We start from the raw sequence: 72,089 nt of genomic DNA, 5'->3' as shown, positions 1-72,089 counted from the left end.
ACACTGCCCGATTTTTCTTTTTCTTTTTCTTTCCACAAGTCTAAGGATCTGGACAACAAATACAGCAAATTTTATATATTTTTACATAATCATGTATTTGTATGTTTGGGTATATCTTCTGTGGCAAAGAAGGCAAAGTGGTATAGGGAAGTGGTATAGTGGTACAAGGGAAGAGTTCAAATAGTACAAGTTAGAAACAACATGCCCCACAACAAGTGAATGCAACATAAACTATGGTATATGATATCATAATCACAAAAATTAGCAAGGATATGGTCTATATGGATGTGTGACATATGAACTGTCTAGGGAGTAAAACTTTTTGATCTACCCTCTTAGATATAGTTCCTGAGGACCTGCAATTTAAACTGAGAAACGACAGATTGACAGGAGAAAAAAGGTTTATCCATATGTATGTTAGAGATTTATCTACCTAACTTAGTAGGGGAATGAGGAGAGTGGAGGAAAGGCTTCTATGGGAAGAAAAAATAAGTTTCTTTAGGAAAGCCAAATGGGTTTTTAGAAGAACAAACTGGAGATTTAAAAAAAGTTTGTGATAATATCTGTTTTTGAATGTGTGAGTGGTCTTTTCCATCTTCTTCATGGCCATGAACAATTTGATTTATGGTAGGATTACTCTTGTTCTCTCTTCTGGGAGTAAACCCATCCTGAAGAGGGATTTACAACAGCCTCATTTTTCAGAAATTTCTGCTTTTAATGAGATAACAGAGGCACCAAAAAGGCTTCTTTCTGCATCTGTTGATTCTCAGTTTCCTTCAACTCAAAATAATCCTTATGTCAAAGTGGCATATGCTAATCCCCTTCAATATGAAGTTATATCAGGTGAAGAAAACCAGAACTAAAATAACATAAAAGTACTCACTGACTTTAAAATGTAAAAGAAAAAAAAAAGGATGCATGATCATGGCAAAGATCGGAAATTAGTTTGGAAAAAAGAAAACAGAGTTTTAACAGTTATTATTAAGTTGTTTCTTCTGAAGTTTTACTAAAGTTCATAGCCATCAGTCATTTTTTTTTTAAGATTTTATTTATTTATTTTGACAGAGATCAGATCAAGTAGGCAGAGAGACAGGCAGAGAGAAAGGAGGAAGCAGGCTCCCTGCCGAGCAGAAAGCCCGGTGCAGGCTTGATCCCAGGACCCTGAGATCATGACCTGAGCTGAAGGCAGAGGCTTTAACCCACTGAGTCACCCAGGCACCCCGCCATCAGTCATTTTTTTAAGTGAGGGAGCAGTATTCGAATATTAAGAAGAAATCCAGTCAGGCAGAGCAAGAAATAATGGAAAAAAGAGAAAAAGTAGAAAGGTAGTGAGAGGAAAAGAAAGGCCCATAAAGGGAGGGGGAAGGATAAACCCAAATACAAAGAGAAACATTTACCTAAAGCAAAACTGACTAGGGAGACAGGACTTGGTGGCAGAAAATGAGATATATGACTGTGTCGGTTGTATATTAACTAGTTATGTCTCACAACAACCCTGTATGCTGTTATTAGCTCCATTTTGCAAATACAAAATGGACTCACAGCATGGGTTGAATAACTTCCTCAGTCATTCAGGTGAGTAGGAAAGGACTCAGGCAACCAGACTTCACACTCAAGCGTTTTGCCCTGATATTTCTGATGCAGACATGTCAACATTTCAGAAGATAATTTTCAATCATCCCTTGAAATTAGTGACAAACGATTTAGCAACATAGCATAGATTTTTTTTTTAATATTTTATTTATTTATTTCACAGAGAGAGAGATCACAAGTGGGCAGAGAGGTAGGCAGAGAGAGAGGAGGAAGCAGGCTCCCCGCTGAGCAGAGAGCCTGATGTGGGGCTCGATCCCAGGACCCTGGGATCATGACCTGAGCCGAAGGCAGAGGCTTAACCCACTGAGCCACCCAGGCGCCCCTAGATTTTTTTTTTCTAATAGTCTCCACGCCCAGTGCATCACCCAACATGGGTCTTGAACTCATGACCTGAGATCAAGAATGGAGCTGAGATCAAGAGTTTAATGCTTGGGGCACCTGAGTGACTCAGTGGGTTAAGCCTGTGCCTTTGGCTTAGGTCCTGCTCCCTGCTCAGTGGGGAATCTGCTTTTTCCTCCTCTGCCTCTGCCCCTCCCTCTGCTTGTGCTCTCTCTCTCTCTCATTCTCTTACCCTCAAATAAATAAAATATTTTTAAAAAAAGAAAAAAAGAGTTGAATGCTTAACCAATTGAGGCACGCAGGTGCCCCTAACATAGATCTTTCTGACATCCAAAACATTTTTTTCTGCCTTTGTTTTGATAAAGTTTAGTTTTGAAATAAATATTTATCCCCCCCCCCAAATTCTAAAGCTTTCCATCTTTAGAGAAATGACAGTGCTCTTCCCTTTCATCTGCACCCCTAGGGTAGAGCACATTCATTCATTCCCTCCTTCATTCAGCACATGAATGAAGCTGAGTAAAATTACGTAGCCTCTGTCCTCAGAGAACTGCACAATGACCTCTGGGGTACAGCCTGGAAGCCAGTCCTCTGGTTTGACATCTAACAAACCATGCAATCTTGAACACAAGAGATTAAGATTAAAAACTCCAATTCTTGCTTTCTCTCGGTTTCTAAATAGGAACTTTAAGTCAGGAATTCTCTCATGACTTTGGCTTTAAGCTTTGGCATTAGGAATCCCTCTCACATTTCTTTGATCCTTAAAAGCAGATTTAGCATCAGAGAAGTATCACAGTGGAAAGATGTTCCAGGCAACACCTAAGAAACCTCCTAAATTTTTATCTTCTTACATTATCATTGTGTCTGATTTTAAGCACCATGGTCACACTTTCTCGGCTGTGCCAGCACAACTTCCTAACATGGACTGAACAACATCTTAAAAACAGTGCTGGCCCACCTAGCCAATTTGGTTACTGAAGAAACCTGAGGACTTCATTCCTCTTAGCAACACTGTGATCTTTCTTCTTTTCATGATTCATCTTTTGGGAAGGGTGTACTCTCAAGTTTTAAAATAAGGCTCAGAAATGAAATAACTCTTCCCTATTTCGTCATTCATGCATTCCAAACTTTTTTGAATGCCTGCGATATGCCAGACTATTGTTAGGATTATAGAGAAAGACCAAGTTCCTGCCCTGGAGGAATTCACAATCTAAAGGTGAAGAAAGGAAGGAAACGTGTTATAATATTGGGTTAAAGCCTCAGTGGGTTAAAGCCTCTGCCTTCAGCTCAGGTCATGATCTCAGCGTCCTGGGATCAAGCCCTGCATCAGGCTCTCTGCTCGGCAGGGAACCTCAAATGTAGTCAGTGTAAGGGCCTGCGCCTTCCAGAGGAACTGGCTTGTGGTCCCAACGCTGGCGGTCCTGACGCCGCCGGTCCCGAGACGCCTGTGGTCCCGCTGCCTGCGGCCCCGAGCCACCGGTGGTCCAGATGCCGGAGGTCCCGACGCCGGCGGCCCCGAGCTGCCAGCGCCCCGAGCTGCCAGCGCCCCAAGCTGCCAGCGGTTGAGAAGCCCGCGGTCGAGACGCCAGCGGTCGAGACGCCAGCGGTCCCGCCACGCCAGAGGTCCCGCGCCACCAGTGGCCCCGATGCCTGCGGCCCCGAGAGGCCTGCAGCACCGAGACACCAGCGCCCCGATCCCAGCGGCCCCGCCCACACACCGGGACCCTCAGCAGCAGTGCCGTGGGGAACGGCCTAGACGGCAGCAACCTCGCCTCGAACCCTGAGCCGCTGCCTCGCCGGAGCTGTGTCATTCCGGGGAGCGGCTTTGTCTGGGAAGAGGCCTCCTCAGTGAGCAGCCCTGCGGGAGCAGCATCATCAGAAAAGAGGCTTACTCCAGAGCGGGCTCACCGGAGCAGCCTTGTCTGGGGAGCGGCCTCGCCAGAGCAGCCTTGTCAGAGTGGTGTCATGGGGAGCAGAGTCTGTGTCATCGGTGTTGTCCTCCTCGTCCTCGTCGTTGTCGTCATCGCCTCTTCGTCATTGGGAGCGGCTTCCTCCAGAGTGGCCTCTTCTTGGGAGTGGCCCTGTCCGGGGAGCGGCCTCACCAGCAGCGGCCTTCTTGGGAGTGGCCTCTTCTTGGGAGCGGCTCCAACCAGGGAGCAGCCTCATCTGCGGAGCAGCCTCGTCCGGAGCGGCCTTCTTGGGAGTGACCTTGTCGGGATCACCGTCGTCGTCTTTTCGTAAGAGACAGCCCTGACCGGTCAGTTTGATTTTTGATGCTTGGTGTGAAATAAAGCTTTGTTTGATTTTCGCTTTATATCAGTCTCGTTCCTTTGATCACGGACCCTAACAGTCAGGAATGCAGTGTAGAAGCTTGGTTAACTTTTGTCCTGGTCTCAGGGTGCTTTTACTATGTCCTTTCTTCGCCTGACACGTTTTCCCATTATTCAAGTCTTCCTGGTTTTCTGCAAGCAGCTGTAGCGTTCTCAGGTTCCTTATGAGTTTTTTCCCCCATCTAATTACTAATATATACATACTTATTATTTCTGGAAAATAATTGACTTTGGGATGAGATAGGGCTGGATTTGAATCCCAAGCCAGCACACTCACGTGACCTAGGAAACGTCCTCCTCAGCTCGGCATGATCTCGCGATCCTAGCTCCTCTCATTACACAGTTCGGGAACCAGTCCATCCCTCAGTACTGCGTAGGTTGTGTAGAGAGAATCTGGTTGTTGACTAGCTAAGGATCGGCTCTCCCAAGATGTCCAAACCGGGGAAAGTCTGTTGGTGCAAACACAGCCACCCAGGCCAAAAGTTTTAACAAATTATGAATCAGGCACGATTCCTGGGAATTAGGGTTTGAACTGGACGGAAACCCCCCTGGGACCTGGACAAATCCCTCGTTCTTCGCAGCCTTATCTGCAAAGTGTGGTTACTAGGTCGTGGATGCTGCACTCTGCGACCACAACCTACCTTCAGGACTAAAGAAACGATTTCCCTACCAGGGGGAGCGCGACCGGACCACAGCCCTGGTCAGCCATCCTCTTCCCCCGGAAAGGGAGAGCCACCCCGCCGACAGCCACGCCCTCTGTCTGGAGACAGTCTGCACCGCCTGATGCAGGAGCGGAAGTCAAGCGGATGTGGGCGAAGCCGCGGAGCACCGGGGGCTGGTGGTCCCTCCGCTTCAGAGTGGGCTCCGACCCTGGGTTCTGTTTCATTTGGGTGCGGGCGCGGGCGGGCTGCGGCCGGGGAGAGGAAGGAAGGAAGGAGCTAGAAAAACAAATAGAAGAGAAGGGAGGAGGAGAGAGGCAACTATCCGGCAAATGCCAAGGGAGTGAAGGAAACGAGTCCCAGGGGGAGGGAGGGGCGCATCTCGGCGCTCTGAGAGCGCGCCCCCGCCCGCGGACCTCGCGGTCCTGGGCCCTGGGTCCCCGCAGCCTGCCCCTCACCCCCGGCACCCGGAGTGGGTGGGGGACAGAAACCGCGAACCCCCGCCGCAGTCCCGCCTAGGCAGCCCCTCAGAGCCAGGCACCAGAGTGCGCGCCGGACAAAGCGTTGTGGAAAACCGACCTCTAGGGGCCTGGGTCGAATTAGAACACGGACCCGCTGGGGATTTTAAAAGGCTGAGGGATTTTACAGGAAAATACAGGATCTGGGCCCTTTCTATAGGAATCTGGTGCGTGCTGCCAGCCTTGCTCATTAGGTCTGCAGGGTGGTCTCACGACCCGCGCTGGGAAGGACACCTCAACGTCATTTCTCACTATATGTACTTCAAGCCCGCCAGACGGCAACACTGATATCAAGTTTGTGGAACAAAGGATTCTGCAGAAAAACTGGTGAAGGGGAGGGGGAGGCTTCAAGAATGAGGAAGAGAAAAGGTGTTCAAAGTCAAGTCTTACTGAAGCATTAGTCTATATCTTAATTTCCATCCATTTTTACGTTTCTATGGCGGTTTCAAAAGGTCTTGGAGGAGTGCAGTGAATGTGGGAAAGACTTCCCTGAAAGGTTTAACTTCTTTTGGGGTCAGAAAGTCCACACTGCGCGGGCGGGTGGACTAAGGGTCTGCCTTGGCTCAGGCAATCTGCTATGATCTCGAATTGAGCCCACCTCAGGCTCCCTGCTGCGCGGCAAGTCTGCATCTCTCCCTCCCTTCCCCTTTTCTTCTGCTCTTACCCCCAGCTTTCTCCCTTTCTCAAATAAGCAACAAAATCTTTTAAAAAGTAAAATAAATGGGCACCTGGGCGGCCTAGTTGTTAAGCAGCTGCCTTTGGCTCCGGTCGTGATCCCAGGGTCCTGGGATTGAGCCCTCCATCATGCTGCCTGCTGGGCGGGAAGCCTGCTTCTCCCCCTCCCATTCCCCCTACTTGTGTTCCCTCTCTTGCTGTGTCTCTCTCTGTCAAATAAATAAGTAAAAATCTTTAAAAAAAAATTTTTTTTGAAAAATAAGTAAATAAAAAGTAAAATAAAGCCCACACTGGGAAAAAGCTTTATAAATGCAACCGGTGTGGAAAATTCTTCACTCATATCTCCATTTTCCTTCAATACCAGATTCACATTGAGGCAAAGCCTTGTTAAGTGTAGCAAATGTGGGAAAATCTTTGGCCAAAGCTCCAGCTTTATTGTACAGAAGAGTTCACATTAGAGCAAGGCATTGTGAGTGCAGAGTACATGGGAAACCCTGCACTAGTGATTGTGACTTCATTCAACACAGAAGAGGTCACATGGGAGAAAGGCCCCATGAGTGCAGAGAATGTGTGAAATTCTTTAGAGCCCGATTAGCTTAGTACCAAAAAATTCATACCAGAGAAAGATCTCACCAGTGCAACAAATATGAGGAAGCTTTCAGCTAAAGGTTTAACCTCATTCGGCACCCGAATTCACCACCACACAGGAAGGCATCCTGTGTGGGGCAAACCTAGGGAAGTCTTCAGCCAATGGTCTGCTCTGATTCAGCACTAGAAACTTCACAAAGCAGGGGCAGACATCTGGGGGCGGAGGTGGCTCAGTTGGTTGTGCTTCCGGCTCCTGGTTTCAGCAAGGATCATGATCTCCGGGTCCTAGCACTGAGCCCCTGGAGGGGCTCTGCACTCAGCAGAGGAGTCTGCTTGAGCATTTTCTCTCTCCCTCTGCCCCTCCCCCCATTCAGGCAGCACACACTCTCTCAAATAAATAAATCTTAAAAACAAACTTCACAAAGCAGATAATCTTTAAGAGTGCAGTAAATTTGAGAAAGCCTTCAGCTGATTCATTTCCTGGGCACAGGAAAGTTCACATGAAGTAAAGCCATAGACATGCAGGGAACATGTTCTCTCCTTATTCAATATAATAACACTGAAGGAGAACCTTTATGAGGGAGATCCGTTCCTGAAGTTGAAACTCATACATCGGAATACACACAGTGGGGAAATTTCCCTCATAAGTTCCAGATATGTGGGAAGAAGCTTCCAACAGTTGTTTTATACTTCCTAACCTGCTTGGAGCGCTTCCCAAAATTGTCACTGCCAGTTATTGTGGCGCAAGTCATCTCAGCTCTACCACCTGCCAGGTCTCCATGGTGTGCATTAGTCACTCCCAACCTGTTCAGGAGAGTAGATATCTATGTTCTCTCTAGAGAAAATAATAAGTAGCATGAGCCTTTATGGGGACCCGTTCCTTTTTCTCTAATTAGGGCACATCCCTGACCCAGTTGTACCCTAAAGGACCGTATCTCAGTTCTGCAGGCCACCTGCAGAGGAGATTCACCTTCATGGATATTGTTGTTCTTCAGTGATGCTCACGATGGATTTTTCCAGCCTCCATGTCACCAACCTGTGACTCATGATCTGGCTGCCTCACCTTGCTTTGGTTTGTGAAACAATAAAGGCCTCATTTTATTTAAGACAAAAATCAAACAACTCTGAAGGGACGTCCCAATTTCCTGGGTTCCCTGAGTTCCCTGTGGAGGGACACGGGTCTTTGCATCACAACTCAACTTCTTCCTCTTCCCATTCCTGCCCATTTCCCACCCCTGTTGCATGTGCTGTTGCCAAGAGCATTGCCTAATAAATCTGTCTCAGAGCCTGCTTCCCAGGGAACCCAATCTGTAGCGATAGCTTGCCCACACCCTGCAATATTTTAGAGAGCAATAAATTAGACATTGTAAATAAAGATGCCTAGACAACTCTAGGGGCAACTTTATTGAAGGTTAGTCCTTTTGGCTCTTATGAAAAGTTTTCTATCACCTCTATCAAGGCTTTGTGCCCTCCTAGCTTGTATACATTTTGTGTTGTAGGGGAAATATTCTTGCCTTCCTAACATTGTGCTCTTTTCTTCTGTGTTCTGCATTAACTTGCAAGATTTGCTCCTCTAAGTATTTTCACTCAGGTCAAGGCCAGCTTCACAGGTGCACAACCTGCGTAGCTGCAGGAGACCAAGTTCCTAAAAGGGCCCCAAACTTGGTTTAGTGTTCAGCAGTTGCGGTCTTCGAAATTCTTCATCAGTTTTGAACAAGGGCCTGGTGTTTTCATTTTGCACAAAATATGTAACTGGATCTGCCCTTGGTCACTTGCCTCCTAAGACATGATATAGGTCTCCTGGTTCTTGAAAGAACCTACCCTTGACATGTGGCAAAGGCTTAAGGACTTCACTGGTTAGATCTCTTTAGGCTCCAAGCATCTTTGCTTTATCTGTGCAGGTGAACACTATCTGGTATAACTCCCTTTCCTCACTTCCCTGCCTTCTGACAAAGTTCTTCAAGGGAGGTAATCAACCACTACCTTCCCCAAGCCCTGCTAGGCCCAGGCTGGTGCCATTTGCAGACCTAGGCAGCAGCTTCTCAGTAAACGCTTATCATTGGTAGACTGACTTATTAGATTCCATAAGAATTCATATAATCCTGTACTGTTTAAAGCAGTAATTCTGCTCATTCATTCACAGTCACTCCCATTATACTTAATTGGCTTGGACTAATTTATTTTTTGTGACAGAGGCTCAGTTACTCTAATACGCTCATCCATCCACTGAAGAGTTTCTGGATTTCTTGTAATTCTACTTCATGTGCACCAGAGGGCCTTCTGCAAATAGATGTTCACAGGTGTTTGACAGTAGTAACTGGGTTTTGCTTTTGCCAATGTACAAAAGGAGGTTATGGTAGATGAGAAGGACTTTGAAGTCAAGGGGGCCTGAATTGTATCTTGCCATTATGAGCTGCACGAGGGCTCCATTTCCTCATCTATAAGAAGTACAATTAGAAAGGTTTCCTGTGTGATCATTGTGAATAAGTGAGATGGTATATGCAAAAGAGACTCTTAATATTCATTTCCCCTTCTCAGTCTTCTAAAAAAGCAAGGTTAGAGCCATTCATGAGGCACTGCTCTTTAAGGTTTTTGTTCAGAACAAGATTCTGAACCATACATATATGAAGGCATAACTGATCATGGTCTAAGGAAACTCTGAAAGAGGTGAGAGATCATTCCTTCACCATTAAATACTATGTTTGGCTTATTATTTAAGGTATGTAATGTCCATTTCCCTACTAAAAATCAATAGAAGTATAATTGAATGCATTAACTTATTCAACAAACATTAATCAGCAATGATTCAACATCTCCTCATTGCTAAACCTCTGAAGAGTGCTAGGTATGGAGTTTGAACAAAACAAGACAGATCTCTACTGCCATGGAGTTTACCAAGTTACCTTTGGGAAAACAATACAGGAGATATCCTTGTGCCAATGGTACATAACTATTCAATTAATGATAGGACAATAAAAAATGCTTGTTAAATGTGTAATGCTGAGGTCTGCAGGATCACTGCCAAACCCCTACTTCTATTTTTTTAAATATGTAGAAATGATAGTGAAATACACCACATGCAAAATATTAGAAAATCATCATGATCATTTTCCTCTGATGCACCAACAAATATTTTGGAAGAGGGAAATTTAAAAAAGACAAATTTTGCTTGAGATCAAATTTAAAAAAAAAAATTGAATAGGTAAGTGTATACACTTTTTCCAAAGATTCTTCAAACTAATTCTGTAAACATCCTGATTTTCGCTATTAAATTCCCAGCTACTCATTGGCTCTTGAATATCAGTGTTCACAGGATCACATAATAAATATTGGGAGTCTGGATTCCAAATAAACACACTTGAATTTCAAAAAGTGTTTAATGGATGTACTTTATTCAAGTGGTATTTTGAACACTGAGATATATCATTTTAGTCTGTTCACAATTATTCTATTACATACATTTAAAACAAACCGTCAAAGCAGCAATGACATCAATTCACCAGGAAAAAGTACAGAATACACCCAAGTAGCACTTTGGTAAAATTGCAAAATAATGCACACAGGAATATTTAATTAATTTTCAGCAGAAATTAAATTAATTTGGGACATATTAAGCTGCTAAATTTTATACTAGAATCCAATGGCAGATGTCATTTTTGGAAGGGGAGGAACTCCATGGTTTCATAGCCCAGAACACTCAATTGACCATCAATGGACCATTTCAACCATCCAGCAACCAGTGGGAGCTGCCAGAGTCCCTGGGTCTCTTTCCAGATACCGAAAGCAACGGGCACGTCATCAGAATTAGGCTTGCAAAGACACATTTTATTTCTGCTGAAGTTGTCCAGATAAGTGAATCTAGTAAGTACAATAAAATATAATCCAACCAAAATTTTTTGTCACTTTCCACAGATAAGAGTATGTGAACAACTGAAGGGCTAAATACAAATCCATGCTTGTATTCAACTGTTTGATGCTAAACTTTAACCAAGCCTTCCCCCGGCTTGAAGCATTTTCTTACTATCATCTTACCATGAAATTAAATCCTTATCCATTCTTAGAAAGGAAACGAAATGACCTGTCTGATATTGAGGAGTTAGCACAGACCTAAATCATTCTCTGCCAAGATTCTTTAAAAAAATAATAATAATAAATCAAGTTCCACTTTGAAAAAATAATTTCTATTCAGATTATGTGCTAATAATTGTTCAAAGCAAGTAATTTCTAATTTTGGAACTTGAGAAAAATTTGCATTATAGAGTACAGAGATTCAAAACTCTTCCCTTCAAAACAAACAAATTATTCATTTATTTATTTTTTTCCCAGAAAAAAATGTGTTTAGGCCTCGAAACATTTCAACACAAAAATCTACAACAAATGAACAGTTGATGGAGAGCAGGACAGCATTTACTTTTGAATATATTAGGTACTTAAGAACTTATACTTGTCGGGGACGCCTGGGTGGCTCAGTTGGTTAAGCTGCTGCCTTCGGCTCAGGTCATGATCCCAGCGTCCTGGGATTGAGTCCCACATCAGGCTCCTTGTTCTGTGGGGAGCCTGCTTCTCCCTCTGCCTCTGCCTGCCACTCTGTCTGCCTGTGCTCGCTCTCTCTCTCTCTCTCTGACAAATAAATAAATAAAATCTTAAAAAAAAAAAAGAACTTATACTTGTGAAAAATCACAATGATTTAAAGAATATTTTGCCAAATCAATGTTGGCAAATAGTTTGGCAACACATTTGATAAAGGTGATTTATATACTACATATAAATGAAAGACAAGTGTAAATTATAATGGATTTAGGTTTAATTACAATAATATATAATCTACATTATACCTACACCCACATGGTAATAGCCACATGGCAAATTCACAGTTGTAACTAAAGAACTATATTTAGAACAGTCCTCTTTCCACTACTACTTGCATAATCCCTTGTAGGCTTATTATCTTTTGTGGATTATAATAACCTACAAATTTTACTTCAACATTGTGGCTTAAAAAACAAACACCAGTATGTTTTTATGCTTTAGTCAAAATTGACTGATTCCAAATTTTAAAAGCTTTTCAGGTGAAACAGAGCAAAGTCCACCTCAAACCAAGGCCCAGACAAGCCTACAAACTCCTCTTTGTTACACCTGACAATCCGCCTCAGTGCATCAGTGACTTTTGAGCTTGACAACATCATTCCCATCCTTAGTTTCTAAAGTAAAAGACAGGAAGAGTCATGTGAAGAATTCAGATAAAAAATGAAATCTACAGGGGCACCTGGGTGGCTCAGTGGGTTAAAGCCTCTGCCTTCAGCTCAGGTCATGATCCCAGGGTTCTAGGATCGAGCCCCCCGCATCGGGCTCTCTGCTCAGCAGGGAGCCTGCTTCCTCCTCTCTCTCTCTCTGCCTGCCTCTCTGCCTACTTGTGTTCTCTGTCTGTCAAATAAATAAATAAAATCTTAAAAAAAAAAAATTAAATCTACATATTCAGAATATCATTTTGTGCTTTAGAGTTTTTGTTTGCTTTTTAGTCTGGAAATTCTCCATACTCCTAAGCGAAGCTTCTATATTTAGGTTCTGGGACCTAACTCAGAAAGAACCAAGGAAGTTTTCCAGCTTTCTTAGGCTACCTCTGGTTCCTCACTTCCCAGACAATGAACAGGAGACTATTTGCTTTCCTCAATGTTTTTTACTTTCACTAAGCTTCCTTGGGGAAAAAAAAAATTGAAATATTTGTCACCATTTTTACCAAAGGAAAATTCCTGATTAATATATGCAGGAAAACTCAAGATTTATTTTTTTCTATTCTCAAAAAGATGAGAAGATGTGAATATTTATATTGGACCATGTTCCTTCTAACAACAAACCTTTAAATAAAACATAAAGACAGAAAAATAGTCGACCATGAAAAGTGAGATTGGAAGATATACACTCCACCAACTTTACCTTCTTGGTTTCTTTCTTTCTTTGTCTCTGCAATAAAACTCCACATCATTCTTAACACTCAGTATTTTCCTCACGTCCTACTATTTTATTTGCAAATTACCATACAGCAATGTAGCTTCAACATGCTGGTCTGCTTCTGTGTTTTTCATATCAATTACCCACCACAAAATATCACCCACAGCCATTTTAATTTCACTTCCTCACCTGCCAATAACCATTGGTTCTCCGCTATAAAACTGCCCTCTGTTTGTCAAGAGTCCTTGGGGATAAACTTATCAATAATTTAAAGCTAACTGGTGAAGGAGCTATGCAGGCTTGTTCCCTTTAATTCTCCATGACTCCAAAATTTACATAGGTACATACACCCACACATATAACCAATTTACATTGTCTGCAAAAGTAAACTGCAGATAAAATTCCAAACACGCATGTAGAGATTCACATTTTAACAGCAAACTTACATGCATATATAAAGAAGTATAGTTTTACATTCCTAAATTACATTAGCAAGCTGAAATATAGAATGCTTTCATGTTTTAGATTTATTCTACACTATGAATCACAGAAATAAGCGAAAAGGAGACAAACCTCATACTATGTCTATAGCATTGTCAGTCAATGTGGTATTATTTTTACTGACACATTATCCAACTTGCTTACTTTATACAACAGTACATAAACATACTATATACAAAACACAGAGTTAGAGCTAACAAATGGAAACTTTATACAAAATACTTGCTACTGTCAGTATTTGTTTGTGTAGGTTTGACCAAAAGACTCAGCCTGTACATAACTTTTCTGATATAAAGGAGTAGTCCATGTAGCTATATAGCATTCTTAGCTACAGAAAGAGAAGAATGGAGACCAAGGGACACAGCTGGAATACGAAAGTGCACTGTTGTAAATAGCCACACACTTTAGCAGGGTCATATTATCTGAATTAATGTCTTTTGCATTGGGAAGTTTACCAGTAAGTGGTCCAGAATACAAAATATAGTCACAGAGAACTCAGTTTTCACACTTACTCCTTGGCAGAACTATTAAAAACAAACACTTGCAGCTAACACACTGCAGAGCTGTCAAAATACCTATCAGTGCTGAAGAACTTGAAGGCAAGAATCTGTTCCAACAGATTGAATGAAGGATAAAAACCATCAAAAGAAACTCATAGCTGCCTAAGAGTTTTAAAAATTAGACATATAACACTCAGCAAGTGTGTCAAAGCCACTTTTCATTTGCTCACTCAACTTGAGACTCCCAATAGCTGAATTACATGTATACTGATACCGAGTATGTACAGTTGAACATAAATAAGACAGATATTTATGAAAAGCTACAATGTAAATGGTTAATACACTTACACTGATTTGTGTACAGATCTAGTGAGTCACAGAGTCAGCCTGACACTTGTTTGACATAGTAAGTTTCTTGACATGCTCAGTGAACAAGTGTTTCACAACAATTCAATGTCCCAGCAAGCAATCAGGCCCATCGTCCGCTGGAGGCAAAGCTTCTGCTGAATGAGAAGTTGATTTCAGAGTTCTTGTACTTTCCCCACGCACCAAAAGGCACTACGACCACAGTACTATTATCTTCACTACCATACTGTATTGCCTGTAAGGTTTAGCAGGAAGGAAGAAGAAAACACGGGAAATCAGAGTCTGTATAAAGAAAAATAACCGATACTCTGGAAGGCTATAAACTCATTTAAAATAGTTAACAGTGACTTTGCATTCATTCAATATGTATTAATATGTATGACCTTGATACATGTTTATTAGATCGTACACAGAATAACAGATGCCCCCCCCTCAAAAAACCATATTAATTATATTCCACTGGAGCAATTTTGGCAACAGAAATACCAGTGGACTAAGATCAAGGTATGTAGCTCCTGAAGAAGAAAAGAAAGCATTTAGTATAGGGACTAATACAAGGTAAAAAGTAATAACCTAAGGAAATGAAAGTGTATAAGATGTAACATCAATAAGGTTTATTATGCTCCCTACGAAATGAAAAGTTGCATAAACTAAATTTCCTACAGTGGGAGAACTGTAAATCAGTTTTAAGAACGAATTCAAATAGCAAATGATATAACATTGTAAGAAATACTTGGGATTATACTAAACAGCAAATGTATTTCAAAAGAATAAACAGCCTGAGGCTAAAACTGTGAGGGAAACGGTTAATAAAAATATCTGCAGTAAAAAGCATCAAAATATTGGGATGCCTGGGTGGCTCAGTTGGTTAAGCATCTGCCTTCTGCTCAGGTCATGATCCCAGAGTCCTGGGATCGAGTACCCCATCTGGCTCCTTGCTCAGCGGGCACTCTACTTCTGTCTGCTGCTCCCCCTGCTTATGTTCTCTCTCTCTGACAAATAAATAAATAAAATCTTTAAAAGAATTTTTTTTAAAAAGCATCAAAATATAAAAGAGTTTTACAAATAAATTCTAAGACACCCCCCCCAAAAAAGGTCCGAACGTCAAAGTACTAATATACTTAACATATAGGGAAGTTGTTACAATAACCATGAAAAAGACAAACATGCCCATAAGAAAATGGACAAACACTATATACACAGACAAGAAATACAAGGGTCTAATGAACCTCTGCAAATGTTTAGTTTCACCAACAAAGGAAAAAAATGCAAATTTAAAACACTAAAATTTGATTTCTCTACCTATCAAATTGGCAAAAAACAATGAGCAGCATTTGGAGAAACAGAAATCTATAAACATACTAGAAAACAGTGTAAATTGGAATAGCACTTCTGGAGGGCAATTTGGCAAGCTTATTAAAAGTTTTTGAATAAGGAGCCTGAGCGGCTCAGTCAGTTAAGCATCTGCCTTCAGCTCAGGTCATGATGCCAGGGTCCTGGGGTCGAGTCCTGCATCAAGCTCCCGGCTCAGCACAGAGTCTGCTTCTCCCCCTAACCCTGCCCACCTGCTCATGATCTCTCTCTCAAATACATAAACAAAATATTTTTTAAAAAAGGTTTTAGAATACAGTGTATCCTTTTACCTAGCAATTTTCTAAGAACTTTACCTGAGAAAATAATGTATGAAGGAAAAAGATGTGCACAAGTAGATACAAGAATGTTTATACAGCGCTCTCCTTCCCTATATATATATATATATTTTAAAGATTTTATTTATTTATTTGTCAAAGAGAGAGAGAGAGAGGGAGAGAGAGCAAGCACAGGCAGACAGAATGGCAGGCAGAGGCAGAGGGAGAAGCAGGCTCCCTGATGAGCAAGGAGCCCGATGTGGGACTCGATCCCAGGACGCCGGGATCTTGACCTGAGCCGAAGGCAGCTGCTTAACCAACTGAGCCACCCAGGCGTCCCATCCTTCCCTATATATTATGCGAAAGTGAAAGAAACTAAATTTGCTTATTAGGGGAACTAGTAAAAGAATCACGGCACAAAAATATAGCAGAATACAATGCAATCATTAAAATAGCATTGGCTGTGTGAATGAGAACACACATACTTGAGAGAGGTAGGTGAAATTAGAAAAGAAGTGATCATTCAAAGGACTGGGCCCATTTCTGTAATCTCATGAACACACATAGCAAACAAGACAATACTTCATGCTTGCCCATCTACTTTCAAACAAATACTGCTTTTTAAGTGAGGTCTTAGGGCGCCTAGGGGGCTCAGTGGGTTAAACCTCTGCCTTCAACTCAGGTCATGATCTCAGGGTCCTGGGATTGAGCCACGCATCAGGCTCTCTGCTCAGCGGTGAGCCTGCTTCCCCCTCTCTCTCTTCCAGCTGCTCTGCCTACTTGTTCTCTCTCTCTCTCTCTCTCTGTCAAATAAATAAATAAATACTCTTTAAGTGAGGTCTTAAGTCTTAATTACAAATATTAGCGTTTAAAGGTTTGGGCTAAATATGCCTTCCCAGTTGCAAATGTAAAAATTGGGAAGTTAAAAAAAAGCTGTTAAATTAAAGCATGACTCTAATGATCAGTGATGGCTACAATGTCAAAGAGCTATCTATCCAAACAGAATATTTAAAGAGCACATGGAAATTCTACATTTTATTTACTGGGTATTACTGGGCATTCCCAATTTTAGCTCTGATTGACATACTCATACATGACCTAACCATACCTCTTTCTGAATTTTTTTTTGACACACCCTTTTTTTTTTTTTTAAGATTTTATTTATTTGACAGACAGAGATCACAAGTAGGCAGACAGGCAGGCAGAGAGAGAGGGGGAAGCAGGCTCCCTGCTGAGCAGAGAGCCTGATGCAGGGCTCCATCCCAGGACCCTGAGATCATGACCTGAGCCGAAGGCAGAGGCTGAACCCACTGAGCCATCCAGATGCCTTTCACACACCCATTCTTAAAACCCAGACAAGGACTAGGCTATAGTGTTCCTAGACTGGATATTTACTTGCAGCAGTCTAGTTTAATGGTCTAGTGGTTGAATTTGGGAGCTTGGCTGTCTGGGTTTGAAGCCCAGTTCTGCAATTTAATAGTTTTGTGATCTTGAATAAGTTACTTAACTTTTCAGCCTCAGTGCCTTGGTTTTCCTCATCTGTGGAAAGAGATAGTACTAGCTCTAACCTCAGAAGGTTACAGTGATGATTACATGAATTAAATATATGTGAAGTGCCTGACACATACTAAGTGGTATTACTATTGACAATTATAATTTACTATTGCTATTCCTGTCATATCAAGCTGTGTACAAATCCAAAAAATTAACATAGCACATTCCCTGCACACAAATTTCTGAACTACTTGGGAGAACTGTGAACATTTTAAAAATTGGAACTATTATGGAGTCAAGTGTAAAATTCCTTGTAATACTGAAGCAAAAACACAAAATTTCAAAGGACTCTTAAGCCCATAGTAGCCCTGAGGGGCTGTACCGGGACCTGCACCTGGGTGTTCTCCCTGTCCCCACCTCCCCCCCAACCCGTGCATGCTCCACACCCCCCTCCCTCCCCCGCACCAGCCTAAATTGGGACTTTTCTAGCAGAAGCTCTTGCTGCTGTCACCTGTTCAATCACTGCGTGGGCTGCTTCGTTGGGATCATGGCACTGGTTGACAAAGTCACAGATCTCTTGACTATTCACCATGAAATTAATTCCATCTGTAGTGAGGACCAGGAAGCTGTCATCAGCATGATGTAGCTGCAATCAGAACCAAACAGACTCAACTTTTGAAGAGTATCCAAAATTCAAAGATTTTACCTGTTTGCCAAGTGGTCATCTGTGTTTAAGAGCTTAACAGTGAAAATGGAAGGCCAATATTTGGGGCAAAATTAACATTTGTAGCATCGACCACCAAGGATAAACCTGGCATGTACTTAGTAACACCACAAAGGGAGAATCTAGATAGCCAAATGATGAGAGGCAAGCATGGTACCATGGTGGTGGGCACTGCGGTCTCTGGAGCTAGGCTTCCTGGGTTCACAGTGTCCCTCTACACAGGTAAGTTCACCTACACTCTCGATTTGTCTTCTCTGTAAAATGGGGTGCTAGTAGCTATTCTGGACAGAGCCTGGCCCACACTAAACCCTACTTAAGTATCTGTTAGACACAATGAATGTAAGTGGGGTAGCTCTCTGCCACCATGGTTGGGAGCCTCTATTATAGAGGACTAGGTGCTGGCACTTGCAGAGAAGGAAGTGTCAGCTCACAAATGGGTGTGTGTTGAGGGAGGTGCAGTGTTAACTGGGCCACTGATCGACAGCATGCAAAAGATGTCAGAGAAAGGAAGGTGGGCAATTATTTAGTTTGGTGCACAAGGGAGGCCAAGGTCAGATTCCGAGTGGTGGTGATGCCGGATATCACGTGTTGGTGAGGAAGGGCAGCAGAGCCATTCCACCAGGCCATCGTAGTCCAGGGTAAAGCAAAAACCAAGCACTTCATCCTACAGCAGGCCAGTATCTTATTTTATCTGAAAAGTTCATCTATCCTTCCATAAACTACTCCTTTCGAGAGTCATGTTGGCTTTAATGAAGACTTCTAGCTGGGAGTAATCCTGCTTTCATTCCTTGCACATGTATCAGATGTTGCAGATTGTTACCTTAATCCTCTTTGTTTCTGGTTCTGCTATCACACCACTGGTTTTAAGATCCAAGTCTCCAAGACTCCTTGTCATTGCAAGTCTGCCATTCACGTGAGGCTGTCCCAAACTATTCCAAGCCACAAAACCACCACATTTCTTGATCCTGGTCCAAGAAAAAAAGACTGACATGATATCCCAGAAATGGAGGCATGGTTATATTTAAGAGAAATCGGTTTAAAATGCAAGGTTTCAGGGTGCCTGGGTGGCTCAGTCGGTTAAGCTTCTGCCTTCAGCTCAGGTCATGATCTCGGGGTCCTGGGATCAAGTCCCAAGTTGGGCTTCCTGCTTAGTAGAGAGTCTGCTTCTCCCTCTCCATCTGCCCCTCCCCGCTGCTCATGCACGCTCTCTCTCTCTCTCTCAAATAATAAAATCTTTCAAAAAAAATAAAAATAAAAATAAAATGCAAGGTTTCATTTCTATCTTGAACTACAGAAACAGCATCCTCATAGAATGATCAGTGGAGGTGGTACCTTTCTTTTTCATCTTTTCTTTCTGGAGTATGGTCAATGGTCAGCTTCATAGGTTTTCCTTTTCTACACAAAATAGCCCGGCTATCCCCAACACTGGCTACAACCAGTTCAATACCATCTCTCACCAGGGCTACCGTTGCAGTAGTCCCAGAGGTCAGAAGGGTTGCTGTAAACATTATGAAAAAGAGTATAAGTCAGTGACAGTCAAATGATCGGATATGGAATTTGTATTACAAAACACAGGCATGTTAAACTAGTGCTGAAAAGTGTCATTCTAATCTAACTAAAACTACGCAAATAAAATGCAAAGGAACTATGTAAGTAAGAGCATGCAGAGGAAGAAGTATTTAATTCAGTAACAAGGCTCCATGCAAACAGAAAAGGTTGCTAACCTAATTTGGTAAAAAATACAACACTGTCTCCGCATGGCCTCTATTCATATAAACTAGAGCTGACTTGAACTGATAATTATGACACCCTTGTGTATACATCAGGTGTCCGTATTAAAAGTATTCCATTTTAATTACATTAGTTAAAATGGCAGGGTGATTTTTAGGTCTACTGAGCTCACTTAGGCAAGCTGACTTTTCTAAAATTTTTATGCACTTAGAAGGCTTTTTCTTCCATTTCTTAACTCCTATCTTGTGACTGCATTATCAGTTAATAAGCTAAGCAAGAATGCCAAGAGCATATCATTTGCTCTTCAAGTGCTATATTTTATATTCTTTCCTTCTACAATTGTTTTAATTTTACAAATGTTCACCAAAAAAATCCTAAAATGGTTAAAGGTCCATATTCTTTTCTATTTATCTTTGTCCTCCCCAGACATGAAAAAAAGTTACAGCCATCATTTTATTAGGAAAATATGGGGTGTGAAGAACGAAGTTCATGCTGGTTTCCCAAACACTTAGTGTTAGTTCACTTAACTTTCTCTGACCAGTAACAAAATTAAACACTTGGTTTGAGGTTGCCACTGCTTCCTTCATCCAACCCAAACTGCATCTTTGCCTCTTTCTTTGATTTATTCAAACTGCATCTGCCCTAAGTTCTTTACTACGTGTTAAAAATTTTGAAGATGCATTGAGCCTTGCTGAAAGTGAAACTACTGTGAAATTAAGGGCTAAAAAGTAAAGCAAATTGGAAGAAACTGAAAAAGATAATTTATTTAAAGCAGGTATTGTGTTCAGTAACATGGTGAATTCTTTAAAGCATGTAAATAAAATATTCAGGTGATCATCCAAAGATGATTTCTTCTTCAAAGGTAGATTTAGGAAAGTGCTACTGATTTGACTGATTGAGGCTCAATATTTCCAATTTTTTTCTTTCCAAAAAGATGCTTTAAAATGCATTTAAAAATTTCATCAGTAATACATTTTGGATGTATATATACACACACATATATATATTTTCATATTCCAATTGGTGTATTAAAATGCCTGCTTTAATCAGAAATGTAAAATGGAAAAAAATTAATAAATCCTAATCTTTTTTGTCCATGCTGAATCTAATTTATTGAGAAATAGCATTTATAGCTGCACTATCTTCCCATTGATCTTTCGATTTTGGAACTGTTGCACAAGATAGTATCTCAGCAATGCTAAAACATATTACATATCTGTCATTGTGTAATGTGACTGTTTTAGCATAAGAATCAATGATGTTCATATTATAAAAGTTAAATTTTCTGTTTCCCAAAACATTGTATCATGGAACAGTCAGAGTTTAACCACTGTGATCTTTTCCAATGATGGGAAGCACCAGGCAAGAGAGCACAGGCAGTCACTCACATGCTACCTGTCCAAGAAACTTAGTATTCCTCTCCTTTGCTTAAGTGATCATCAGCAGCTTTTTAAACAGGTGGTTTTAATTAGCTATATCAAAAGAGTTAAAATTTCATAAACGAACACTTCCAAGTTTCACTATTTAGGATTCTATTGTTATTCACGTCCACCTCAGCCACCCAGGAATTTCAAAGGTCTTGAGTTTTAACCAACCCAACTTCACAGTTCCAAAATCCCAAGATTTATGGGAAATTTTTCAAAATTAACTGTTGATTCTGGTTTGCTAAGGATCTAAGAAATAAAGATTAAATAAACATTTATTTCATTTAACATTTAACATGGAAGTAAAAATTCTCATTTTTTGCCCTAACAACAAAAACTATAAAACTAAGACATCTTTCAATAAGGTCTTAACACTCACTGGACATTTCCTACTGCAAGTCATCTCAACTAATGGGACAAAGAGGATGTGGGAACCTTCCAGTAGTCCAGGCTAGGAACCGCTGGACTCCTTCACCTGGGACAAAATTAAGCAGATCTCTCTTTCCACTGAAGCCCAGCATATAGTGTCCACGGGCTCCAGGTCTAGAGCTGCTGACCGGGCACAGTTCTCTGCCACAAATAACACGCACAGAGGCAAATAGGAAATTCACCCAGGAATTGTGCTCAAACATTACAAACCTGCAACACAGGGGAGGGCAGAGAAAGAGCTGCAAAATAAGGGGAAGCATTTTTATTTGGGTGAAAATTTCACTAGCAAATTACATAGTATTTCAGGAGGTGCCAGATCAACGAATTCAAGACTCAGTTTGCCCAAGTTGATGGTATTTTGTAGCTGAATCCGTTTTTTCATTGCAGAGTAAAACCTCCTAGCTTCACAGCTTCCCACGGTTGGGAAAACTATATGCAAACTCAGGCATACCAAACATATATGCAGTGTTAACACAGAAACACATCTATACATTCATACTCTCTCTTTCACACATGCATACCACTCACACATACTGTAACAGTTAGTCCTGAGAAGTAAGACAGTAGCTCTACAGAGCTGGAAAAAAGGCATTGTCAATTTGATTGGTACTAGCATCAGAACTGTCCCAGTAACTAACGGGAAAATTTATGGGTTCTGCGGTGAATATTTTGTATCTAACAAGCAGTACATAATCAGAGAGGATGTTCACTACAGTATACCACCAAATTACTGGGAGTCAAATATATATTAAGAAGGAATTAAAGCACCTCCTGTACCAGATACAAGAAGTACATATTTGTTAATGACACTTAATTTTTTTTTCAGTAGACTGATTTAAATTAATTGTTTAAATATCGGCTAGTAAGGCTCTTGAGCTCTGGTGCATATTTGTAAGTTTATGGAAGTCACAAAATGGGTATTTCTGCAGCTCTCTTCTTTCCCCGGTGTTGCAGGTCGACATATCAAAAGAAAAATGATCAAGTTTTTGAATGGCAACATAAAAGTAAAAGCTGTACTTTTCAAAGTATAAACAACCCCTCCCAGTAATTATTGTTTACTATGTAACAATTGTTTACTGTGTAAACAATAATATGTATAAACCAATACGGTTTCCAGTATTTATTAAACACGGGTGTCCAGACACTCAGGACTCATGAACACTGAAATCCAAGTAATGAACTGAAGCAGTAACAGCACAATAAGTATCTCTTCAATGTCATCCCTATTGCTCTTTTCTTTTGGCTGCGCCCAGTGTAAGACGGGTACTCAAAAACACCGGCTTTCTAACACTGGTTATTTTGTAGGGATCAAGTACTGTGAAGCACATGGACGTTTCCAATGGGACTCATGATGCTGCCAGCAACATCTCACACTCTGAACGTCAGAGCGAGTCTTCTCTTTCTGATCCATCTGTCTTTTGGGGAACTTTGCTGCTTTCAAGCCTTAAGCAATCCAGAAACACTTGGAAGAGTTTATAGAATGTAAAGGATATAATCTCGGTTTTCTACCACCCCATTTGTTTTAAGTGAGATTTGTTCATAGACAGGAGCGTAATGGGAAATCATTTGAATTTGCTGGCTGGTTTCATTAGTTGTCAAAATACGTATGACTGGCATGAATTGAATACAAAAATATTTAAAAATAATGAAATTAGCTTCATAAATAAGGGTTATTTCAAAATGTGTCAACAACAAATCCACAGGGGCGCCTGGGTGGCTCAGTGGGTTAAGTCTCTGCCTTCGGCTCCAGTCATGATCTCAGGGTCCTGGGATCGAGTGAGCCCACTGGGCTCTCTGCTCAGCAGGGAACCTCTTCCCTGCCCCCCTCTGCCTGCCTCTCTGGCTACTTGTGATCTCTGTCTGTCAAATAAATAAAGTCTTTAAAAAAAAAAAATCAATAAAAATAGCCAGCAACTTTCTAAGGGCAAGATTCTTGCTGTTTTTGGTAAGTGGCATTCTGATTTTCTTCTCCTCAAACCATCGCATTTTTTTTTTAAGATTTTATTTATTTATTTGACAGAGAGAGATCACAAGTAGACAGAGAGGCAGGCAGACAGAGAGAGGGAAGCAGGCTCCCCGCTGAGCAGAGAGCCCTGATGCGGGACTCGATCCCAAGACCCTGAGATCATGACCCAAGCTGAAGGCAGCGGCTTAACCCACTGAGTCACCCAGGCGCCCAAACCATCGCATTTTAAACTGAAATACTATTTTAAATGATAACAGAATAATCTGAAGCACTTTATGTAAATGTGACAGCTTTGGACTAAATTCTTGAAAAGGAAAATGTTTTATGTTCACCTTATTTTGTTTACTTTCTCTCAAGAAAGCTAATATGGGGGGCGCCTGGGTGGCTCAGTGGGTTAAGCCGCTGCCTTCGGCTCAGGTCATGATCTCAGGGTCTTGGGATCGAGCCCCGCATCGGGCTCTCTGCTCGGCAGGGAGCCTGCTTCCTCCTCTCTCTCTACCTGCCTCTCTGCCTGCTTGTGATCTCTCTCTGTCAAATAAGTAAATAAAATCTTAAAAAAAAAAAAAAAAAAGAAAGAAAGCTAATATGGTATAATTGAGGGGTACTCCTCCCATTTATACCCCAAATTCTACCATTACTGATTCATTCCCATGGTTTAACCAATCTCTTTTCAGGCTTCCCCTACTTAAAATTCAAATCCACACAGATGACTCATTAAAACACATACACTGTATTAATAATTTCGTTAAATTGGCTCTAGAATAATCAAAGAATAAACTGTAATAACTTTGGTGAGAAAGAACAGACATGGAGATCAGGTCAGTCCAAATAACTGAGTGCCTTCCAGATTCTATACAGGGTGCTCAGCGATGGAGATTCAGAATGAATAAGCACAGTCCCTACCTTTAAATCCTTCACTGGAAGGGATCAAGGAGAGAAAATAGGACTGATGCTGATAGAAAAGGCTAAAAAAAAAAAAAAACCCACAAAAAACCTGGAAAGGGCAAACTGCACTTAACTTCACAATTTTATTTAACTAGCCTGGATCCTACCCATAGCTCTGCCAAAAGAACATTATCCATTCTTATAATGCTGACACAGCTTCAGTTCTTACTAAAAAACAAAAAACAAAAAAAAAAGTTTTTAATTTAAATAATACCTTTGAAATCTGAAACATGTTTTTTTAATCCACAAATTGAAAAGGTAAATAACTTACACCATCGATCTTCGGTGGCTTTAATATATATTTGATAAAATAGGCCCCGAATACCAAAAGGCAGTTTTTAGCAACATTGAAAAGATTGGCAACTTACTAAGAATAAATTTTAAAGCTGTTCCCAAAATACTTATTTAAAAACACACACACAGACCAAGTGATCTCTAAGAAAACGAGATTTAAGAACAACAATGTCATAGTAGACCCCTTTCTTTTAGTAGCACACTGGGTAACATTGTCGTGCTCCACTGTACTTGTAAACAAATGGCCATTACATGAAAAGTAAATTTTAGACTACCTTATGAAATTTCTGAGATCATTACCTCAAGGCATATGACAGATGAACTAAGTTAAATAAATTCAGTTTAAATTTATTATTAGAAAATAATTATATTTTTTATGATTACTGACTTTGTACAACTGTCTCTGAGTAAAACACTTTTAGAAAGTTTCTTTTAAGGTAGGCCAATTAAACAATTTTTTTCCTTAAGTTCAAAATTCCCTTTAATTAGAATGTATTATTTTATAAAATGAAAGGGGTCCTCTTATACGCCGAATCTCAGTTTGCAGCATCTTTGTCGATTAGATCTTTTACCAAAGGGCTGACTGCACCCATGAAGGGTTATGTTTGATTGCTGGCCCACACATTCCCCATTATAAGCTTGAGGGTTTTCTTCTGACAGGTAGAGCCCAGTAACAGCTGGGACACACCCCCCGCATTAGAGCCAATGAACACCATGGTGTGAGATACAGCCAACCTGGTTATGGATGAAACCAGAGCATGCCAATCTTCAGAGTCAGAAAATTAAAACTACAAGAAAGTGTTTTTGACTCTTCTCTTCTACCTCCTATATTTGACCCATTAGGAACAAGAGCTCAATCGTATACCTACAATTTACCTTCTCTCAACCTCTATTTTCAAAGGTGAGGAGCCAGCTGGAAGAAAAAAAGTCCAAAGGAATGAAGAAGAGAAAATGGGCCGAATGATCTACAAACAAGAAAACAAATCCCTGAACAAAGAGAGTGGACTCTGATGCTTTTCCAAAAAGTATGATAACAATAAGTTTCTCAAAAAAAAAAAAAAAAAAAAAAAAAAGGCAGGAAAAATCTTTTAAGGTGGTGAATAGAGCCATCTTACTCTTCTTCTATGATCTTCATCATTAAACATGCCCATGAGAGAGGCTACTGTGGGTGCCAGGGAAATCCCAGCCCTCACTCTGCAACTGGCCCTTGTCAGGGAAATGAGGAGAATTTCCTTCCCTGTGCTCTCCAACTGAAAATTGTGAAATGTTATTTCTCTGGTGCTTTGACTTCCTTTAAATGAAAAGGTGAACCAAACACAGATTAATATTGTGCCATTCACTTTCAAATCAGTTATGAGGTATGTATGCATACATTTAAATGGTCACTGCGGAAGTTTTCCAGGAACAAAAGATTTGGGGGGTCAACTAATTAGAAAACACAAGTTCCGTTTTTCTGAACACTTTTGATAAATTTGGTCAAAATCAGAAACATTCCACTTTCAAAATTTAAGGACATGCAGTAGATAAATTTTAAAAATTCAGCTGACACGTCCTTGTGTTTAACAAATAAAAACAAAAACATCCCTGGTTACCACAAAGCTGCAAGACCAAATTCTCCCTTCTAATTAAACAAAACAGTGCATATTAGCCATTATTTTTTCTTATTTAGGACCAGTTAGCAGTTTTCTTCTTGTCTGGACAGTTACTACATGGCTAAATGAGATCACCCTCTAGTGTCTTTCGGTACTTGCTCATCAGATTCATCTAAAAAAACCCAAAACTGTAAACCCTCCAACAGTATGGACCTCCTACATATAAAGAGCAAATTTTAAAAATTTTTAATCTTTTTAAAATTTAAATTCAGTATCAGAACCATTTTAGAGCTTCAATTTTTGAAAATTTCTCCAAGATATTTCACTTAAAAATGAGGTTCTAACATTAATTTGTATTCCAAATAGCATTTAAAGTTATTCCTTCTATAAAACCACTTTCAACATAAGTATCCTCATAAATAAACTTACATTCCCACCCCAAAGGGCTTAAATTGTTTCCTTTAATTAGACAAGCCCCCCAAGACTCTAAGGAATGTGACTGTTTTACTTACCATCCGCAGACAGGTGGGCGTGCCTTGAAAACGCTTTATCTATTTGTAGAAAAGCCAAGGTCAACACAGTTTCCAAGTTCTTCTCCTTAGGAAGCAAGTCCCTTTATGGAGAGGGAAAAAGAGTTCCAAACAACTGTTTTATAATAGGTTTCTCTTCTTCATCCAGGTCCCTCTAGCTAGCTGTTAGTCCATACAATGGACCTCCATGGTTTGTCTTTCAGATGCTTAAAATCCATAGATTAGCAAATCAAATTAGGAAATAACTAGACTAGGAAATAAGCCTTTAAGAACAATAAAAGTCCAAGTCTCCCTCCTTAAAGATGAATACTCTCTACCCACAACCCTGAGAGATCAAAATTTCCTTCAAATAAATTTACATTACTGAGTTCAAAATATGAATAAATCAACTGATGAACAGAATAACTATACACAAGAAAACAAGAAATAGTCATGTTCTCCCCCTCTTTTAATTCAAGTCATATGGTCCCCAAAATACATTAATAACTGCAGTAAATAAACTTTTTTAAGAGCTCCAAAATACCCTCATTAAATGCATTTTCCCCACACTACTGTCAATCATCTAAAGCTACTGGTACCTCTGGGAAGAATTACCATTTATTGAAAAACCGCAGGTCGTGCACTGGTAGGAGTAAATGCTTTTCATAATACATGAGATCGTGCAGCTTGTACGACTTAGCTTGACACAATCACAAATCTAAGTGCTGTTGATCTTGGTCAATGTCCCCACCAGGCAGAATGGTAATAACCGTCAGTAGTAACAAGGGGCAGGCTTAAGCTACTGCTTGCTCGTCAACCAACGGTATGGAACCACTCAATTAACTAGGGTAACTCTGAACATCTCAGCCAAAAGGCTGACGTTTCAAACCTGAAGTATAAGGTAAACTGCAAAGTCAAGAGTGAAAGCCACTGTACCTACATGATGCATTTCTCCATGTGGGTGTGACAGAAATCCGCGGCTGCAGGTCCGCCGTGGCCGTCATACACCGCGAAGTACAGGACCTCATCTGTCAGCTGAGCGCTGTCAAACCGGTCTTCATTCTCTTTCCGTTTCCCAATATGCGAGGCGCAGCCCACGTTCTCCAGGCTGATTTTGGGAATTGGCTTGCCATACTTAATGCTGGGCGGCAGCAGAATGGGCTCATCGATGCGGTTATCCCAGATCCCAAAATTATCCCAGGTGGCCGGACGCCCACTACCATCCGGATCAAACCGAGAACACCTGGGCTCCGACGTGGAGCTGTGGCAGGTGGGTGTCAGCCGCTTGTCGTCCTGCAGTAGGCGGGAGCTTAGCAGCACTCTCCTTCTCACGTGGTTCCCACCGCTTCTCACCAAAGTAATTAAGGCAGCTGTGGACATACCTCAACTCCAAAGGACTCGGGAATGAGGGAAAGACCAACAGAACAATAATGGAATGTCTTCAAGAAAAATGATGCAACTGAGGAGGGGGGGAGGGAGGGAGAGAGAGAGAGAGAGAGATTCCATCAGTAATTTCACATGTCACTGAGGTATCTTTAGATATTACCAAAACGTAGGGCCATAAAGTATGCGGCACCTAACAGCCTACTTCTAAAAATAATGGATCAAAACCAAAATTGATTTACATACCCCTTTCATAGTGTTTAAATTCTATAAACATTTGACAGTGTGTATGTATCATGTAGAACAAGTGTTTTCTCAAACTTTAACCTACAGTCACCCCGGGAACTTTTTAAAACACAGATTCTGCTTCAGTCTGCCTGGGGTGGAACCTGAGATTCTGCATTTTGAGCCAGCTCCCTGGTGACAGCAAACAGCTGATCCCTCAGGCCCATACTTTGCATAGCAAGAATGTAAAATATAGGTGTAAATAAATATTCTTCCCTTTGTTAAGGCCATTGCTCTGAAGAAAAGGCAGGGGCAAGTGTTGACAGTTCCAAAGTCTCTTAAGGAGGAAAGAAGTAAAAGTAATTGGTTATAGAATAGTTAGGACAGGGGCGCTTGGGTGACTGAGTTGTCCAGTGTCTGCCTTTGGCTCAGGTCATGATCCCAGAGGCTTGGATGAAGCCCCACATCAGGCTTCCTGCTCAGCAGGGACGGGGAGCCGGCTTCTCCCTCTCCCACTCCCCCTGCTTGTGTTCCCTCTCTTGCTATCTCTCTGTCAAATAAATAAATAAATAAAATCTTTTTTAAAAAATAGGACAGTTCTGGGGCGTCTGGTGGGCTAAGCCTCTGCCTTCGTCTCGGGTCATGATCCCAGGGTCCTGGGATGGAGCCCCGCATCGGGCTCTCTGCCGGGCAGGGAGCCTGCTTCCCCCTCTCTCTCTGCCTGCCTCTCTGCCTACTTGTGATCTCTGTCTTAGATAAATAAATAAAATCTTTAAGAAAAAAAAAAAAAAAAAGGACAGTTCTGTACTCAGAGTGCCCAAGTTTTAACAAAGACACAACCTAGGATCTAAATTCTGTTTTAAGATTTGTCAACTTAGGGACACCTGGGTGGCTCTGTCAGTTAAGCGGCTGCCTTCGGCTCAGGTCATGACCACAGGGTCCTGGAATCGAGTCCCACATCGGACTCCCAGCTCAGCGGGGAGCCTGCTTCTCCCTCTGCCTGCTGCTCTCCCTGCTTGTGCTCACTCGCTCTTTCTCTCTCTCTGACAAATAAATAAATCAAATTTTTTTAAAAACTGCCAACTAAATTGTTAATGAAGAATGGTTCATGCAAACACTCCCACAGGCACAAGGAAGAGACAGTTCTGATGTGTGAGATCACTGGGAATGGGGGACCCCACCCTTGTGAGTTATGAGCAACTGATTTATGCATTTACATTAACAGCTGCTGGTCTCTTATCTACCAGTCCAGCAGCCCAGCCCTTGCGTGCCCTGCAGACTGGGAGCTACTGCCCGAGACATTTCTTTTTTTTTTTTTTAAAGATTTTATTTATTTATTTGACAGAGAGAGATCACAAGTAGACAGAGAGGCAGGCAGAGAGAGAGAGAGAGAGAGGGAAGCAGGCTCCCTGCTGAGCAGAGAGGCCGATGCGGGACTCGATCCCAGGACCCTGAGATCATGACCTGAGCGGAAGGCAGCGGCTCAACCCACTGAGCCACCCAGGCTCCCCGAGACCACATTTCTTTTAACCTATTCCTCTGCACCCCCATTTCTGGACTCTGCCCCAAAGCTGAATCCTCCCCTGGGTGTTGTCAGGGGGAATTCCTACACCCCTGCAAGAAGGGCTGTGTTCCTGGCAGTTTTCCATACAAGGTTCCAAGCAAAAATTCAACTCCACGCTACTTTGTTCTGTTACTTAATGTATTAAAAAAACCAACTGGAAAAGATAGCATAATGTCAAGATTTGATAATGCTGGTGGAGGGTATACAGGTATTATATTACTCTCAATTGTATGTTTGAATTATTTCACAATAAAAAGTTGAAAAAATACCTCAACAAAAGGCACATATCCACACCACACACACAAAGCCCAACTTGAGTGAACCCATAAGTACATGCACCGCAGATCTCAAATAATCATTTTCAAAATAAATTTTTGGAAATCAGTCTAGCTGTGTAAGAACAGTAAATAAAACAGTAGAAAGAAAAGATGACGTTCTAAAGAGGTCCCTTATGGGGCACGTGGGTGGCTCAGTGGGTTAAAGCCTCTGCCTTCGGCTCAGGTCATGATCCTGGGGTCCTGGGATTGAGCCCTGCATCGTGCTCTCTGCTCAGTGGGGAGCCTATTTCCTCCTCTCTCTCTGCCTGCCTCTCTGCCTACTTGAGATCTCTGTCTGTCAAATAAAATAAATAAATAAATAAATAAAGAGCTCCCTTAGATATCTCTACAACAAAAAACATGTGTGCCCTGCCTTCATAGAATTTAGTATAATGAAGGCCTCCCAAAGAATGAATGTATCGTGAAAGACTTAGGAGGCCATTCCTTCTTGGCCTTTTAGCTAATAGCACGTGTAGAAGATTGAAACTACCTTCTATGACAGTATTAGGGGTGGAGGAGATGTAGTATTCTGGTTATCAAGTATCAAACAGAAGCAACACATTAAACTACCCAAAAAAGGTGTTTATCCCTTTGCTTCTGACTGAAAGTGATCTTTTTATTTTTTTTATTATTATTTTTTTAATTTTATTTATTTATTTGACAGACAGAGATCACAAGTAGGCAGAGAGGTAGGCAGAGAGGCAGGCAGAGAGAAAGGAGGAAGCAGGCTCCCTGCTGAGCAGAGAGCCCAATGTGGGTCTGGATCCCAGGACTCTGAGATCATGACCTGAGCCGAAGGCAGAGGCTTTAACCCACTGAGCCACCCAGGCGCCCCAAGAAGGTGATCTTTTTATTCAGCAATAATAACTGTGTTAAATAAAGGTCAGGACTTGGGAAGAAATTTCAAACTATAATACAATCTACGCTAGGGAACTTATTATTGATGGAGATACTTCACAAAGCAACTTTATACCATACAGAAAAAAAGGAAAACTTTTAAGATACGCTTCTTACAAACCATTCATATTGAAGAGTGCAGCAGAAATTAGTGAAGCACAATTCTTTTTTCTTTTACACTGAGCTGTAATTGACAATACAATATTGTATTAGTTTCAGGGGCACAATATAATGAGTCTGTTTTTGTATAAGCAAAGTACTATTCTTTTGGCTTCAGTCTGAAATCATGTGCGCTTTATTCAGCCTTGGGCCTTTTTGCAGTTGTTCACCTAATTTAAACAAGAGTTCTAGAATTAGAAGCAAATAAATATTGAGTAAATTTTTTTTGCAGCTCTTCTAGAGCACTCTTGTCTTCTCTCTCTCTCCTCCAAAAACAAACAAAACCAGAGCTGCATTTTTAGCAGGCAACAAATATCCACCGTAAACATTATTTAAGAATGAAATAAAAGGGGGCGCCTGGGTGGCTCTATCGGGTGAGCATTGGACTCTTGGTTTCGGCTCATGTGCTGATCTTGCGGGTTATGGGCTCCAGCCCCACTGTTGGGCTCTGTGCTCAGCGCGAAGTCTACAGGGGATTCTCTCCCCCTACTCCCTCCTCCCCACACTCCGGGGCTCGCTCTCGCTCTCTCTCTCTCGACCCCCCCCCCCCAAATAAATAAATAAATCTTAAAAAAAAAAAAAAAGAATGAAATAAAATGGAAGTAGGGCAGTTTCTGTAAAAGCCCTGGCAGGGGGCACTTGAGTGGCTCAGTGGGTTAAGCCTCTACCTTCAGCTCAGCTCAGGATCTCAGGATCCTAGGAACTAGCCCCATTATCCCGCTCTCTGCTCAGCGGGGAACCTGCTTCCGCCTCCCCGCCTGCCTCTGCCTACTTGCGATCTCTCTCAGTTAATAAATAAAATCTTAAAATAATAATAATAATAATAATAATAATAATAATAATAATAAAAGCCTCGCTAGACTAAAATCCATCATCAACCTGGCCTTCTTCCTCATTTATTATCTGCACAATCATCTCAGAAAGTAAGCAGAAGAGTCATAGGAAAATATTTACTTTGGGGGATACTTTCGGCATAGATAAAACGTGAGCCAGATATAGAACTAGATCAGCACCACGTATGCAAGCAGGTGACCGTATATTTCCAAAGCAATATAACTAAATCATATTAATCTCCTTATTCCCTGGGGAAACATCCAAAGACGACCTGTGTTCCCAAGCTAAATAACTACTTTGAATTAAACCTGCTCATCAAAAAAAGTTTCCTCCAGGATTCAAGCTAAGAATTAGCCATTAGCTGCCCCCAGTTCTCCAAATGCCCACAGAAATGACTACACACTGACTAGCAGACAAGAGAGTCTAATTTATGATGTGGGGAAGAAACCCAAAGTACGGGGGGGACAAAAACAAAAAAACAAAAAACAAACAAAAAAACCCAATCAATGTCCTTCATAACAAAAAGAGTGGAAAACAACCTGACAAACACCTAAGAGATATTTTTATTATTTGTCCGTTTGACAATTATAAATTGGCATGTATTTATCATTCTGCCCCTCCCCCAAAAGTTATTCAGTAATCTTTTATGTCAATCTCTCAGCCAGAAATCAAGACTAGGTTATTTTTTAAACCATTTTAACATTTATATTCAATCTTTGAAAGTAAGTCATCCAAAAGAGTCAAAGGGCAGAATTCCACGTGAAAGCTAGTTGAAGACACAAAAATGTCAGAGCAAGAGTTAAATCAACCAAGAGCACAAGCATATATTACCCACACATCATATTCAACTAGCAAATATAAAATGCAAAAACAATCTTAAGAAAATAAAGATAAATAACTTGGCTGGAATCCTAGTGACAGAACAGGTTATTTATATCAACAACCTAAACTATATATAGATAGATAGATAGATATAGATTTTTTTTTAAAGAATTCTATTTATTTATTTGACAGATCACAAGTAGGCAGAGAGGCAGGCAGAGAGAGAGGAGGAAGCAGGCTCCCTGGTGAGCAGAGGGCCTGATGCGGGGCTGGATCCCAGGACCCTGGGATCATGACCCCAGCCAAAGGCAGAGGCTTTAACCCAGTGAGCCACCCAGGCGCCCCCAACCTAAACTATATTGATAGTCATAGACCAAAAGGGGGAAAAAAAGGACAATTTTCCTTCTAAATCAAACTGTCCCAAATTCCTTTTTATTTCCCTATCAAAACAAAAATTTATGACCCACAAATTTACTTTTAATCACATGAATATTTAACTATGTGAGTATGCACACATGTATACACACACCAAGAAACCCTATATATTCTACATACTGTCAATAAATTAATGCCTGAAAACATTTTCCTTTTTCATCATTTTCACACTGATTTGTGTGACCAGGGGTTCTCCATCTTCCTCCTTAATGTTTTAAAAGTTTAATAGGATACTTGAAAGTCCTGACACAGAACTCGTGACCAGTGAAAAATGTTGGCACCTGGTTTAACAATTCTGACTAGCAGGAGGGATTCTCAGCAAAGGGGGTTACATTGGAAGTAAGCTCTGACACCATGCGAGTAGGCACAGAAATTCTGCATGAGGGCACTGTTGAAAGCCCACATCCTGCGAAAGAGTAGGAAATCTCAGGTGAAATGCATCAGGAAGAAGAAAAAGAATGTATTTGGTTTGTAGTGAACTTTTGAAATACATACTTGATTTAAAAATAAAAGACGGTGAAGAAAAGCCACAATATATAGCTACAAGATTGCTATGCCAGTTTTGCATCTTCATATCATTCCCATTTTATAACCCCTCAATGGCTTAAATATCTCAAAGCTATCCAAATTTATTTTTGGATAAGAGAGTCACTCACTGTTTCTGGAAAGAGGATACACTTGGGATTTCAGTTAAACTGTTGACTGCTGAAAGCAGGTCAAAAGGGCAATGTATTGTTGAAATTTCAAGTGCATGTCAAAATTATTCAGTCATTCTATGGTTCAGTACTGCAGAAAGCTGTTTAGATTTACCCCTCCAGCACAAAAAAATGTAAGAAAATATTCATATTTGCCCATTATAAAGCAAAACTCAGGTACCTTTACATCAGTAACTTGCACAAAGGATACACATGGAATTTTAATATTCTCAAATATTTATCAACTTTTTTAAAGACAAGCAGCGCATCCCAGTAAATTCAAATATTTCAGGAAATGTGGGCTCCAATATTTTATCAGTACTCTGCTGGGAGGAAGGGAAACAAAGTATAATAATGTTCATGAGGGAAAGAACAACAATAAAAACCCCAAATGATTCCCCTTGGGTTTGATGTGAACATGTTTAGATGTTTAGAGGAAGGAAAGTCGTGAAAAGTGTTCATTATTCTAATTCCATAGATATATTTTAAAACATCTTTGTTAATGTGGATACAATTCATACACCACGTTCCAAACCTGTACCTTTATACTTCATTTAAGGATTTTCCTTGGCATTCTATACTACATCAACAGCACATCTCCCCTCTTCTTTCCTCTTCTCTAAGTAAGATTCTAGTCAAGGAAGTTGCCTGTGTCAACAGAAAGTGCCTATGGTTGCAAGAAAAAAACATTAACAAGAACTCACTGCTCAAAAATTGTAACTACTTTATTACCCAGTGGTGCATCTGTTCTCTTCCTCTAATACCATGACATCACTACTCTTCTTCAAGACCATTATAATCCGTCACTTGTCACTCATTCTGACACCGGCGACAATCTCATTCCTTCCTCCGCACTGGTGGAGGATGAGTGCAAAGGGCTTAAGCGGCCTTGCTGCACGTTTTCAGTCTGAAGCTCAGAAAGGCCAGTGGAGCTTTAGGGACTCCAAATTCCCTGGCTATTTCCACCCGGAGTCTCGTCTTTGTCGCCTCCTGTGAAATCTCTCACCTACATGAAGCGGTTACTAAAAAAAAAACAAACACAGAACATCACCAGCCACAAGGCTTCTCCTGGCAAGGCAAAACCCACATCCTCAGATCGACACCAACCAGGGCTCTGCATCCTGCTCTATTCCGGTCCTCTAAACGCTCATCCTCGGACAGTTCAGGATCCTGGGCTAGCTCGCTGGCTGTGACAGATCAGTAGCCAGTGCGGTAACACGGCAGGAAGCACACCCGCCCGCCCGCGCAGCGCTGCAGATGGCTGGGCTCCCTCCAGCACCTTCCGCCGCCCGGTCTCCGCCTCCCAACCACCCTCTCGCCGCACAGATCTCGGGCGTCGCCACGTCTCCTTCACCCCGGTTCCATCTGCGGCGGCAACGCGACGCTGACCCCTGCAGCATCCTCAAGCCCGGAGTGGGAGCCGGGCGACCCGGATCTTCGCTACGGGGTAACGCGAACGAGCAGCCCCCGCCCTTTCCACCATCCAGTTCGTGGTCCCTCCTGCCTTCCAACCCCCGCCCACTCCACTCGCAATGGTGGCGCCTCCAGCCTGCAAGTCAAGTTTAAGGTCGAGCGTGGGGGGTCCGGCAGCAAACGCCCACTGCCCGCAGCGCAGTCGGGGTGGGCCGCGACAGAACGTGCTACTCAGGACCTCCAAAGAGAAGAAAGCGGCGCACAGAGAACCCAGACGCTGACTGTGGGGCTGGGGATTTGGACTTACATTTCCCCTCCCCTCCCCAACGAACCCTCCGTTTCCCCTCCATTCCGCAGACTCTGAGCGCTGGGATGCGACCCCACCTATAAATAATATCATAAACTGTTAGCAATAAATGAAGTGCACTCTCTAGGCTCTTACCTCGCGACGGGCACGTCCCTGGAAATTTTCTAATTAATTAACGGAAGGCGGGGAAGGGACTTCCCCGCTGGGCAAGTAAGATTGCCTTATCCGACGTTTCTGATTTCTGGAGCAAGCAGCTAGCACAGCCACTGGCTCTCCCGCTGGAAAATCTCCCCAGTTTTTCGCCCGCAGTGAGCCAGATGGCGGGGGGGGGGGGGGGGGGGGGGGAGAGTCTGTTCCTGATGACTGACGGCAACCCTGGCCAATCCGCGCTCGGAGAGCTGTGCGCCGGCCGCCCGCCCTCGGTCGCAGCCAATCATAGATTTCAACGGAACGAGCCTCCCCGCGACTGCAATTTGGTTTGGCTGACTTTTCGCAGCTCGCGGTAGAGGGACGTCGACCTGGGCCAGTAGCGGCTCGAGGTGACATCCCGCCCTCCCCGAAGTCGTTGACGGTAGGGCCAATGAAGGGGCGCCTGGGAGGTGGGTGGGATCGGGAGACTGGGTAAATCGCCAGCGGGTCGAGGAGGGGTGTGCGTCCCTTGTGGCAAGGGTGCAGTCGTTGTGACAACTAGGAAACCGAGAACGAATGCCAACACTTCGGCAGAAGGACTTGAAAGGCATCTGGTTTCACTGCAGTTCTTTGGAAAACTCACAGTGCAGTGTTCTTCGTGACTGCACAGACGTCTTGTGATTCCTTGGGAACGTCGATTCATTCGTTTGACAGATATTTCCATGTTTATGGAGGACCTTTCGTATGCCAGACACTGCACCAGGCATTGACGCTGCAATCCGGACACAAATACACGTGATTTTTGCCTTCACGGAACTTACAGTCTAATAAGGAAAAGGGAGCAAACAAACAGGTAAACAAGCATATGAAACAGGAATCACGTCAAGGACAGAAATAGACAAAGTGTGGATATAGAGAATAAGAGAAGGTTGACATTAGAGAGGGAGGGTTGTTGTAAGAGAACTTTATAAGATCCCATTCAGTCGGAGACTTGAAGAGTAAGAAGGAAATCAGTAGTCAGCCGAGGAACCTGAAAAGCGATAACTATTCTGGGCAGAGAGGACAAAGGTCCTGAGGGGCAAGAGTTTGACATTTTGGAGAACAGAAAGAAGAGCAGTATGGCTCTAGCGCATAGGGCCAGGCAGAACAGCATGACATGAGGTGGACTGAGGTCAAACCATATACCCAAGTCTTCGAGTTTGCATTACATTTTAAGTGTAATGGCATTCTACTGAGGCATTTTAAGCAAGGAAATAAAGGGATCTAGTTTAGACTTTACATCACAGGTTAATGTGTAGAGAACAGGTAGAATAGGCTATTAGGAGCTGGTGAGGAGACCATCTTGGATGAAATTCAGGGTGGGAGATGACCAGGCTTAAGCTACGGTGATACCACTTAAGGGAGGGGAAAGCAGACAGATTGGAGCTATTAAAGGGAAACTATTAGCCTGTTTTGACATATCAGGTATCCTGCTCCTGGGACAGCTGTTCTGAATCCAGTTTAACTACTCTATTTAGAGACTGATTCTTACATTGGTGACCCACAAATTCTGGTAATGATCTGAAGGATTATTATGCTGGGTTGAGATTCTATTTTCATGGGCTTCCTAGAATTTTCTTTCTTTCGTTAACTTTTTATTGAATCATAATATACATGCAGAAAAGTACACACATTCCAAGCTGTGTGTGCACCTCAATGAATTTTCACATTCCAAACACCTTTGTTGTATCCAACACAGATCAAGAAACAGAACATTATTAACACCCAGGAACCCCATCATGCCTTCCAGTCGCTGCCTGTCCTGATTGTCAACAACACAGACTTAGTTCTGCCTGTCTTTGTACTTGACATATATAAAATCATTAAGTATGCATTCTTTTGTGTTTGGCTTCCTTACTCAACTTTATACTTACGAGATTCTTCCATACTGTTGCATGTAGTTGTAGATGATTCATTTTATTCCATTTTGTGACTATACCGTAATTTATGAATTCATTCTTTTGAAAGACATTAGAGTAGTTTCCAGTTTGGAGCTTTGACCCTTAGTGATAATATGTACATTTTAGTACATGTCTTGGCCTTTTATATTGATGGAGTATTTTGGTGGCCAAAGCTTAAATACAGTTAAGTTACTTTTTTTTTTTTTTAAGATTTTATTCATTTATTTGACAGAGAGAGAATACAAGAAGGGGGAGCAGCAGGCACAGGCAGAGGGAGAAGCAGGCTCCCCACAGAGCAGGGAGTTCAATGTGGGGCTCGATAGCAGGCCCCTGGGATCATGACCTTAGCCAAAGGCAGACACTTAACCAACTGAGCCACCCAGGTGCCCCAACAATTGTGTTACTTTTGACCGTTCATCAATAATGTAGTACCATGTATTGTAATATCCCAAACATTCAGACCAGGTAATGAAGGACTTTGCTCTCACGAATGTGAAAACTTTTGGCAACAACAAGAACTGTTGATTTGGGAAATTTTAAGTTTGGAAACCTAAAACATTTTGAATTATGCTTGGCATTTTGACCTTCTTTTTAAGTTCTTACAAACTGCATGCCCACCATTTGAGAACATCATGACAAGGCCATATCCTTTTATTCTAATAGACTATAACCTACAGTCATATGATGAACAAGATCAATTAGGTGGTCCTGAAGAATATGTGTATGTTTGATGTTATTGCAGTCCTCGGAATTACATTTGAAAACCTTACCACTGGGACATCTGGGTGGCTTAGTCCATTAAGCATCTGCCTTTGGCTCAGGTCATGATCCCAGGCTCATGGGACTGACTCCCCGTAGGACTCCTGGTTGAGGGGAAGCCTGTTTCTCCCTCTCCTTCTGCCCCTCACCCGTTGATGCTCTCTCTGATGCTCTCTCAACTAAATGGATAAAAAAAAAACCGTACCACTCCATATCTTACCACAGTTGATAACACCAGTAGTTTGCTTCTTTTGAATTTTATGCTAAGGCTGTTTGAATCTCTGATGCTAAAGGTAGTACAAATGTACATGAACTCAACATGAGGGACCATTCTATAATGTCCCAAAGAATCAAGTGAACACAACACTCCATGCCTTCATTAAGGTGAGCTCCTTTGTATTTTACTTTATATTTTAAAGAATTCAGTGGTTTGATAGTAGTGACTATTGGGAAATTATTCCCAAGACAGGTCATGAGACTTTGGGCAAGTGGGTAGCATGGGAACTTATAAAATATAAAGTGAGGACATGTGAGTCTTGAGAAAGCCACTAGAGATTTGGGCTAATGAACCGCCAACATGGAACTGTTAAAAGGTAAACAGAGGCATAGTAAACATTTTAAGAGTTTATTTGAGCAAAAATCTATTGGAATTGGGCAGCCCCAAACCAGAAATCATTAAAGAATGCTCCACAGATAGGAGCTAGAGGCAAGACTTTATAGAGAAGAGAGGAGAGCAATGCAAGGAAACTATCTGGTTCTAACTTAAGCAGCTACTTTATTTGGCATAGTCTGATTTGCTGTTTGTGATTGACTTTCCTTAGGTTTTTATTTCTTAACCTTCAGGCAATACAGACTTAGGGCTTTTTGTTTGTTTTGTTTTTTTTAAGATTTTATTTATTTATTTGTTAGAGAGAGAGAGAGAGAGAGCACCAGCACAGGCAGAGTGGCAGGCAGCGGCAGAGGGAGAAGCAGGCTCCCCGCCAAGCAAGGAGCCCGATGTGGGACTCGATCCCAGGATGCTGGGCCCATGACCCAAGCCGAAGGCAGCCGCCTAACCAACTGAGCCACCCAGGCGTCCCCAGACTTAGGTTTTGATCTGCTAGTGTTACTAAGGCATTAATGCCATCTCACTCAAAAATAAAAACAGAAAACACACAACTTTTTTTTCTTTCTTGTTAATTTGTCTTTTGTCAGTTTCATTTTTAGGTCCCCAGCCAGAGAACCTCGGAGAGTAGAGGGAAAACATTCTTTCTTCTCCTACTTTAGAATCAGTAATTTTCCAGGTGACTGTTTCTATGCTACTTCTGGCCTCATGCCTAAGCAGGAGCCTGGAATAATACTAGGATGTATTTTTCCACAGTTCAGCCTACTCTCTCTGTTAGGTCCCCCAATAATGGGTCCGTGATTAAAGGAGCAAGACTGATATAAAGCGAAGGTCAAGGAAAGCTTTATTTTGCACCAGGCATCAGGAATCAAACCAAACGTTCAGGGCCGCACCTCTTACAAGAGAGGGTGACCTTTCTCTGTTTCACAGACTAGCTTTTAAGGGCAAAGGCCATGTGGTTGGGCCTGGCCACGCACAGGTGGCCAATGAGATTGTAACACACAGAGGAAACTCCACAGTCATGCTAGGTCATACCTAAGTGACCAATTATATTACAATTTACCCTATAGTAGACATTTGACCTAGCCTATCACCTTGGTTAGTGGATAAAATCCATGCAGTATTACAAAAAACTGCCATCATCTTCAAAATCTGTAATGTCAGAAGTGTGTATGCTTATAAGCTACTAGAAATGATGTCTAATTTCTCTCATTCCTCTTTTCTGAGTCTCATTTAGATTAAAGTTCGGAATCTTAAGGTAACATTGTAAGAGATGATGAAAGGCACACTTGTCACTAGTTGTGAGGCAACCAAGAGCATGAGTTATTGGCATGTACAAACACACCTCCCTATTTTGTACAGAGTGGGTGTAGGTGCTGAACTACTCCTCTATTGGTCAGTTTCTCCACCAATGGCAGCAAAGAAAGTATTCTTTTTCAGCTAATTAGCATACGCTGGGAAAGTACCCCGGGGCATTTCTCTCCCTGGCAGTGTTAAATATAGACTTTAAAACCAGGCTTAGCATTTACCACTTAAAAGTTACTTTGGCTTTGGGTGATCTAGATTTTACAAACAAAAATTCTCCGGGAAAAGTTTTTCAAACTCAAATAAACTAATAGCATGTAATGGTTCTGCTACAGAAAGAAAGCAAAAAACATCTGTTTTTTTTTTTTAAGATGCTTTAATATAAAGAAAATAGGATTGGGGCGCCTGGGTGTCTCAGTGGGTTAAGCCGCTGCCTTCCACTCAGGTCATAATCTCAGGGTCCTGGGATCGAGTCCCACATCGGGCTCTCTGCTCGGCAGGGAGCCTGCTTCCCTCTCTCTCTCTCTCTCTCTCTGCCTGCCTCTCTGTCTACTTGTGATCTCTCTCTGTCAAATAAATAAATAAAATCTTTAAAAAGAAAGAAAGAAAGAAAGAGAAAGAAAAAGAAAATAGGAACTCACACTACTCCTCCAGGTTGAAACCAGGAAAGATTTCCAAAGGTCGGAAAGGACAAAAGGGGAAAAAAAAAAAAAGGCATTCTCTACGGCCACCCTACCTTCACATAGAGTAGGGAACTTGCAGGAAGCTGGGAGCCCCGAGGAGAGCCGAGTTATAGCAAAAGGAAAAAGGGGAAGGGAACTGAGAGGGACATAAGCCTGCTCACCTGAGAAAGCACCATATGGCCTAAAATGTGACCCAATAAAAACAGTAAGAAAACAGGTGCTTAATGCTCTTTGGTGATGAACTGTAGATAACAGCATAATGCAAGGTCACATAGTATTTTCTACCTGTTCTCTCTTTCCCTGGATTCTCCCTCCTCCTGATGAATCCCACACCACTGTTGAGTGTTTTCAACTTACCGCGCTGTTTTCCCAAAGTTTGGGTAGCTTTCCACATCCGACAGGGGGAAAGAAATCCTGAGCTTCCAAGGCTTGTATTCAGACCTTTCCATGGGCTGCCCCTACCCTTCTCCAACCTTATGACCCACCACTTCCCTAAGTGGACCCTTATTCCACCCAAACACATCATTTTCTGTACCTGCCATGAGCTTTCTTACCTCCTTTTTAAAAGGCAAGTCTTTATTTTCTCCTCTTAGTTTTCTTAAATCTTCAGAAGTGGGAGGATTAAAGCGAAAGTTTGCCATGTGATTACTCTCACTGAGGAACCAATATAGACGATCACTTCAGGCTACATACCCAAATTATCATCACTTGCTGTAGCAGGGTTCTCCAGAGAAACAGAACCCATAACAGGGGTGTGTGCATGTAGGTGGAGGGAGAGAGACGGAGATTTACGAAATCTCATCGCGTGCAGATGCAAATCCGAAGGGAGGGAGCAGACCATGGATATACGTGAAGGAGGAGTAGTCCGGGCAGAAGAAAGAGTAAAGCACCAACGTCCTGCGGTGCAGTGGCAGGCTGGAGACCCAGGGAGGAAGTAAGGTTGCAGCACAAGACCCAAGGCAGTCTGGATGAGGCAGAATTCTTTCCTTAGTGGATGTCAGTGATCTTCCTTAAGACCTTTCACTGACTGGATGAGGCCCCCCACATTATGGAGAGGAATCTGCTTTACTCAAAGTCTACTGATTTAAGCATTAATCCCATCTAAAAATACCTTCAACAGAGACATGGAGACATTATGTTGGACCAATATCTGGGTACTTTGGCCTAGTCCCACTGACACATAAAATGGACCATTGCACTCACCGATGCAAATGTTTATTCTGTCCAGGAACTGTTTTAAATGCTTTACATATAGTAATTCACTTAATCTTAATAAGCCTATGAGGTGGGGTTACTATCATCATCCCCATTTTACAGATGAGGCACAGAGAGGTTAAGTAACTTACCTGAGATCATATAGCTTACAAATGACGGTGCTGGAACTTGAATCCTTGCAACATGGCTCCAAAGTTCTTTAACAGCTATGTGATTTATCTCTCAAGAAAAAGAAAGTGAAAGCACAACTCATTGAGGCCTTATATGTTCTCCCACTGGCCCCATAAACATCTTTGTTTCCCTGCCATAACATCTGTTAGATGCCAGTGTTTACAGAAAACTCAAGTATGTTCACGAAGCAGCCCTTTGATGTAGGTAACATTATCCCTATTTTACAGATGGAGTAAATTTTGAGGCACAGAAGGGTTAATGACTTGCCCTCAGCCACACAATATTGAGAGGAATAGCAGGGATTTAGACCCAGGACCCTCTGTCTTCAAAGCATATCCCCTTCCCACACTGTCTGTACATAGTTCATCGATGTGTTAAATATGTTCCTACTCACCTCTGTTTTGAAAACTTAAATTATTTTAACAAAAATTGGCTTTACCGATTGCTTAACAAAAATTAGTCTTCTGTTGGGCGCCTGGGTGGCTCAGTGGGTTAAAGCCCCTGGGATCGAGTCCCACATTGGGCTCTCTGCTCCGAGGGGAGCCTGCTTCCTCCTCTCTCTCTGCCTGCCTCTTTGCCTACTTGTGATCTCTGTCAAATGAATAAATAAAATCTTTAAAAAAAAAATTAGTCTTCTGTTTTAATGTGTTCCACAAGTGAAATACACCGTACCTATGAGCATAAATTTCTGACTAATAAATTTCTGACTAAACTTCATGCACCAGAAAAGAACAGAGATTACAGATAAAGTAAATGGAAAGAAAAGGCAGGGGAGGGTGAAGAGCATTTTCTGTTTCACCAGGTAGAAATTATACAGTATCATCTGCTGGGGGCCTTCCATGTTTAGAAAAAGGACAAGCGGAGAACACAGCACTCTGTGGCACTGAAAGGGGAGAAAATGAGCAGTTAAAGTAGAATATAAATTGAACCTGAGGGGTGAATTTGCTTAAGACTAGCCAGCTGGCAAGAGCTCTCATTGGGAAGGAAAGCATAAAGCAGAAACCATCCGTTTTGCAATGTTGGCTCGCTCTGCTGGATTTTTAGCTGAATTTACTTTCCGTCTGTTTTTCAGTGACTGATATAGAAAGTTTTATTCCAGAAGAAGGCTTGATTTCCTAACTGGGCCCAAGAGCAGGCGGAGCAGCCCACAGGTTTACTATAGATAAGGATCATAGTAGAAGAGTGCAGCCAGACAGGACCTTTCACCTCTTCTTTCTTAACTCATTGACTAAACAGGGAGCTCGGGAGAGAGAAGGACCAGAAGTCTTTTTGCCCGACCAGCAGTCAATGTGTCAAAGAATTTTGGACCTGGGAGTTACCTTTGGATTTATTTCCTCCTCTTCCTCTCCCCTTCATTTTTCAGAGAATTCAGTGCAAACTCTGAGAGGTGATAGATTTTGCCCAAAACCACAGAGCTGACAACTACAGACTGGGAGTAACTATAGGCCAAACTTCTAGCATCCCAGTCAAGTGCTGAGTGCATCTCTTCACACCATGTGCAATCATAACTCCTAAGAACAGGCAACAAAGCCAGAGATCTATCAAGGATATGCTAAATGGTAGAAAGGTTGTGCAAAACTAACGTGTTTCTTTACAATACCTGTAGGAGAGACACCAAGACTGTAGGCAGGATTGGCTCCAAACAATATTGTGAAGTAATTAAAGTATGAATTCAGTGGCCTCATACTCAGCTTGTCTGAGAGGCTATGTATTACAATAGTGGAGAACAAGACTCTGAAGATAGCCACCTTGTTTCAGTTCTGGCTCTCGATTGATGAGCTGTGACCTTGGGCTAGTTTCTTAACCTCCCTACGCTCAGTTTCCTTGCATGAAGAAGGAGATGGTAGTATTTCTCAAATCATAGTTTTAGGGAGGATTCCATAAACTAACATGTGGGAAGTACGTAGAGTCATTTCTGGCTTTAGACAGCCTAGTAAATGCGAGGAATTTTGACTAATCGCTGCCATCGCCTGTAATACCCTACCTTGCCCTAGGCTTGCTGGTCTCTGGCAATGTCCCAGCTCACAAAATTTCTCTGTTCTTCCTCCTCTTTTCTATTGCAGCTCTCTCCTTAGTTGTTCAGTAAATGGCTGTTCACTCATTCAAATAATACATATTTAGCGCATCTCCTGATGTACCAGAAACTGTTCTGAGCACTGAAGATTACAGCAGTGAACTCAACAGACAAAATTTCTGTCCTTGGGGAACATACTAGAGAAAAGAAGATAGAACAACAGAGATAAATATATTCTTTACTTTCTGTAACAATGAATGGTCTGTAGAAAAAGAACAATGAATAATGGGATAGAGCAGGGAAAATGTGCTATTTGAGGTAAGAAAGCCAGGGAACACTTTTTAGAGTCAGGGGCACTCAGGGGGAGAGACGGTAATAGAAGGGAGGGAACCGACCACATATATCTTTGAAGAAAAAGTACTCCAGGCAAAGGAAAGGACAGGACAAGTACAAAGGCTCTGTAGCCAAGTGGCAAGGAAGCCAACATGACAGGAGCATGGCTAGTGAGTAAAATTAAGCAGAAAGGCGGCTGGAGAAATACTGGAATCTGTAAGGCATTATACACTAAGATTAGAAATTTGGATGTTACTCTCATAGTTGAGAAGACCCAGGGAAAGAGAACAGATGAGTGTCAGGAACGGATTTATGATCAAAAGGGATCTCTCATGTTGTTATGCAGAGAATAAACTGCGGGGGGCCAAGAGGAGCAACAAAGGGACAAGCTAGAAAATTCTCCAGGTGGAGTTGAAGAAGAATCAAGGGTTTTACTTTGGGGGAGTTAAATTTCTGATGCCTAGTCGACATATAATGAAGATTTTGCATAGGCACTTAAATACATTCATCTCTTCTTCTAGGGAGACATGATTTTTGGAGTCATCAGTGTGTGCATAGAACTTAAACCCACCAGGACGAGACCACCTAAGAAGTAAGGAGAAGAGAGGAGGCGGGAGGCCAAGGTACTGAGATTTTGCAGGATGTAGAAGTTGGGAAAAAGAAGATGATTGAGCAAAGAGACAAAGAAGGAATAGCATTGAGGTGGGAGGAAAAACAACAGAAAGTGAGAGAAGGGCAGTATAGATTTCAAGAAGAAAGGTGTCAGCAGCTGTTTCAGGTGGAGCTAAAGATTAGGTGAGCTGAGGCCTTTGGTATGCAACAATAGGTAAATAATACATATGTCTAAGCCCAAAGTCAAGAAACTAGAGAGGTATACTCGACATCAGACAAGTGTATATTACCCGAATTTCAATTCCTTAAAATGTAGGTTGCTCTTTAGTTACTAGTGGCTTCTGACGTTTTAAATTTGTTTCCTAGTTCCCAACCAGCTCTATCTTTGTGATAGCTTATCTCCAGTTCTTCCCTTCCTATACTTACATGCGGTTGCCCTACCAAGGGTGCCCTATCAAGGGTAGAGTCTATTTCTGCGCACCCTTGAATCTGGGCTGGGCCTGTGACTGCTGTTAACCACTAAAATACAGGGAAGCAACATTGTCTCGATTCCTAGCCTTTTAGAGAACGGGCAGTTTGCATGTCCTGCCTCCTGGAAGCCTGCCATCATGTAAGGGACATCTACAGGGAGAAAACAAGTTTTCGACATTTCTTATTGCAAATAGCTAATCACTTACATATGTTTTATAAAGTTCCATTCTGCAGTTTCCATTTTTTTAAAATGGTAGGTACAAGGTTTTGTTTATTCTTCCGTCAGCTGATGGACATCTAGGTTAGGACATTTGGGGCTATTACGAAGAATGCTGCTATGAACATTCATGTACAAGTTTTTGTGTGGATTCATGTTTTTGTTATTTTGAGTATATATCTACAAGTCAAAGCGCTGGCCGTATGGTAGCAGCTACACATCTTTGAATCACTTTTCCTGAAAGAATTTTTTTTTTTTTAAGTCTGAATCCGTGACACAAAATTTATAGGGCCAGACTTCGTGGAAAATACAAGTCATCTCTTCAAAATACAGCATGTTGGAGCAACTACAAATACACTAGTACATCGTTGAAAAACTTATCAGTAAAACCTATCGTAGAAAGCATAAAATAAAACAGAAAGGAAGCTAGGACTAGAAAATGTGTTGGGTTAATGGAGACGATGTTATATGCGTATGCCTGGCTCCTCCCCCGAACATGGTCCACTCTCCCCAGGTTATCTCTGCTCTGTTACTCTGGCCTCTACTGGAGACAGCTCAGGGGACCACTCTCTCCTGTCCTGCAGGTCTCTGGTTACTCCTCAGTACATTAGGGGAGTCTCCCCTGACTACCTACCTAAAATAGCTCTCCCTCTCCTCTACCCGTTCGTATTTTCAAAGCACAGACCCACACATTGGATGTTTACCCATTCATTCATTTAGTTATATCTGCCATTCCCCAGACCTCCCTGGAAGGTGGATTTTTGTTGAAGTTGTAATATCCCCCCAGGCACCTGAATGGCTCAGTAGGTTAAGTGTTTGCCTTCTGCTCAGGTCCTGGTCCCAGTGTCCTGGGTTCAAACCCTGCATTGGGCGCCCTGCTCAGTGGAGAGCCTGCTTCTGTTTCTCCCTCTGCTGTTCCCTCTGCTTGTGCTCTCTCACTTTCTTTGTGTCAAATAAATAAAGTCTTTTAATAAATAAATAAATAAATAAACAAATTGTAATATCCCCAACACTTAAAGCAAAGCAGTATAAATCTGTCAAATGAATGAATGGATGAATGAATGAATGAATGAAGAATCCTCCATTTCCTGGCAAAGCCTTTGCTGCATTGAGCACTGCCCTGGGGGAAATTACATCAAGCAAATACCATGCGTGCAAAGTTGGCCACCATAAGAAAATCCCAGGGAACCTAAGTGGGTCCACTGCCAGTCATGCAAGCAGAAAAGGAAATAGAACTAAAAATTACCTAAATACTTCTGTTCTCACTTTGTGGCATGGTTCCTGCTGCTTTCCCCTTCATCTGTCTCGGTCCTTTATACCTCTCAGCATTTGCTCTTCTTGACTCTGTTTCACACATTGTGTGGCACAGAACAGCGTGGCTGATGTAAAAATCCCAAATCTGAAGACTTAATGGTTGATGTGGAAAGAGCTCAGCCTGATTAGCTCTAGGGGAGTGCTTTCAAAAATTCTACATTTTTAGGGCAGGTAGCTACAGGCTTTCCCCTCCAGGTTTTCTTCCTGACTACTTGTCTCCTTGATCTGTTCTTAAAGTCTTTCTTCTCAACTCTCTTCATTTCTTTCACATTTGCCTTCACTTTTTCCATCTTCTGCCCCAATTAAAACTCAAGGACTAATGTAGACAGCCATAGCAGGAGATGTCTATACTTTTGTGTCACTTTCTATATTCTGCCACATCTCTTACTTCTGTTCTTACCTCCTCAGTTCAGTTATATCAAGCAAATGTTTGTGGAGCCACCTGTGCCAGACACTTGCTAGACCTTGGAGACCCTTCTGCTTCTAGTATTTCACAGTTTTAGCAGCCACCATTCCACTCATTTATGTCATAACCGTAAGCTTCTTGAAGTTTCTCCACTCTGAGAATAGCTTGCACATAGATGGTTGTTGTTAATGTGGGAAATGAATTAAATTGAATTGATAATCAACCTGGAATCTGTTTTCTTTCTTCATTCCTCTTCAATGCAATCTATGTCTGTGATACTCTAAGAGATACATATTTGGTCTTTGTCCCCAGTTCCTCAAACAGAGCTCCTAAATCCATTAGAATTTCCTGAGTAATAGGAGTCACCTCTTGTCTGATGAAATGACTTTTGGTGGGCCCCTCCATAGCTTCAGGCCAAGACTTGATTTGAGGGTTAGAACTTTCAGTCACACTTCCAACCTCCAAGGAGGGGAGAGAGCCTGGGGGCTGAGGTAATCATCTATGGACAAAGATCTCATCAGTCATGCCTAGATAACGAAGCCTCCATAAAACCCAGAAAGTTGGAGTTTGGAGAATTTTCGGGCTGTTGAACACATGGAGATCAGAAGGAGTGGTATGCTCCAAAGTGGACTGGAAGCTCCATGCCCTTTCTACCACACCTTGCCCTATGCATCTCTTCCAGCTGACTGTTCTAGAGTTATATCCACTTATAATAAACCAGTAACCTAGTAAGTTAAATGTTTCCCTGAGTTCTGTGAGATGCTTTAGTAAATGAACTGAGCCTGAGGAAGGGGTCGTTAGAACCTCCCACCTAGGGGCTCCTGGGTGGCTCTGTTGGTTAAGTGTCCAACTCTTGATTTCAGCTCAGGTCATGAGCTCAGGGTTGTAAGATCGAGCCCTATGTGGGGCTCCATACTGAGTGCAGAGTCTGCTTGAGATTCTCTCTCTCCTGCTCCCTTTGTCCCTACACTACTCCCTCTCTCTCAAATAAATAAATGAAATCTTAAAAAAAAAAAAAAAAGAACCTGCCATCTCTAGCTGATTGGTCAGAAGTACAGGTAAAAAGCTAAAGTGAGGGCAGACTTGTGGGACTGAGTCCTTAACCTGTGGAGTCTGTGCTAACTTTGGGTGGTTCATGTTGGAACTGAAATGAATTATAGGATACCTACTTGTGTCCAGAGAGTTGGAGAATTCACTGGTATGGAGGGGAGCCCACGTATTTGGTGACAGAAGTATTGTGAGAAAAAAATCACAGAAATGTGGGTAGTGTTGGCAGCTGTTACATTTTTTACATCAAAGCTAAGCTGGAAGGCAATTAGCCCGAGAAAATACTTTGAATCAGAAATTTAATAAGAAACTTATATTCAAAATATATAAAGAACTCTTGCAACTCAGTAATAATTTAAAAAACCAATTGTAGGGGTGCCTGGGTGGCTCAGTGGGTTAAAGCCTCTGCCTTTGGCTTGGGTCATGATCTCAGGGTCCTGGGATCGAGCCCCACATCGGGCTCTCTGTTCAGCGGGGAGCCTGCTTCCCTTCCTCTCTCTCTGCCTGCCTCTCTGCCTACTTGTGACTTCTGTCAAATAAATAAATAAAATCTTTAAAAAAAAAATAAAAATAAAAAATAAAAAACCAATTATAAATGGGCAAAAGGTCTGAATAGACATTCCTCCAAAGAAGATATACAGGTAACCCATGAAAATTACATCATGAAAAGATGCTCAACAGCATTAGTCATTAGGAAAATTCAAATCAGGGCACCTGGGTGGCACAGTCCGTTAAGCATCTGACTCTTGGTTTCAGCTCAGGTCGTGATTTCAGTGTTGTGAGATTGAGTCACGTATTGGGCTCAGCACCCAGTATGGAGTCTGTTAAGACTCTCTCTCCCTCTCTCTCTACCCCTCCCCAACCCCCCTTCTCTCTCAAATAAATAAATAAATCTTTAAAAGGGGAGGAGTTCAAATCAAAACCACCAGAAGATACCACTTCACACCTACTAGGATGGCTGTAATAAACAAAATGGACAATAACAAGTGAGACAAGGTTGTGGAGAAATTGGAACCTTAGTACATTGCTGGAGAGAATGTAAAATTGTACAGTCACCATGGAAAACAGTTTGGCAGTCACTCAAATTATTAAACGTGGAGTTACCCTTCTTAGCAGTTCTTAGGTATATACCCAAGAGAAATTAAAACATACCCATACAAAAGCATGTACATGAATGTACATAGTAACATTCTTTATAACATCAAAAGGTGAAAACAACCCCAAATCCATCAACTGATGAATGGATACAGAAAATGTGGTACGTCCATACAATGGAGTATTATTCAGCAATAGAAAGGAATGAAGTACACATATGTGCTCCTACATGGATGAACCTTGAAAACATAAGGCTACGTGAAAGAAGCCAGTCTCAAAAGACCGCGTATTGTGTGGTTCCATTTATAGGAATATCCAGAAAAGGCAAATCTACAGAGATTTGTAGATTCGTGGCTGTGGTGTATGGGAGTTTGGGGGATGATGGAGAATAAATGCTAATGAGCATAGGGTTTCTTTCTGAGGTGATAGAAATATTCTAAAACAGTGGACACCTGAGTGGCTCAGTCAGTTATGTGTCCAACTTTTGATTTCGGCTCAGGTCATGATTTCAGGGTCACAAGCTCAAGCCCTGCCTCAGGCTCCATGCTCAGCAGGAAATCTGCTTAAGATTCTCTCTCTCTCTCCTTCTGCCCCTCTTCCCATGTCTCTCTCTTTCACTCTCTCTCCCTAAAAAAAAAAAAAAAAGAGTTACAGGTAACTGCTGATACATTTCTTTTTTTTCCTAAAGTTTTTTTTTTGTTTGTTTAAGATTTTATTCATTTATTTGACAGAGAGAGAACACAAGTAGGCAGAGAGGCAGGCAGAGAGAGGGGGGAAGCAGGCTCCCTGCTGAGCAGAGAGCCCGATGTGGGACTCGATCCCACAACCCTGGGATCATGACCTGAGCCGAAGACAGATGCTTAACAACTGAGCTACCCAGGAGCCCCTGATACATTTCTTAATAAACATTTGCTGTACATATTTTTACTTTATTTTTTATTTTTATGGTTTATTATTATTTTTTAACAAAGAAGTTGAATGTTTTGTTATTAAACTATCTTCATGCAAGGCTGTTGCTTGTTGTGTGAAAAAAGCACCAGCAAGTACAGTATATTGAAAAATTAAGGTAGGGGCGCCTGGGTGGCTCAGCGGGTTAAAGCCTCTGCCTTCGGCTCAGGTCATGATCCCCAGGGTCCTGGGATCGAGCCCTACATCGGGCTCTCTGCTCAGCAGGGAGCCTGCTTCCCTTCCTCTCTCTGCCTGCCTCTCTGCCTACCTGTGATCTCTGTCTGTCAAATAAATAAATAAAATCTTTAAAAAAAAATTAAGGTAGTATTGTTCTATATCTGATGCTATACAGCTAACAAACCTTTCTCAACTGCCAGTTGTTTCCAGTGGAAAGATTAATATTTCAAGCCCTATCCAGGGATTGATGTAAGCAAGTTACAATACTCCCTAAGGCTTAGGGTAACAATGTTATCCTTGAATTACACAATTTTTATGGCTAGTTTTTTTTTTTAAGATTTTATTTATTTGACAGAGAGAGACACAGAGAGAGAGGGAACACAAGCAGGGGGAGGGGCAGAAGGAGAAGCAAGCTTCCTGCCCAGCAGGGAGCCCGATGTGGACCTTGATACCAGGACCCTGAGATCAGGATCTGAGCCAAAGGCAGACGCTTAACAACTGAGCCACCCGGGCACCCTTATGGGTAGTTTTTAACAGCAGATCATTTCAGGATTCTGAACATCAGAACTGGAACATAGCAATCAGAGGGCATTGCAAAACAGATGCATATTGTGTTATTCTGCAATCATTATAAAGTTAAGGGGTATTTTCTTCCATTAACATTGTTGCAAGTAGTTTTTTCCCACTGATATTGCTAATAGTTGCTATTTTAAATCCTCTGTGTACCACTAATTTAAGACCACTGCGCTAGACTAAGTTGTTTATTTAGGGGTTCCGTTTTCACGCCTCAGTAGATTTCATGTATTTTTCATATGCTTCTTCACTCATTAATTCATCCAATTCTGATGGATTACGGAGAGCTATCTTGATCAGCCAACCATCTTCATAACAAGATTGCTGGCAAGTCCTGGCTTTTCTGCAAGAGCGTCATTAATTTTGGTGACTTCTCCTGGTAGAAGACAATAGGGTTCGTGAGCACTTCCACACTTTCCAAAGCACCAGCCTCATCTCTTTGTTCAGTTTTGTCCCAATTTCAGGCACACTACAGTAAACAACATCTCCCAAAAGTTCTTGTGCAAAATTGCCGATTCCCACCGTTCCAATACCATTTTCGGTTGTTAGCCATTCATGTTTGTCTGTGAATTTATGCTGAGAGAGCAGCGCAGAGCTGGTGTGCGGGGGGCCAATGGGCGCCCACCCTTAACCCCCAAGGCCAAGGCTGGTGGTGGTCGTGGGGTGACGTGCAGGCTGCATGCCCTAGCCAAAACGCTCCACACTGCTTGCATCGCCATATTCACAGAGATGCCTGTTTATTTTATTTTTTTATTTAATTTTTTCAGAGGAGGCAAGGGGCAGAGGGAGAGGAAGAGAGAGAATCCCAAGTAGGCTCCACACCCAATGCAGAGCCCAGCTCAGGGCTCAATCTCACAACCCCGAGATCATAACCTGAGCTGAAATCAAGAGTCCAAAGCTTAACTGACAGAGCAACCCAGGCACCCTAGTATACACATTTTTTTTTTTGATGTTCTAAAATTGATTTTGGTAATGGTTGCACGACTCTATGAATATGCTAAAAATCATTGACCTGTGCACTTTCCATGGATGAGTTATATCTCAATAAAGCTGTTTAAAAAATGATATTGGCCGGAGTGCCTGGGTGGCTCAGTGGATTAAGCCGCTGCCTTCAGCTCAGGTCATGATCTCAGTGTCCTGGGATCGAGCCCCGCATCAGGCTCTTTGCTCAGCGGGGAGCCTGCTTCTCTCTCTCTCCCTCTGCCTGACTCTCTGCCTACTTGTGATCTCTCTCTCTGTCAAATAAATAAATAAAATCTTAAAAAAAAAAAATGATATTGGCCTAACCCAGGGAATGGAATAAGGTATGCAAGAGAAACCTGAAACAGCAGGATCAATCTTACCCTTCTCAGCATATCAGCTTTACTGTGGGCTAGTCGGTTATATAAACACGAGTGGATAGTACTCAGAGAGATGCAAACAAAAACATTCCCAAGGATATCACTTTATAACTTTCAGGCTAACAAAAAATGAGAAATTTGGATCTTGCCAAGGGTTGGAAGCGATGGGGGAAAAAAGGAACATACTATTCTCCCCTGCTGATGGGCATCTACCTGACGCAGCCATTCTGGGGACCAATCTGGCATGATTTGTCTAATGAAGCATACATATATCTGTGACCCAGAAATTCTGCTTCTAGGAAACTTTCCGAAGAAATTTTGACACGGGTTATACGGGAACAGGGGCAAAGTTGTTTCCTGTGTCGTAGCCAATGGTGGACAGGAGTTGAGTTTACACCAGGTTCTCATCCCTGTGAGAGGACACAGGTAAGATGTGAGGCACACGCCGGAGTCTGCAGCCTCTGTGAGTAGTATCAGGTTAGATGGAGGCAAAGCTGCATGGGTAACTCTTAAGTACATAGAGCTGAGTGGGAAAATATAAACACCTGAAGGAGATACGTGATACAATTCTGTTCCCATAAATAAAAACTTGCACACATAAAATATTTTGCAGGAATACATTCAAATAAAAAGATAGCCCCCTCCGATAAAAGCAGCAGTTAGTTCTATGCCTTATAAAAGGTCAGAATTTATTGAGCTAGAAAGGATGAAAAAAATACCCATTAGTATGATTGTAGGGGAAATTCTTGCCTTGCGTAGAAGATCGTTTATCAGATGACCTAAAGCTACATAAGCCAAGAGAACTCTCTCCGTGAGGTAACAGAGGTTGCAACATTAAGAACACAACCTAAGAGGAGTTAGTTTCTTTACTATTTTAAGGCTCAGTAGCTGGGGATGATTTCTCTGAGAAGGGATTTGAACCTCGGTTCTCTGGAATTCAAGATGGTTGGTTTTGCTCTAAACTAAGGTTGAACCACTGGTTCCCCAGTGGTTCTTGTGTGCTCCCCCGCCCCCCCCCCCCCCCCCCCCCCCCCCCCCCCCCCCCCCCCGCCCACTCTCCCACCAAGGCAGCAATGAAACATAGCCTGGTTTCTGTAAAACAAATGTACCCCATTCACTCCACCACCCCAGTTTTTGCATCATTGTGCCAATGGCTTCCCGCATTCCCTCACAGACCTTTCTACCTAATGTTAAAGAGGTTCCATGCCAGACAAACTTGGTTTCACTCTAGGCTTCACCGTTTGTAGCTGATTGTTCTTGGTTATTTACCTTGTCAGTTTCTGTTTTTCCACATAATCAGGGATAATAATAAAACGTGTTGTAGTGTTTTCCTTGCACCTATCAAACATTCATATTACAGTTCAAATTATGTCCTATTTATTATGTATGTTCTTCTGCTGATTTTCTTTTTACCCAGTATCTATTATGGATAGCTTTCCATGTCAGTATATATAGATAATAGCTGTCATGCATACACGGGGGCAGAGGGTACACAGGAAATCTCTCCTTTTACTCAATTTTGTGGTACACAGAAATCTGCTCTAAAAATAATCTATCTTTGGGGCACCTGGGTGGTTCAGTTGGTTGAGTATCCGACTTTTGGTTTTGGCTTGGTCATGATCTCATGGGTCGTGGGATCGAGCCCCTCATTGGGCTCTACACTCAGTGGGAGTCTGCTTAGATATTCTCTCCCTCTGCCCCTTCCCCTGCTCTCTCCCTTGCGTTCTCTCCTGCTCTCTCTATCTCTCAAATAAATAAATGAATCTTTGAAAGAAGTAAAATTAAAATAAAAAATAATTTATCTTTTTAAAAATATTAAAGTTGATTCAGCAATATACTTGAATTATTTAAAATACATGTTAAGGGGCACCTGGGTGGCTCAGTGGGTTAAATAAGGCCTCTGCCTTCGGCTCAGGTCATGATTCCAGGGTTGTGGGATTGAGCCCCGCATCAGGCTCTCTGCTCAGCAGGGAGCCTGCTTCCTCCTCTCTTTCTGCCTGCCTCTCTGCCTACTTGTGATCTCTCTCTGTCAAATAAATAAATAAAATCTTAAAAAAATAATAATAAAATAAAATACATGTTAAAGAATTTCACAGTATGATCATTATGAAATCTAGGATTGTACAATTAGATTATATTAGCAGTATGTTATTTTTGTATTTAAATAGTGTACTCAGTGAGAGAAATTATCATTTTTTAAAAGATTTATTTATTTATTTTAGAGAGAGAGAAAAAGCAAGGGGCAGGGAGAGAGAGAGAGAGTCTAAAGCAGACTCCATGCTAAGCATGGAGCCCAGCACAAGACTCGGTCTCATGACTCTGAGATCATGACCTGAACCAAATCAAGAGTTTGTTGCTTAACCAACTGAGCCACCTAGGCCCCCTGATAGAAATTATCTTAATATGAACATTTAATAAATAATTTTAGATAATACCTGTCCATGTCAATATGTACTTTAAAAAGTAGACATTGCTTTTTAGAGTAGTTTTAGGTTCACAGCAAAATTGAGCGAAAAGTACAAGGAGTTCTCATATATACCATGGCCCCCTCATACATGCACAATCTCCCCCACTACCACCATCTCTCACTGAAGTAGCACATTTGTTATAGTCAGTAACCTGTATTGACACATGATTGTAATTCAAAGTCCATGGTTTTACATTAGGGTTGACTCTTCATGTTGTACACTCTACATTTTGACAAATATATACTTTTATTTTAGTATAGTTGACACACAATGTTACATTCATTTCAGATGTACAACATAGTGATTTGTCAAGTTTAAACATTATGTTATGCTCACAACACTATTAAAGTATCATTGACTATATTCCTTATGCTGTGCCTTTTATTCCCATGACTTACCCATTTCATAACTGGAAGCCTGTATCTCCCCTCCCTTACACCCATTTTGCCCATCTCCCCCACCCCCTTCTCCTCTGGCAACTATCAGCTTGATGTCTGCATTTATAGGTCTGATTCTACATTCTGTTTTCATTTATTCATTTTTTTAAAAAAATTCCACACATGAATGAAATCATATGGTATTTTTCTTTTTCCGTGTGACATATTTGTTAGCATAATACCTTCTAGGTCCATCCATGTTGTCCCAAATGACACAATCTCATTCTTTTTTATAGCTGTGTAATATTCCATTGTATACATATATACGGCATCATCCTTATCCATTTGTCTATCAGTGGATACTTAGGTTGTTTCCATATCTTGGATATTATAAATAATGCTACAATAAACATAGGGGTGCATATATCTTTTTGAGTTGTTTTTATTTTTTTTATTTTGGTAATATCCAGTAGTAGAATTACTAGAATATATGGTATTTCTGTTTTTAATTTTTTGAGGAACCTCCATATTCTTTTTCATAGTGGCTGTACCAATATACATTCTCACCAACAGTGTATGAGGGTTCCTTTTTCTCTACACCATTGCGAACACTTGTTATTTCTTATCTTTCTGATTCTACCTGTTTTGATTCTGCCTATTCGTAAGGTGATAATCATCTCATTATGGTTTTGATTTGCACTTCCCTAATGATGGGTGATGTTGAGCATCCTTTCAAGTGTCTGTTGGCGATCTGTATGTCTTCTTTGGAAAAGAAGGTCCTCTGCTCGTTTTTTTTGTTTTTGTTTTTTTTTTTTAACTTTCTTCTGTTTGAATTCTCTGGGTTCATTCTGACAGTTACACCAAAGCACCCTTTTTTTTTTTTTTAAAGATTTTATTTATTTTTTTGACAGAGAGAAATCACAAGTAGGCAGAGAGGCAGGCAGAGAGAGAGAGGAGGAAGCAGGCTCCCTGCAGAGCAGAGAGCCCGATGCGGGGCTCCATCCCAGGACCCTGAGATCATGACCTGAGCTGAAGGCAGAGGCTTAACCCACTGAGCCACCCAGGCGCCCCCCTCTGCTCGTTTTTAATTGGATTGTTTTTCGTTGTTGAGTTGTAGAAGTTCTTTATATATTTTGGGTATGAACACCTTATCAGATATACCATTTGCAAGTATCTTCTCCATTCAATAGGGTTTTGGGGGGGAGTTTGTTTGTTTGTTTGATGGTTTCCTTTGTGGTGCAAAAGGTTTTTATTTTGATGTAGTCCTGATAGCTTATTTTTGCTTTTGTTTCCCTTGCCTTGCTTAGGAAACTTGTCTAGGAAAATGTTATAGCCGATGTTGAAGACATTACTGCCTGTGTTTTCTCCTAGGATTTTTATGGTTTCAGGTCTCACATTTAGGTCTTTAATCCACTTTGAGTTTATTTTTACTTATGGTGTTAAAAAATGATCCAAGTTTTATTCTTTTACATGTAGCTATCCACTTTTCCCAGCACCATTTATTGAAAAGATTATCTTTTCCCCCATTGTATGTTCTTGTCTCCTTTATCATAGGTTAATTGACCATATAAACATGGGTTTATTTCGGGACTCTCTATTCTGTTCCATTGATCTATGTGTCTAATTTTGGGCCAGAACCATAGTGCTTTGATTACCACAGTTTTGGAGTATATCTTGAAATCTCAAATCATGATACCTGAAGCATTTTTTTTTTCTTTTTCAAGATTGCATTGTCTGTTCTGGGTCTTTTGTAGTCCCATACATATTTTAGTATTATTTGTTCTAGTTCTATGAAAAATGGTGTTGGTATTTTGATAGGGTTTGTACTGAATCTGTAGATTGCTTTGGTCAGTGATAAATATAAATATAATGACTGCATGGAGTACTATGTTATGGATTTGTCATGCATACTTTAATTGTTTGAAAATAAAGTTCATTTTGATTTTTCCCATTATATTTAATACAGATGATGCAATGTTTATTAAAGCCCTTGTTACTTTAACTTATCAATCAATATGAAAATAAGACTGATGCATAGAAAAATCAGCAGACAAATGAATAAGCAATTTATAGAAGACATATAAATGACCAATATAAAATAAGAGGTTGCTCAGTTTCAATGATCAAAGAAACAGGGATTGGAACAAGACATGGTTTTCAAGGGACATAGATTGGTGAAGATGAAAAAGATTGGTAACATTAGGGCTATAAACTGGGGGTAGGAGAGTAAATTATTACACCCTTATAGGAGGGCAATATAGTGACATGTTATAACAATCAAAATGTACAGGTCTTTCGGATTATCTTTAACTTTTTAAAATCTGTGGTGATAATATTATTCTTATATTAGATAGTCCTTATCTTTTAGAGATAAAATATTGAAATATCATGAATGAAATTTTATAACTTGAATTTCTTCAAAATAGTCTGGTGAGGGGGTGGAGGGAAAGTGGGAAAGGGCATAGATGAAACAAGACTGGCCACAAGTTCTCATTTGCTGAAGCTAAATGTGACAAATGATCTTTGCCCTTGGTTCCTAAAACACAGCTCCTAAATCCCTTGGAATGTCCTGGGAACATTTTTTGTTCTGAAGAGGCTACTTTTGGTGGGCCTCTAGTTAGATTCAGGATAAGGACTAGTCACCAGAAAGACCAAGGCATGATTAGAGGATTGGAAGTTTTACCCCCACTCCTTGACCTCCAAGGAAGGGAGAGGAGCTAGAGAGGGGCTAGGGATTCATCTGCTGATTAATCAGCATTGACCAGTGATTTGCTCACTCTTGCCTAGTAAAGGAACCTCTGAGTCAGTAAGCATATTGAGGTGCTCACAGGTGCTCTGGAGAAGACATGGAAACTCTGTGCCCTTCCCTCCATAACTTGCCCTATGCATCTTTTTTTTTTTTTTTTTTTTTTTTTTTTTTTGGTTGTTCTAGACTTGTATCCAGCAGTGGACTGAATGTTTGTATACTCTTCCCTACTGCTGCCAAATTCTGAAGTAAAAATTCTAATTCTTAATGTGACAGTATTAGGAGAGGGGTCTTTTGGGAGGTAATTAGGTCATGAAGATGAAGCCCTCATGATGAGACTTGTGCCCTTATAAAAAGGGATCACAGAGAGCCCTCTCCCTCCTTTCTCCACGATGTGAAGATACAACAAGAAGTTAATAGTCTATAATCCAGGAGCACCTGGGTGTCTCAGTGGGTTAAAGTCTCTGCCTTCGGCTCAGGTCATGATCCCAGGGTCCTGGGATGGAGCCCTGCATTGGGGGGGGGGGGTGGGGTCTCTGCTCAGCAGGGAGCCTGCTTCCTCCTCTCTCTCTCTTCCTGCCTCTCTGCCTACTTGTGATCTCTGTCTGTCAAATATATAAATAAAAATCTTTAAAAAAAAAATAGTCTGTAATCCAGAAGAGGGCTTTCACTAGAACCTGACCATGCTGACACCCTGATCTCAGACATCCAGCCTCCAGAACTGTGGGAAATAAACTTCTGTTGCTTATAAACCACCCAGTCTATGGTACTTTTTACAGCCCAAACAGACAAAGACATACTTGATAATAAACTGAAGATTAAGTAGAGCATTTCCTTAAGTTGGTGAGTTTTCTAGCAAGTTACTGAGCCTGAGGAGGAGGTCATGAGAACCCCTGATTTATGGCTGGTTGGTCAGAAGTTCAGGTGGCTACCTGGGACTTGTAACTGCCATCTGAAGTAGGTGCAGCCTTGTGAGACTGAGCTCTTAACCTGTGAGGTCTGTGCTAGCTCCAGGTGGCTACTGTCAAAATTGAGTTAAACTGTAGGACACCCATTTGATGTCAGAAGTGTCTGAGGGGTACCTAAAGCCTGACTGGCTCAATCGGTTAAGCATCTGCCTTCAGCTCAGGTCATGATCCAAGTGCTGGGATCGAGCCCCACATCAAGCTCCCCACTCAGCAGGGAGTCTGCTTCTTCCTTCCCCTCTGCTCCCCACCCCAGTGGTCTCACTCTCATGCTCATAAATAAATAAATAAATAAATAAATAAATAAAGTCTCTAAAAAAAAAGAAGAAGTGTTGTCTGAGGGGTTCCTGGCTGGCTCAGTTGGTGCAGCATACAATCAAATCGACACCTAAATTAATAATCATAATTAGTTCTCTTTTGCTGCACCACGAATTACTCCAAAACTCTGTTGCCTGAAGGACAACAAACATTTATTAGTTCACATAATTCTGAGAGTCAGGAATTTGGGAGCTTCTTAGGGTCTCTTCTTAGGTCTCTCATGAGGTTTCAGTGAAGGTAGCAGTCAGAGTTGCTGTCATACGATGGTTTGGCTGGGGCTGGAGGTCCTCTTCTAAGGTGGTTCTCTCTCATGGCTGGGAAGTGGTTGCTATGGGAGGTTTCAGCTCCATACCACAAACACCCACGTGAGTATCCTTGTGACCTGACAGCTAGTATCATCCAGAAGAAGTGATCCAATAAGGCAGAAGCCTCAATGGGACCTAGCCTCAGAAGCCACCCTCTAGCACTTCTCCAACACTTCTTGCCTCTAGATGCAAGAACCACTGCATTGGGAGGCTGGCTACCACAGTCAGTGATGGAACGAGCATTAAAGGAATGCAGATGAAAGTGATTTTATTCTACTATTTATTTGCAGTTTAATATCAGTGCTCTTGCTTTATATCTTCTTTTGTCCCTCCAAATCTACTCTACCCTTTCCTGTCCCAAGAAGCTCACCTGTATGGACTATACCAAAGGGTTCCCTTGCCCTCTGGTTTCAGTTAAGTTCATCCAATGGGGAACCCTAGAGGGTTTAGGAAGAAGGGAATAGGAGCATTAACTCTCTTTGTTCCCTTCCTCAGTCTATTTCTCTCGCCCAAATGTCACAGTTCTTTTCAGGGAAGTCCTTGCATTCCTTTCAATAACCACTCCCTCCCCTCATCCCCTCAGACCATGGGGTGCTAACCACTCTGCTGCTGCTGACCCCAGGTTAAGGCATTCTCTTGTGGTGATGCTACACAATTTGTACACAAAATTGTGCACAAAGATCACTTGCTCAAATGATCTAACTTGAGTGAAACCGAGTTTTCTGTTGAGATTCTGACTGATAACAGTGTTAAACAGGCAAATGGCAAATTTATGTACAGCTCTTTAGTATAAGCCCAAATTTATGTACAGGGATTTGGTATAAACCCAAATAGCCTCCAAAACAATGTCTCTGATGTTTGGGGTTATTTCTGCTGCTTCATAGAATTTTGTTTTCTTTCTTCCTCCTTCCTTCTTCAGCTCACATCTGACATTCACTTGACCTCTTAGCTTGCCTGGTGGCTCAGATTGGTCTTTAATGGCTAGTCTTGGAGAGTTTAAAGAAAAAGGAAGGTGAGATTTCTAGATACAGGAGGATGCCCTAGTCCTAAAGCTTTTTACTTACTATCTTCTGCCCTTTAGGTGGACCCTGGAAAATCTGTGAATGGGTGTTCCCTACCACTTGGATGCCCACGTGATTTTGAGGTTGATATTCATGTGCTGGGATAATGGGGCAGAAAAGACAAAAGGATCTGACTCTCTGATGACCGTGGAGACTCCACACAGGCACTGCCTACCTCCAGACTTCTTTGAACACAAGAGAAATGAACTCTCTTGGTTAAATCACTATCATTTCAGTGATATCATATCATCACATGCAGGTGAGCTTAATGCAAATCAATATAATGTACTTCGAAGAGAACATCTTGGTGTCAAGAAAATATCTAGCTATTCCAGTCACTGCAACAAATCCACAGAATGGTTACACCCAATCTGCACCTGCACCTCATTAAAAATCTCCACAGGGCACCTGGGTAGCTCAGTCGGTTAAGCATTGGCTCAGGTCATGATCCAGGGTCCTGGGATCAAGCCTCACATTGGGCTCCCTGCTCAGTGGGGAGACTGTGTCTATCTCTGTCTCTCAAATAAATAAATAAATAAATAAATAAATAAATAAATAAAATCTTTTTAAAAAAATAAAATAATAAAATAAAAGTCCTCCACAGACTGCATGTATCAGGGACAGACCAAGCTGTGAGACTTCACTCTGTCCTTCAGTGGCTTATAGAGGAGAGATACTCTTGTCCACACAAGATGGTGATATTAAAAGGGAAACAGGCAAGTCCATGTTAGAATTTATAGAAGAAAAAAAATGTGGTAAAGCCTCAGACTGACAGCAATGCTGAGGATTATAGCTTCAGAGTTGCAGACCTCAGAGTACCTCATCTCCAACCAGAGATCATCAGCTTTCTGCTTCTTCTTTTCCTCTAACTATATCTTGCTCCAGGCTGTACTCAAAGCAGCCTAAACAGCCAGCACTTCTGTGGGGAATTCCTGACACCACTGCCCAGCAATAGAGACCTTGAGAGATAACAAGTCCCAAGTCACATTCTCTTCTGACTGAGCTAGCCAGCATCCCCGCCCTTTGCTTTCTTTTTCCATTTTGGGGTTCAAACTGGTGGACTACCATGACGTAATATTTCCTATTCAATTTTCTCTTTCCTTAAAGAAAACCAGAGCTGGGGGCATCATAATCCTGGACTTCAAGCTCTATTACAAAGCTATAATCATCAAGACATTATGGTACTGGCACAAAAACAGACACATAGATCAATGGAACTGAATAGAGAACCCAGAAATGGAACCCTCAATTCTATGGTCAACTAATCTTTGGCAAAGCAGTAAAGAATAACCAATGGAAAAAAGACAGTCTCTTCCACAAATGGTGCTGGGAAAATTGGACAGCCACATGCTGAAGAATGAAACTGGACCATTTCCTTACACTGTACACAAAGTTAGATTCAAAATGGATGAAAGACCTCAATGTGAGAGAGGAATCCATCAAAATCCTAGAGGAGACTACAGGCAGCAACCTCTCGGACTTTAGCTGCAGCAACTTCTTGCTAGACACATCTCCAAAGGCAAGGCAAACAAAGGCAAAAGTGAGCTATTGGGACTTCATCAAGATAAAAACTTTTGCACAGCAAAGGAAACAGCTGACAAAACCAAAAGGCAATCAACAGAATGTGAGAAGATATTTGCAAATGACATATCAGATAAAGAGCTAGTATCCAAAATCTATAAAGAACTTATCAAACTCAACACCCAAAGAACAAATAATCCAATCAAGAAATGGGCAGAAGATATGAACAGACATTTCTGCAAAGAAGACATCTGAATGGCCAACAGTCACATGAAGTCAACATCACTTGCCATCAGGGAAATACAAATCACAACCTCAAGGAGATACCACCTCACACCAGTCAGATGGCCAAAATTAACAAGTCAGGACATGACAGATATTGGAGAGGATGCAGAGAAAGGGAAACCCTCTAAGACTGTCGGTGGGTATGAAAGCTGGTTTAGCCACTCTCAAAAACAGTATGGAGGTTCCTCAAAAGGTTGAAAACAGAGCTACCCTGCAACCCAGCAATTGCACTACTGGGTGTGTATCCCAAAGATACAAATGTAGTGATCTGAAGGGACATGTGAGCCCCAGTGTTTATAGCAACAGTGTCCACAATAGCCAAGCTATGGAAAGAGCCCAGATGTCCATCGACAGATGAATAAAGAAAATATGGTATATATATACAATGGAATACTACTCAGCCATCAAAAAATGAAATCTTGCCACTTGCAATGACATGGATGGAACTAGAGGGTGTTATGCTAAGCAAAATATGTTGATCAGAGAATGACAATTATCATATGATCTCACTGATATGTGGAATTTAAGAAACAAAACAGAGGATCATAGGGGAAGAGAGGAAAAAAATAAAACAAGACAAAACCAGAGAGGGAAACAAACTGTAAGAGACTCTTAAGCATAGGAAACAAATTGAAGGTTGCTGGAGGGGAAGGTGTGGGTGATGGGGTAACTGAGTGATGGACATTAAGGAGGGTATGTGATGTAATGAGCACTGGGTATTATCTAAGACTGATGTATCACTGACCTCTACTTCTGAAACCAATAATACATTATATGTTAACTGAATTTAAATAAAAATAAATAAATTTAAAACCTTTTTCTCTTTCCTTAGGCTTTTTTGGATAGTAAATAGGGGAGACCAGAATATGTCACCCCCAAATATTCCTCTTTTACATAAAAATTATTTCAAATTTACGGCAATTAAGAAGGAGCAAACTCTTCTCTCTGATTGCCCTCTTTCTGCTTGCAAGCAGGATATAAATTCTGCTTTTTCTGGAGGCAGACTTCAGCTCAAGGACAATAAAAAAGGAATTTACAAACAAACTTTACTCCATTAGCTTCCTCCCATCTATTTACCTTCTCTCAGTTTGCCACCCTTGGAAGCCTAAAACTACTTTCCTTTGTCCTGTTATTTCTCTATAAATGTATTGTTTTTGATGAAGATGCTACATAAGCCAGAGTTCTAAGCCACTACTTTGAATTACTCTTCAAGTTTCTCCCATTTGATGAACTGCACTGTACACATTAGATTGTTTTTCTCTCATTAATCTGTCTCTTTGTTAAAGAGCCCAGCTGAAAACCTAAGATGAGTAAAGTTTTGCCTCCTCTATGTAAAGAAGTAGATCACTTGATGAATGTTTTTTTCTTCACTCTGGCAATGCATATGCTGCAACTAATCACAATGTGATGGTATCTGGAATTGGGGTCTTTGGGAGGTAATTAAGTCATGAGGGTGGAACCTTCGGCCAGAGAGCTGGCTCTCATCCTCTGCCATGTAAGGATACAAAAAGTCAGCAATCTAGCTTAGATGACCCTTGCCAGAACCCAACTCTGCCAGCCTCCAGAAATGTGAGAAATAAATTTCTTTTTTTTTTTAAGACTTTATTTATTTATTTGACAGAGAAAGAGACAGCAAGAGAGGGGACACAAGCAGGGGGAGTGGGAGAGAGAGAAGCAGGCTCCCCACCAAGCAGGAAGCCTGATGTGGGGCTTGACCCCAGGACCCTGGGATCATGACCTGAGCCGAAGGCAGACACATAACGACTGAGCCACCCAGGCACCCCAACAAATAAATTTCTATTATTGACACATCACCCAGTCTATGGTAATTTGTTATAGCAGCCTGAACTAAGACATACCCTTTACAAATCTCATTTTGACTCTATTTCTATAATGCAGTAACAGTTACTAAAGCCAGCATTATCTAGTCTGGTTGCAAATAGGTTTGCAAATTTTTATTTATTTATTTATTTATTTATTTATTTATTTGACAGAGATCACAAGTAGGCAGAGAGGCAGGCAGAGAGAGAGGAAGGGAAGCAGGCCCCCTGCTGAGCAGAGAGCCTGATGTGGGGCTTGATCCCAGGACCCTGGGATCATGACCTGAGCTGAAGGCAGAGGCTTTAACCCACTGAGCCACCCAGGTGCCCCAAGTTTGCAAATATTTAAGGTTTGATTTTTATAGATCAAACCAAGGACCAGAAAATGTGGCTTCAGGGGTACCTGGGTGGCTCAGTTGGTTAAGCATCTGACTCTTGATTTCAGCTCAGGTCATGCTCTCAAGATCATGAGATCAAACTCCATGTCAGGGTCTGCACTCAGCATGGAGTCTGCTTGAGATTCTCTTGCTCCCTCTCCCTCTGCTCCTCCCCCAACTTGCACTCACTCTATCTAAATAAATAAAATCTTTTTTTTTTTTTAAGTCGTTTCAGCAGGTCATGGGTCCATGGGCTACCGAAGAAAAAACAGGCTTCCCTGGCTCTTAATGTCACTCCTTGTATATATAGCATTCCTTTCCCTTTCAGTGTCTTGAGAGAGAGCACTGTGAATGAGGTGGGCAAAGTTCCTATGAGGGTAAATGAAAGATTCAGAAACTCCAGGGCCACCTTGTCATCTAGGCCAGTGGTGAGGACCTGAGGTGATTTGGCAATATCTTTGTTCTTGGCACAAAGAACACCTATTTGTTCTAAATGCACCCCTATTTACCCTGTGTGGGGTTTTGTTTTGTTTCTCTCTTTCTCTTTTGTTTTCTTTTTTTATTACTTTGATATTTATTCAAAAAATCGTTATTGAGTGCCTATTGTATATGAAGCACCGTGGCTGTCAGGAATTAAATGGTAAAAGTCAGAACATAGCCCCTACTTCTCATGGAGTTCTCAGTGATTCTCCATGATCAATAACAACAATAATCATTAATACATATAGAATCATTACTATGTGCCAGATCTTGCAGTCAGCACTGTACATTTGTTATTTAATTCAAACAACTAGAAATGTATTATTGTCACCATTTTATAGATGAGGAAACCAAGGCACAAAAAGTCAGAAATTTGCCCAGTCACATGGCCACAGTGGTGGAGCCTGTATCCTACTTGTCACCACTTTACTGTCTTTATTGTTCTACCCAAGGAGATGTCACCTGAGGTGTTTTACTAATCCATTGATTTATTCACTCATCCACTCACCACTCTATTATTAAACATTTTTGATGTGCCTGGGATATGGCTGTGGTTTTGGACAAACAAAGAATTAAGAACAGTCCCTCTCATTGAGTAGATCACAGTTTACTGAGAATGATCCATAAACACGTAATTCCAGCACAACCTGTTAGGTACAAAAGCAGGGCTACATACCAAGTGAAATGGAAACAAAGAAGTGGAAGTGACTCACTTTTGCATGTGATTGCTGAGAAAGACTTCACAGAAGGGAAAATCTTTTAACAGTAGTCTTGAAGGCTTAATAGCAACTCATTAGTTAAAAGAAAGGAGAGAACATAAGGAGAGGCCCAGAGTCATGCCCGTGCCAGGTGTGTGGGCGATGATGATATAGGTGGGTGGTGGGAAGTGGCAGGACTTAAGGATCAGATGTTGAGTTGGGGCTCCATCACTCATGCTATAGCCACCACCCAGCTGACACCACTGCCGCTGAGCCAGGGATGGCTGTGCCTCCCTTAAATGCTCATCCTGGCAAATCTGCCAGGGATGTCTTCCCCAAGAGCTATGGATATGGCTTCATAAAATGTGATTTGGAAACAAAATCCTAGGGGTATCAGCTCAGGTCATGATCTCAGGATTCTGGGATGGAGCCTGGCATCAGGCTCCTTGCTCACAGGGAGTCTGCTTCTCCCTCTCCCTCTGACCCTCACCATCTGTTCATGCTCTCTCTCTCTCTCTCTCTCTTTCTCTAATAAAATCTTAAAAGAAGAAAGGAGGGAAGGAAAGAAGGAAGGAAGGAAGGGGTAGGAAAGAAGGGAGGAAGGAAGGAAGACAAAATCTGAGAATAAACTGGAATGTACAAACTTAAGTTCATCCAACACTGAAACCAACCACCAAAGTGAGGGTTAGCCTGGAAACCAAGTAGATGCACCAAACATGGTCTGATGTGTACGGAGAAATGAAACACTGCGAACATACGAGGTATGGAAATCTTTGTGGAAGATCAGCTTGCATGTGGACTGAAGCTGACCTTTGATTCATCCTCTTATGGGGGACAGGGGCAGGGTGCCAGGGAGAGAGTGGCAGTGAAGGGGTGGGATGATAAAATCAGGACAGGGCATAAGCAAGAGTGCATCAACCTGGATGTGGATTTCTACATGGCTGGGCCTTCAGTCTGGGGTGTTCAGGTGCCGGGTCAAGAAGACTGGCTGGCTGGCTAGCTCCCAGATGAATCCTGAGACCACAAAGTCTGGGGGGTACCAAGAGCAACTTTGCGGTTGGCTGCAAGACTAATGAATTGCAGCTTCACACTAACGTAAATGACAGGATAGAGTGTAGTGGCTCCATTTATCAGAAGGTGAACAAGAAGTTGGAGACCAATGTCATTCTGGTCTAGACAGCAACTAACACTTGCTGGACCTGATGTCCTGTTTCCCGACTGATGTGAACAACTCCATTCTGATGGGTTTAGGATACATTCAGATCCTAAAGCCAGGGGTGTCAGACTGACACTGTGAGCTCTGCTGGATGGCAAGAATGTCAACACTGGTGGCCACAAGCTTGGTCTAGGCCTGGAATGCAAGCATAATTGAATACTGTGCAATCGTTTAATTTTAAACTATTTTGCAGCATAGCTACCTTCAGGATTTGGGTACCTTTGTCTGGGATGCAGCATTGCTAAATATCATCTCAGACCTCCACACTAAAGATCATTCTGTCAGGGGCACCTGGGTGGCTCAGTGGGTTAAGCCTCTGCCTTTGGCTCAGGTCATGATCTCAGGGTCCTGGGATCGAGCCCCGCATCAGGCTCCCTGCTCAGCGGGGAGCCTGCTTCCCTTCCTCTCTCTCTGCCTGCCTCTCTGCCTACTTGTGATCTCTGTCTGTCAAATAAATAAATAAAACCTTAAAAAAAAAAGATGATTCTGCTTTAAGGTGTCGCCCTTTCAGAGATAAAGGAAAAACAAATTCCAAAAAAAGGTCATTTCAGCTGTAGACTTGGGGGGAACTTGATGACCTATGGCGATGTCAGATTTCTTTTTTATCTAGAAATGGCTCCTATGGAAGATGATAATTTATAGGCAGTTTGCAAAGAGGTAGAGTACATGAATAAAATTATGACTTCCTGAGATATAAACCTTGGTTTCCTACCCTAATGGAGAAGAGGCTTGTTTGGCTTGTTCTTTGATGTTGTGTACTAACTCATCTGAAAGAGACTTAAATTTTTTTTAAGATCTCCTTTATTTATTTGAGATAGAGAGAGAGCACACACAAGCGGGGGGGAGGAGAGGGACCAGCAGAGGGAGAGGGAGAAGCAGACTCCCAGCTGAACAAGGAGCCCGATGCAGGGCTAGATGCCAGGACCCATGTTCCCAGGATCATGACCTGAGCTGAAGGCAGACGCTTAACCCACTGAGCCACCCAGGCGTCCCTGAAAGAGACTTTAGACAGATTTTCATGACCTGTTTCCACCCCATTCCACACCTCTTTTACACCACAGTCTGCAGTGCACAGTAGCTGTTTTTTTATGTGCCATTTTGGGGTGGAGAAGATGGATGTGATGAAACCAGTAATTCAACTTAATTCCCTTAATTCCCTTTCATGGTGTGTTTTTTTTGCCCTTGCACCAGATGAAACAGCTTCTGAGGGTTCTAGCTGCAAGCAGGAACAGTCTCTGTGACTATAATCGCGCTGTGACATCATTCAAATCTAAATTGGATTTCTATTTATATTCTTACCATTTGGTTTATATTTTAGTAGTCTAATGGGTACATTTTAGAGTCTGACATTTCGTGTGGAATTAGATCCTTCCTTCTAATGCTATAATTAACATAAAGTAAAATTTGGATAAAATATTAAAGCCTAAAAAAAAAAAAGTTGCGTTGGAAACAAAGGGTGACTTGACCATACTCAAAGGGGTTTCAGCTGGGGATTAATGCATACAGTTCTGTATTTTTATTTAAGTTTTTTTTTTTAATTTATTTATTTGACAGATAGAGATCACAAGAAGGCAGAGAGTCAGGCAGAGAGAGAGGGGGAAGCAGGCTCCCCGCTGAGCAGAGAGCCTGATGTGGGGCTCGACCCCAGGATCCTGAGATCATGACCTGAGCCAAAGGCAGAGGCTTTAACCCACTGAGCCACCCAGGAGCCCCATAGTTCTGTATTTTAAAGAATCTCCCCACCACTTTTTTTTTAAAGATTTTATTTAGGTATTTGAGAGTGACAGAGAGCAAGAGCAGAGGGAGAGGGAGACGAAGACTCTCCGCTGAGCAGAGAGCCTGAGGGTAGGGTTCATCCCAGGACCCTGAGATCAGGACTCGCAAGCTGAAGGCAGACACTTAACTCACTGAGCCACCCAAGTTTCCCTCTGGAGCCATTGTGAAAGACATCAAGGCTAGAAGATCCTGAGGAAAGGAAGAACAAGTTGGTAACTGTTGTAGCCATCTAAACATTATTTCAGTTATGCAAGAGGATTAATTCAGTTAATTCTCATAACCCACATAGTGACCATATGCCACTTACAGATGAGGAAATCAATGAATAGAGAGGTAGGTTAACTTGCCAACAACCAGTAAGCAGAGTCAGGTTTCAAACCCAGGCAGTTTTTGTTGTTGTTGTTTTAAGATTTTATTTATTTATTTAAGAGAGAGAGAGCATGAGCAGGGGATCAGCAAAGGGAGAGGGACAAGCAGACTCCCCACTGAAAAGGGAGCCTGACACAGGGCTGGATCCCAGGACGCCAAGATCATGACCTGAGCCCAAGGCAGATGCTTAACCCACTGAGTCACCCAGGGGCTCCTGGGCAGTCTGCTTTTTGAGAAGCTTTGGGAATAAGGATGGAGTGCTACTGGAGGTGGGCTAGAGGATGAGGGATATTATGGAGCAAACTTTCTTACAAATCCCTTTAAACATCTCTCTCTCTTCGCAGTGTCGACACTCTGCCCTCTAATCTCTGCCCTAAGGGAGCAGTCACACTGCTTTTCCTGAGAACTTCCTCCTTCTCCAGCCTGGCTGTGTATATTCCACTTAGCTCTGAAATAGAATGTGACTATTCCGGTCTAAGCACCCTCATAGGCTAAGTGAAATCTCCTCCAGATCTGATTAATTTTTGCTGGAGATACTAAAATCCTGCTTTCAATTCCAGGGAAGGTGGGAGGAGAAGTCTGGGAATGTAATGGTATTAAGACCATTAAGACATTGGATTTGGGGGCGCCTGAGTGGCTCAGTCCTTGAGTATCTCTGCCTTCCGCGCAGGTCATGACCCCAGAGTCCTGGGATCAAGCCCCGCATTGGGCTCCCTGCTCAGCCGGAGGCCTGCTTCTCCCTCTCCCACTCTCCCTGCTTGTGTTCCCTCTCTTGTGGTGTCTCTCTCTGTCAAATAAGTAAATACCTTCTTAAAAAAAAAAAAAAGACGTTGGATTTAATTTCAGGTTTGTTTTGTTTGTAGTGCTTCAGGGATATTTAAGTGAAGATGAGAAAAGAGACCACAGCAAAGGAAGTCAGAGGTTTGAAGATTTTCTTTGGAAAACACTTACTAAAAAAAGAAAGAGAAAGAAAATAGTTATTAAGTGTTTGGTTTCAAACAATTAACAAGAATATTCAAATATCATCTCCCTGGTCATTACTCCTAGTATTTTGAGAAGGCAGCCTTTGTAAACACAGCTAGATTTTTTTTCTAAAGACTTTGAAAAGGAAACTAAACCTGTGCATCAGTGGCCAAGTTCTCAAAGCCTGTTTCTCTTAATGTAGTTTTTTCTGAAGATAGTTTATGATACAGGTTCTAAAATTCACAATTTCTTCAAGTTTAAAGAACCACATAGGGATATATGTCATAATATTTGTGCAAAAAAATTTGATAACAACATGTATGTAGAGGTTGTAATTTTTACTTTTATTTTTCCTGATAAAGAAAAACTGCATGTTGACTACAGAGAATATAAAATGCAGAAGATAAAAAATTCATCTTAACATCATATATAATCATTATGAACATTTACACATAATTCCTCCCATATTACTTCCCTCTTTTTCTTTCTTTTATTTTATAATTATAATGATTCTGGTGTTCCATTTCAAACATAGCTATTTTTTCCTCATGGTATATAAACTGCTCTTAAAATATATATATTTGTGGGGCACCTGGGTGGCTCAGGGGGTTAAAGCCTCTGCCTTCAGCTTGGGTCATGGTCCCAGGGTCCTGGGATCGAGCCCCACATCGGGTTCTCTGCTCAGCGGGGAGCCTGCTTCCTCCTCTCTCTCTCTGCCTGCCTCTCTGACTATTTGTGATCTCTGTCAAATGAATAAATAAAATCTTAAAAATATATATATATATGTATTTGTTGGGGTTGCTGGCTGGCTCAGTGGGTAGAGCATGTGACTCTTAATCTCAGGATTGGAGGTTTAAGCCCCATGTTGGGTGTAGAGACTACTTAAGAATAAAATCTTTAAAACTATATATATTTCTTTTTTTAATGGTAAAAATAATTCATTCTCACTGTTTAAAAAAAAAGTCATACAATACAAAAAATACATAGAATCAAAAACATAAGTCTCCCTGCCTTTTCCCAGACTTATTCTCCAAGGTACCTCCAGTGATGGTTTGATTAAACCCTCAAGTTTTTACAAAAGCAATTCTTGGGGATATTTTTCCCCCTCATACCTGTAATCTAGATCAACATAAGCATGTTTTCCCTAAAGTGTTGTTAATGATTACTTGTCTGTTTTTCGGATTACTTT

General features: G+C 41.6%; 1 protein-coding gene and 2 pseudogenes across 6 annotated transcripts; 1 reads left to right on the top strand and 2 right to left on the bottom strand.

Moving 5' to 3' along the window:
- Positions 1–12,121: 12,121 nt before the first annotated feature.
- LOC111154614 (protein phosphatase, Mg2+/Mn2+ dependent 1K) lies at positions 12,122–36,077 on the bottom strand. Of its 6 annotated transcripts, none has more exons than XM_022514333.1 (8): positions 35,938–36,077; positions 34,264–35,104; positions 27,692–28,210; positions 26,755–26,855; positions 19,194–19,359; positions 18,682–18,826; positions 17,649–17,783; positions 12,122–14,250 (listed from the first exon to the last, which is right to left on the bottom strand). In XM_022514333.1, the coding sequence occupies exons 3-8, from the start codon at positions 28,129–28,131 to the stop codon at positions 14,119–14,121; spliced, it is 1,119 nt and encodes a 372-aa protein (XP_022370041.1). In that variant the 5' UTR covers positions 28,132–28,210; positions 34,264–35,104; positions 35,938–36,077; the 3' UTR covers positions 12,122–14,118. The 6 variants fall into 6 exon arrangements, with proteins under 6 accessions (XP_022370041.1, XP_022370070.1, XP_022370079.1 ...); XM_022514362.1 differs by lacking the exon at positions 35,938–36,077 and having other exon boundaries at positions 34,264–34,730; positions 34,815–35,923; XM_022514371.1 differs by lacking the exons at positions 34,264–35,104; positions 35,938–36,077 and adding an exon at positions 31,259–31,324 and having other exon boundaries at positions 27,692–28,044; positions 28,134–28,210.
- Positions 36,078–52,022: 15,945 nt separating this feature from the next.
- LOC111152780 lies at positions 52,023–52,534 on the bottom strand (annotated as a pseudogene).
- Positions 52,535–66,856: 14,322 nt separating this feature from the next.
- LOC111152773 lies at positions 66,857–67,948 on the top strand (annotated as a pseudogene).
- Positions 67,949–72,089: the final 4,141 nt, after the last annotated feature.

Source organism: Enhydra lutris, unplaced genomic scaffold, assembly GCF_002288905.1.
Source record: "Enhydra lutris kenyoni isolate GAN:26980312 unplaced genomic scaffold, ASM228890v2 scaffoldscaffold3, whole genome shotgun sequence".
In the NCBI taxonomy this organism is placed as follows: Eukaryota; Metazoa; Chordata; class Mammalia; order Carnivora; family Mustelidae; genus Enhydra; species Enhydra lutris.
The sequence above is the reverse complement of the archived record's forward strand: the minus strand, read 5'-3'. Positions and strand labels throughout refer to the sequence as shown.

Excerpts from the sequence above, each read along its gene's own strand:
- LOC111154614 (XM_022514333.1), bottom strand. The coding sequence starts at position 28,131 with ATGTCCACAGCTGCCTTAATTACTTTGGTGAGAAGCGGTGGGAACCAC. Across the intron at positions 18,827-19,193 it reads AGAAAAGATGAAAAAGAAAG|GATCAAGAAATGTGGTGGTT; the intron begins GTACCACCTCCA and ends TTCTTGGACCAG. Across the intron at positions 17,784-18,681 it reads CAGAAACAAAGAGGATTAAG|CTACATCATGCTGATGACAG; the intron begins GTAACAATCTGC and ends TTCTGATTGCAG.